Source organism: Felis catus, chromosome X, assembly GCF_018350175.1.
Source record: "Felis catus isolate Fca126 chromosome X, F.catus_Fca126_mat1.0, whole genome shotgun sequence".
NCBI lineage: Eukaryota > Metazoa > Chordata > Mammalia > Carnivora > Felidae > Felis > Felis catus.
The window spans coordinates 45,633,995-45,704,986 of NC_058386.1; the positions used below are offsets into that span (position 1 = coordinate 45,633,995).

The 70,992-nt window shown below is 45.5% G+C and overlaps 1 protein-coding gene across 29 annotated transcripts; it reads left to right on the forward strand.

The window, feature by feature from the left end:
- The first annotated feature begins 12,560 nt into the window (after positions 1-12,560).
- Positions 12,561-59,702, forward strand: LOC102899716 (protein FAM156A/FAM156B-like). Of its 29 annotated transcripts, XR_006593333.1 has the most exons (8): positions 12,561-12,898; positions 21,454-21,607; positions 44,188-48,102; positions 54,801-55,006; positions 55,216-55,301; positions 55,578-55,698; positions 58,550-58,709; positions 59,219-59,702. XR_006593333.1 is itself a non-coding variant. In XM_023249768.2 (5 exons), the coding sequence occupies exon 5, from the start codon at positions 53,428-53,430 to the stop codon at positions 54,082-54,084; it is 657 nt and encodes a 218-aa protein (XP_023105536.2). In that variant the 5' UTR covers positions 18,165-20,110; positions 20,258-20,497; positions 21,454-21,539; positions 47,839-48,102; positions 53,324-53,427; the 3' UTR covers positions 54,085-54,754. The 29 variants fall into 29 exon arrangements, 20 of the variants coding, with proteins under 20 accessions (XP_023105527.2, XP_023105525.2, XP_023105533.2 ...); XR_006593335.1 differs by lacking the exon at positions 58,550-58,709; XR_006593336.1 differs by lacking the exon at positions 59,219-59,702 and having other exon boundaries at positions 55,216-55,370; positions 58,550-58,866.
- The last annotated feature ends 11,290 nt before the right edge of the window (positions 59,703-70,992 follow it).

Genomic DNA, 70,992 nt, shown 5'->3' on the forward strand with positions numbered 1-70,992 from the left:
GTGGTGATGAATCCCTTCAGTTTTTGTTTCTTTGGGAAGACCTTTATCTCTCCTTCTATTCTGAATGACAGATTTGCTGGATAAAGGATTCTTGGCTGCATATTTTTTCTGTTCATCACACTGAAGATTTCCTGCCATTCCTTTCTGGCCTGCCAAGTTTCAGTTGATAGGTCTGTCACTAGTCTTATGGGTCTCCCTTTATATGTTAGAGCATGTTTATCCCTAGCTGCTTTCGGAATTTTCTCTTTATCCTTGTATTTTGCCAGTTTAACTATGATATGTTGTGCAGAAGATTGATTCAAGTGACGTCTGAAGGGAGTTCTCTGTGCCTCTTGGATTTCAATGCCTGTTTCCTTCCCCAGATTAGGGAAGTTCTCAGCTATGATTTTTTCAAGTACACCTTCAGCCCCTTTCTCTCTCTCTTCCTCTTCTGGAATCCCTATTTTACGGATATTGTTGCGCTTGATTGCATCACATAGTTCTCTAATTCTCCCCTCATACTCCTGGATTTTTTTATCTCTCTTTTTCTCAGCTTCCTCTTTTTCCATAATTTTATCTTCTAATTCACCTATTCTCTCCTCTGCCTCTTCAATCTGAGCTGTGGTCACCTCCATTTTATTTTGCACCTCATTTATAGCATTTTTTAACTCCTCCTGTTTCTTAGTCCTTTGATCTCTGTAGTGATAGATTCTATGCTGTCCTCCATACTTTTTTCAAGCCCAGCGATTAATTTTATGACTATTATTCTATATTCATGGTCTGTTACATTGCTTAAATTCGTTAGCTGTTGCTACTTCCTGGAATGTCTTTTGAGGAGAATTCTTCCGTTTCATCATTTGGGATCGTCCCTGGAGTGGCGGGGAACTGCGGGGCACTTCCCCTTTGCTGTCTGGAGTAACTTGTGTTGGTGGGCGGGGCTGCAGTCAGACCTGATGTCTGTCCCCAGCCCACCACTGGGGCCACAGTCAGACTGGTGTGTACCTTATCTCCCCCTCTCCCAGGGGCAGTGCTCACTGCGGAGTGGTGTGGCCCTTCTCTGGGCTACTTGCACACTGCCAGACTTGTGGTGCTGCTTCAATGGGATCTGGCATATTAGCTGGGGTGGATCCGCAAGGTTCACAGGGGTGGGAGGGGCATGCTTAGCTTGCTTTGCTGTCAGTGGTCCCCTCTGGGAGGGGCCCTGCAGCACCAGGAGGGAGGCAGACCCGTCAAAGGGATGGATCCACAGAAGAACAACGTTGGGTGTTTGTGCGGTGCAAGCATGTTTGGTGACAGGAACTGGTTCCCTTTGGGATTTGTTGGGGGATGGGCGAGGGAGATGGTGCTTGCCAGCGCCTTTGTTCCCCTCCGATCTGAGCTATGTCTTCCGGGGCCCAACACCTCTCCCTCCCATTGTCGTCTCTCCCTCCCGCTCTCCGAGCAGAGCTGTTGACTTATAACATTCCAGATGTTAAGTCCTGCTGGCTGTCAGAACTCATGCAGTCCAGCCCCTCTGCTTTTGCAAGCCAGACTCAGGGGTTCTGCCTTGTCAGGCGGGCTGCCCTTCCACTGCCCTGGATCCCTCAAGCCAGCCTGTGTAGCGCACACCACCTCTCCGCCCTTCCTACCCTCTTCCGTGGACGTCTTGTCTACGCTTGGCTCTGGAGAGTCCATTCTGCTAGTCTTCTGGCGGTTTTCTGGGTTATTTAGGCAGATGTGGGTGGAATCTAAGTGGTCAGCAGGATGTGGTGAGCCCAGCGTCCTCCTATGCCACCATCTTCTCCCCTCTAGCTATTGTTTCCTTTTTTATGGTGTCTTTATCTGGCTTTGGTATCAGGGTAATGCTGGCCTCCTAAAATGAATTTGGAAGTTTCCCTTCCTCTTCAATTTTTTGGAATAGTTTGAGAAGACTAGATATTAACTCTTCTTTAAATGTCTGGCGGAATTCCCCCATGAAGCCATCTGTCCCTGGACTTTTGTTTGTTGGGAGTTTTTTAAATTTTTTTCTAGTTATCTAGTTTGTTGGGAGTTTTTAAAATTTTTTTTCTATTTCTTCTTGTTCCACTTTTGGTGGTTTATATGTTTCAAGGAATTTTTTCATTCCTACAGGTTGTCCAATTTGCTGGCATATCGTTTATCATAATATTCTCTTATAATTGTATTTCTGTGGTGTTAGTTGTTATTTCTCCTCTCTCATTTATGATTTTATTATTTTGGTTCCTCTCTCTTTTCTTTTTGATATGTCTGGCTAGAGGTTTATCAATTTTATTAATTTTTCAAAGAACCATCTCCTGATTTCATTGATCTGTTCTATTGTTTTTTAGTTTCTACATCATTTCTTTCTGCTCTAATCTTCATCGTTTCCCTCTTTCTGCTGTTCTAGGCTTTTCTATTGTTCTTTTTCTAGCTCCTTTAGGTGTAAGATTAGGTAGTTTATTTGAGATTTTTCTTGCTTTTTCAGGTAGGCCAGAACTGCTATATACTTCCTCTTTGGACCACTTTTGCTTCACTTTAACAGTTTTGAACTGTTGTGTTTTCATTTTTATTTGTTTCCATGTATTTTTTATTTCTTCTTTGATTTCCTGGTTGGCCCATTACTTGCTTGGGACCATGTTGTTTAACCTCCATTTATTTGTGTTCTTTCCACATTTTTTTCTTATGATTCACTTCTAGTTTCATAGCATTGTGGTCAGAAAAGTTGCATGGTATGACTTCAGAGTTTTTATATTTGTTGACACCTGATCTGTGAACTCATATGTGATTTATTCTGGAGAATGTCCTGTGTGTGCTTGAAAAGAATGTGTATTCTGCTATTTTAGGATGGAATGTTCTGAATATGTCTGTTAACTCCATCTGTTCTAGTGTGTCCATCAAAGCCATTGTTTCCTTCCTTATTTCTGTTTAGATGATCTGTTCATTGAAGTAAGTAGGATATTAAAGTCCTTTACTATGATTGCATTATTATAGATTACTTCCTTTATGTTTGTTACTAAATATGTGGGCGCCTTCATGTTGGGTGCATAAATATTTACAATTGTTAGATCTTCCTGTTGGATTGTCCTTTTTATTATGATATAGTGCCCTTCTTTGACTTTTGTTACACGTTTATTATTTTTAATTTTTATTTACATTCTACTTATGTAACAAACAATACAATATTGATTTCAGGAGAATTAAGTGATTCTTCCTATACATACAGTACCTCGTGCTCCTCATAACAAGTGCCCTCCTTAATACCCATCACCCATCTAACCCATCCCCCACCCACCTCCCTCCATCACCCTCAGTTTGTTCTCTATCATTAAGAGTCTCTTATGGTTTTCCCTCTCTCTCTTTTTTCCCCTTCCCATGTGTTCATCTGTTTTGTTTCTTAAATTCCACATATGAGTGAAATCATATGTTATTTGTCTTTCTCTGACTGACTTACTTCATGTAGCATAATACCCTCTAGCTCCATCCACATCATTGCAAATGGCAAGATTTCATTCTTTTGATGGCTACTCTGAGTAATAGTCTATTGTATATACACAACATCTTCTTTATCCATTCATCAGTTGATGGACATTTGAGCTCTTTCAATAATTTCTCTATTGTTGATAATGCTGCTTTAAACATCGGAGTGCATGTACCCCTTTGAATCTGTATTTTTGTATTCTTTGTATTCTTTGTTTTTTGAGTATTGAGTTTTGTAAGTTCTTTATAGATTTTAGATATTAACCCTTAATCACATGTGCCATTTGCAAATATTTTCTCCCATTCCATAGGCTGCCTTTTAGTTTCATTGATCATTTCCCTCACTGTTCAGAAGTTTTTTATCTTGATGAAGTCCCAATAGTTCATTTTTGCTTTTATTTCCCTTGCCTCTGGCAACGTAAGAAGTTGCTGCAGCCAAGGTCAAAAAGGTTGCTGCCTGTGTTCTCCTCTGGGATTTTGATGGCTTCTTGTAAAACATTTAGGTCTTTTATCCATTTTGAATTTATTTTCCTGTATGGTGCAAGAAGTGGTCCAGTTTGGGGGCACCTGGGTGGATCAGTCAGTTAAGCATCCGACTTTGGTTCAGGTCATGATCTCACAGTTCGTGAGTTCAGGCCCCGTGTCGGGCTCTGTGCTGACAGCTCAGAGCCTGGAGCCTGCTTGGGATTCTGTGTCTCCCTCTCTCTCTGCCCCTCCCCTGCTCATTCTCTCTCTCTCTCTCTCTCTCTCTCTCTCTCTCTCTCTCTCCCTCTGTCTCTCTCTCAGAAATAAACATTAAAAAAATAAGTGGTCCAGTTTCATTCTTCTGCATGTTGCTGTCCAGTTTTCCCAACACCATTTGTTGAAGACCCTGTCCTTTTTCCATTGGATATTCTTTCCTGCTTTGTCAAAGATTAGTTGACCATATAGTTGTGAGTCTATTTCTGAGTTTTCTATCCTGTTCCATTGATCTATTTGTCTGTTTTTGTGCCAGTACCATACTGCCTTGATGACTACAGCTTTGTAATATGGCCTGAAGTCTGGAATCATGATGCCTCCAACTTTGTTTTGCTTTTCAGGATTGCTTTGGCTTTTCTGGGTCTTTTGTGGTTCCATACAAAATTTTGGATTGTTCTAACTCTGTGAAACTGCGGGTGGTATTTTGATACAGATTGCATTAAATGTGTACATTGTTTTGGGTAGTATTTTAACAATGTTTGCTCTTCCAATCCATAAATGTCTTTCCATTTCTTTGTGTCCTATTATATTTTTTTCATAAGTGTTCCATAGTTTTCAGAGTACAGATATTTTATATCTTTGATTAGGTTTATTCCTAGGTATCTTATGGGTTTTGGCGCAATTGTAAATGGGATCAATTCCTTGATTTATTATTTTTCTGCTGCTTCATTATTGGCATATAGCAATGCAACAGATTACTGTATGCTGCTTTTATATCCTGCAGCTTTGCTGAATCCCTGCATCAGTTCTAGTAATTCTTGGTGGAGTATTTTGGGTTTTCTTAATAGAGTACCATGTTGTCTGCAAATAGTGGAGGTTTGACTTCTTCCTTCCTGATTTGGATGCCTTTTATTTCTTTTTGTTCTCTGATTGCTGAAGCTAAGTCTTCTTATACTATATTAAATAATAATGCTGAGAGTAGATATCCCTGTGTTGTTCCTGACCATAGAGGAAAAGCTCTCAGGTTGCCTCATTGAGGATGATATTAGCTGTGGGTCTTTTGTATATGGCCTTTATGATGTTGAGGTATGTTCCATCGATCCCTACTTTCTTAAGGGTTTTTATCAAGTAAGGATACTGTATTTTGTCAAATGCTTTTTCTGCATCTATTGAGAGGATCATGTGATTCTTATCCTTTCTTTTATTAATGTGGTGTATCTCGTTGGTTGATTTGCGAATATTGAACCACACCTACAGCCCAGGAATTAATCCCACTTGATTGTGGTGAATAATTCTTTTAATGTACTGTTGGATTCGATGTGCTAGCCTCTCAATGAGAAATTGTGTATCCATGCTTATTAGGGATATTCACCTGTAATTATTTTTTTTAGTGGGGTCTTAGTCTGATTTTGGGATCAAACCAAATGCTGGCCTCAGAAGGAGTTTGGAAGTTTTCCTTCCATTTCTATTGTTCGGCACAATTGAAGAAGACTAAGTATTAACTCTTCTTTAAAAAAAATTTTTTTAATATTTATTTATTTCTGTGAGACAGGGAGAGACAGAGTGTGAGAAGGGGAGGGGCAGAGAAAGAGAGGAAGACACAGACTCCGAAGCTCGCTCCAGGCTCTGAGCTGTCAGCACAGAGCCCAACACGAGGCTCAAACTCACGGACAGTGATACCATGACCTGAGCTGAAGTAGAAGGCTTAACCGACTGAGCTGCCCAGGCGCCCCACCCCCCCAATAGTTTTTTATTGGATGCCAGACACTGTGAATTTTACCTGTGGGGTTCTGGTTTTTATAATAACAGTAATAATTCCTTTAAGTGATTTTGAGCTTTGTGCTGGGATGCAGATAAGTTACCTGGAAACCGTTTTATCCTTTTAAGGCTCGCTTTTAAGCATTATTATATGTGACCAGAACAGCCTTTAGTCCATGGTAAATTTTCCCAACTACTGAGGTAATAACTAGCTGTGAGATCTACCCAACCCCTGCATATTTTGAGGTTTTCTCACCTCTGGCAGGTGAGAAGATGAACTATTTCCGTCCCTCTGTGAACTCTGGGGTTGCTCCACACATTCTTTTTTGGTGGTACTTTTCCCTTGCTTGGGCAATTTCCTCACACATATGCACTGATCAGAATTCAGCTGGAGACTCTAGGGGAGCCCTATGCAGATCTCCAGAGCGTGCGCTCGCTCTCTCTCTCTCTCTCTCTCTCTCTCCTCTCTGCAGTTCTCTCACCCTCCACGCAGCTCTCTTTTCTCTGGTCCTCTAATCTCGGAATTTTCCTTGTCTTGGCCTCCCTGAATTCTCAACTGCTTCCTCAACTCTGGGGAGACCATGGGCCTCTGTTTTGGGTTTCCTCTCCCTGCACTGATGCCTGAAAACCCTCTCCAGGCAGTAAGATGGGGGAAATTATACTACTCACCTCATTTCCCCCCTTCTGTCAGGTATCAGTGACCTGAACTGCCTGTTGTACCAGATCCAAGAATTGTCTGTTCCAGTTTTTTTAGTTATTTTAAGTGGGAGGATAAATCCAGGCCTGTTTCTCCATCATGGCCAGATCCAAATCCTAAGTCAGTCTTAAAAAAAAAAAAATTACTTATTTATTCTTGAGATGGAGGTGGGGGGGGGGGGCAGAGAGAGAGGGAGACAGAGAATGCCAAGCAGGCTTTGTGCTATAAGCGCAGAGCCCAACGTGGGGCTCAAATGCACAAACGCTGAGATCATGACCTGAGCCAAAATTAAGAGTCAGGCGCCTAGCTGACTGAGCCACCCAGGTGCCCCCGAATCCTAAGTCAGTCTTGAACTAATCCTTGAATGCTGTGTTAATAGGATCGGCTGTCTTTCTCATATGACATGTGTGTGTCCTGTGATGAAGAGGTTCAAGGAAGCTCCCAGAGTTCTGTCAGTGTAAGGGTGTAACAGTTGTTGCTATCCTAACAATTACCACTATTTATGATAATGAGGATGTTACAGAACTGTGTGTAAAGCATGAGGCATGTGGGCACCATTAAAGAACATCTGCTACTAGAGGCAGAAAGGAATACTGTTTTAGGTCAATACACCTAGAGTCACAAGGTGCAGGCTTTGCTGTGGACTAGCAAGGGGATCTAACCCGTTGGTATAGCAAGGGGATCTAACCCCTTGGTACTTAAGTTTCCTCATCAACTGCTCTACTAACAGAATCGGGGTGAATGTGGGCTACTGCACCCACTCAAAGGGGAGAGTGCCAGGAAGGAGGCTGTGAATGTTCAGCTGGGTCCAGAGGCAGAGAGTCCATAGAACACGGGGCCTCAGCATGTCCCACTCAGCAGTGCAGGGAGAGGTGCATGTTGCTTGCATCATCCCTGGACATATCCTGCAAGTGGCTAAGAAATCCCTGGAAAACAAGCCCACGGGACATGTACAGGGAGGAGTGACTCACTGAGATTGAGAGTACTCTGGATATCTAGTCTTTCCACTTCATGTTGTGGGGACCATATTTGTTTCAGGGTCTTTGCTCAGCTTTGGCTACTTTTATAATGCCAGCAGCTACTGCTGTCACTGACACTGCTGTGGAATAAGGCACAGCCAGGGGTTATGGGCAGGAGCTCTGGGGCCAGACATACCTGGGAGTGGGTGCTGGTATCTCCCCTCCTGGCTCTGGTGAGCTTCAGTAAGATAGTTAGCTGATACATAGTATAAGTTACTCATCTGTAAAACAGTGATTAATAATAATAACCACCTCCCAAAGATGTTATGGCTATTAACGGAGTTAACTGATGGTTAAAACAGGGCATCTGTGGAAACAATACTGACAAAAACAATAATGATCCTGGTTAATGTTTATCACAAATTTATTCTGCATCAGGCGCTATGAAAACTCCTGCTAGGGTCATCTCATTTGCTTTTCACTACAACCTATGAGGATTGACACTATTTCACGGTGGAGAAGACTGAAGCACAGAGACAGTAAGGGAAAATCCCCAGTCACACAGCTGATATGAAGAGAACAAGCTGAGATTGGCACTCAGGAAAACACCAGAACCCAAATTCCTGACCACTGCTGGGGATGGGGTATGGCATGGAGTGGTCCATTCCAGAGGGGCCTCGGCTGGGGCTGAAAACTCAGAGAAGGAATCAGAGAGGGCTGCTGTGGGCAGTGAATACTGGGAACACACACGAAGAGGGCAAAGGGGCCAGAAGGAAGGCAAGTGATGATGCCCTCCAGATGGTGGGAATCAAAAACTCCTAAGAAGTGCTCCAGTGGCTGTCCTTATGGGCTTTGGCCTCTGCTTGGGCTGTCCAGCAGCCTTGGGGCACAGCTGGCCAGAGGCCAAATCCCATGAGGACAGCCACTGGAGCACTCCTGCGATCATGCTCCCCCAGTCCCCCCGAGGGTCCCTTCTCTGTGCTCACAGACCCAGACCTGCACAGTGTCATCCCACCTCCTGATGGGACACTCATCCCAGCTCCTCTTCTCAGAAAACCTTCCCTTTACCTCCAGCCCTGGGGGACTGCCCTGGATCCCCAGTCCAGGGCTGGAGTTTCACCTGAATCCTGGAGAATTTTCTGTTCCTCCCTAACAGGGACATGATTACAGACCCTTACATGGTGGCAGGAAGACCTCTGTCCTGCACAATGTTGTGCGTTTGCAGGGAGCAGGAAAGGCTCTGGGTGGGTCCTCTGAGGTAGAACTGGGGTGCTGGTTGACAGGACAAAAACAGGAGGGACAGGGTGTAACTGAGGCCCAAGACTAGGGCTGGAGGAGGGGGCTAAAGAGGCTCCTGGGGGAGAAGGGGACACCTGGTGGCTGGCAAGGGGAGTAGAGAGATTTCAGCAGAGGGAAGGGGTGAAGCAGCTGCCACCAGGAGAGGGGGTTTAGGGAAAGGACAGGGATGATCAGAGGGATTTAAGGGGGTTGCCAGAGGCAGTGATACAGTATCCCTCTCTCCGGGATACAGTATCCCACAGTGGGCGCGGAGAGATGGCAGAGATGACAGGATCCACGACCTCCATTTGTGGATCTGGGATTCACCTTAACACCCCGTGGGGCAGGATGCAGAAGTCGCTATGATCAGAGGTGACCAGGGTGGGTCAGACGATGGTCATTCCCAGGATCCAGACATGAGATGTCTCTCAGAATCCTTCAGTCTAAGAGACCTCCGCATCCCTGGGGTGAACCTGCCTTCCTGATGACGTGGTGGTGACTGCAGACAGCGAGGGCCGCAAGAGCCCAGGCCTCTCCCCCATAGGGTGGACTGAACAGAGACTCACTGTCACGGCCCACACAGCAGCCCTGAGCTGAAGATTTGTGGCTCTGTGTCACAGGGTGCAGCCTGTAGTCTCTGTGAGTGAGTGTGTGAGGCCTCTGAGCTGAAAGGGAGCTATTACCTCAACTAGGAATCCTCTCAGCTGGCTGGAGTCTAGTTGTCACATGTGACATCTCTGAGCTGTTTGTGGTTGGGGTCTAGGATGAGAGGCCTCTGAATGATTTGTGAGCCTCTATCCCAGGGTATGAGGTCTCTGAACTATTTGGGGGAGTCTTTGTCCAGAGGGGTGGGTCTCTGAAATGTTCATGTATCTGCATCTGAGAATGATTTTGAGAGGAAGGCAGGATGCACCTTACTCTCACAGGGCTTAGCACTAGGCCTGAGATTTCACATTTGCTGTGCTTTCCCCCATGCCTGCCCTGCTAGGGATGAGGGCTTAGGGCCCCCATCCTCAGGGAGGGCCTTTCCTCAGCCATACACAGCCCCTAGGAGCCCATGGTAACAATACAGATCAAAGGAATATCTGTTTAGCATTACTCCCATCCTTGCTAGGGGCCAACCACTGTGACAAACCTATGGACATGTACTAACTCAGCTGATCTGCCCAATCCTCAAGGAGAAGGTCGCTATTTGCAGGTGAGGAGCCTGAGGCCCAGCAAGGGAGGCCAATCTAAGCTCCTGAGGAGGGAGGAACTGGATGTAACTTAAGCTTTTTGAAGGAGGCAGGGAGACGTCGGCACAGCAAGGCCAGGTAGGAGGTGACCAGGAAGGGGGAAAGCTGAGGTTAGTGCATGGCCACAAGGACCCTGTAACTGACTCACTTTCAGGATGTCTGTCCCTCGCTGGCGCTCACTCACATGCCCCGTTCCCGGGCACAATACTTGATGCACAAACGTAGAGGTGGTGGTAGAAGGGTAGACAGGTGAGGGAAGCACCTCAAATGCACCAATTTTCACAAAGCCTCAAGCAAACCTAGAGATTCCTGCCTCCACTTCCCTCCTTGCAGCATTTTTGGGCACTGAGATCGGAAGGAGGGCAGTCAAGGTCATGAGGGGGTGTGGGCAACCCTGTGTACAGCATAAGCCTCCCCATACCTGAAATGTGTCCTTGTCCTTATAGGCAGAGGGTCCTGATGCATGTCAAAGCAGTGGGACTGAGACCAAGACCACAGGCTGCTGAGGTATTTCCTAGATACCCCTGGGGAGGGGCGTCTTTTCCTCTGGAGAGACAGGCACATCATCCAGTAGCAGAGCTGGGAGCCCATAGGTGGGTACTAATTCAGTGGGGACAGTGGTGCTGCCAGATGGTCTCTCTGTCTCAGTCTCTCTAATGCTATCTTCCTTTCTGTCTTCTCTGTGCCTGAAACTTTGTCTCTGTTGCCCACCCACGTGGGTGGGACCTCACTCACCCAAGAGGACCCTTGCTTGGGCTCTCCTGAGGCTATCATCCTTTGACATGGATACTCATGGGGAACTGTTAGGGGGTTGCTCACGAGTCTATGGAACTGTCCAAGAAGGCATGTTCAGCTGCAGATGGGTAGAAAAAAGGTTCTCCCTTAGGGCAAGCAAGGAGCTGATCCCCATGTATTGGGTGGCCTGGGCCTCTGGCCTCTGAAAGGGGGCTTCTGAAATAGGGGCTTCTCTGCTAAAAAACCAACCGACCGACCGACCGACCAACCAACCAACCAACCAACCAACAAAAAGCCTCCATGGCTCAAACACGATAGTCAAACTCCTCACCATGGCCCTGAAGGTGCTTCACTATCTGGCCCCCATTACCTCTCTCACCTTGTCTCCTACCTCTCTCCCTCAACCATACTTAGCCAGCCACAGTGGCCTCCTCACTGTACCTCATACACCCTGCTCTGAGTTCCACTCCTGCGTTTTTCTACTGGCTCCTACCTCTGTCTGGGATTGTTTTCTAGCAGATATTCATCTCCAGGTGTCTGCTCAAGGATCACATTCTTTGAAAGACCTTCCTTGACCTGATTCTAAAAATTGTCCCCCTCTATTTCATTATTCCGATTTAATTTTAATCGCAATTGCCAAATTACTTACATTTTTGTGCTGTATGATCCCAATAGAATGTAAGCTCCATGAGAGCAAGGGGTTTTTTGTTGTTGTTGTTTCCACGCGGTCGTATTCCTAACACCCATAATAGTGCCTGACACATAATTTGGAGGGAATTAATGAATGAATGAGAGAATGAATAAGTAAGTACAAGGCTGTGGTAAGATGCATAACTACACAGGCCAAAGGATTCTCCTAGGGAACATGTTCACGGGTGACAGGATGCTGACAAAGTCCGCAGTCTTTATATCACTTTCTCAGTGTCCTTGGGGCCCCTGGAAGATGGCTCTTTCCCTAACAGAAACAAATGACTTATTACTGACAGTCAATCACAAAGGCCTGACACACAGCAGACCTCTAACACCATCCCCGTGCTCTACCCCTCCTGCCCCTGTTCCCCCACTAGACCTAGTTTGCATTGCCCACGGAGGCATAAGCCAGCACAACGCCTACCACATTAAAAAAAAAAAAAAAAAATCACTTTTAACGCTCCCTATTACACTGGCGGCCACCGGAGAGAGGTAAATTTCAGCTCAGGAAGACTTTCTCCCGAGTCCACCACTGCAGCAAGCTGGGGTTTACACCCTGGCTTTGCCCTCCCTCCCTTTGGGACCAGCCTGGAATGGTCCGTGGGCATCTGCATCGACCAGCCATTCCAGGTACGCGCCACTAAGGGGCGCGCGAGCTGGAACGGTAAGCGTCACTGGACACACCTCTCAGGGCCACAGAGGCAGGACCGTCCACTCCGGGAGGTACCACTAGAGAGGGGACTCCGATTTTGGAATAATCCATTGTGTATGTGACAGTACTAAGGGTCTGCTTATACAGCGTGTGGCATCAGCCACAGGTCGCAGCGGAGGCGCTAATGGCGCCGCCAGGTCCTTCCCCACTCGCTCCACTCCATTCTTCCTGCCCATGTGAGCCTATGTGAACACCGGGTCTCAGGCCGCTTTATTCAGTTGCACTTCGCCGACTCCACCCCTCCGTTTCTACATGGTTACGTCCAGCTGGGCAGCAACGAGGTGAGAGATTGGCTCTCCGATATATAGGGGGCGAGGTCAGAGGCTTTCTGGGTGATGATTGGTCCGGGAGAGAGTGTGCTAGAGTAAGCCCTTCCCGGGGCGCAAAATGGCTCCGGAAAAACTCCCTACTCCCCGCCCCTGTCTTCGTCTACCCCGTTCCCATTGGCTATCTAGCGGGGTCAGGCACAACGAGGGCAGGAGCTCTGGGCGAGGGGTGTGTGTGTGTGTGTGTGTGTTTGTGTGGGTGTGGGTGTGGGTGTGGTTTGTTTGTGTGTGTGGCTTTTCAGAGGGCACGGTTTTTCTCCGAGTTGAACTACTCACCGACTGACTGCCCCGAGGGGCTGAAGATGCTGCCCCAGTCGGTGGCGAGGTTCGGCGCAACAGCTCTCTTGTAGCCAGAGTCTGGCACTGGACGCGCGCCGTGACTGTGCAACTGTCTTCACGTGAGCTCTTTCAGTCTTGTTCAGCCCTAACTCGGTCACAAGCCTAGTCGGGCGCATTTGGCACGGCGCCATCAATTAAGTCCAGGGCGAGGTCTGTGCGCTTGTTTGGCGTCCCTGCCTGGGAAGTAGAGTGTGTCAAGCAGTTTGGGGATGTGTGTGGCTAGAGAGGACATCACAGGCACAGTTTGAGTATATTTGATCTTTCTGAGCCTTTTAGGAGATTGTGAGTGAATGGGATATTTTATCTGAGTGGATTTTGTACGGCACGGGATAAGGACTTTAGGCCGTGCGTGTCTGTATATCTGGGGGTGCATTTTCTGAGCTTTTTGCGCATTTATGTCCGTGGGGTTGAGATCTGTGTGGGCGTCTGCACCCCAGGTGTGAGGTCTCTGAGCTGTTTGTGATTCTGTTTCAAGTTGTGATATCTCTGAGCTGCGTGGGGTGGGGGGTATTATCTTAAGGTGTAAAGGATCTGTGCTGTTTGGGAGTGCAAGGTGTGGGTTCTCTGAAATGTCTGGGGACTTTAAAGATAAAGGTTATGTGATGTTTCTGAGTTATTTGGGCTTCTGTCTTTCCCTTTTTATTTTGAGGTCCTTGTAATAGCTTGGGAGGTGTCTGCAGGGTTTGGGAGTCTTCTCTAGGATGTGAGGTCTCTGAGCAGATTTAATTTGTTTCCTGGAGTGAACACGTTGATCTGTTGCGGGGGGGGGGGGCAGGAGTTGTTTCAGTGTGTATGGTCTCTGTTGTTTTTTTTGTATTCTGTGACTCAAGTTGCAAGCTCTTTGTGCAGAGATTTTTGGAATCTTTTTTAGGGTGTGTTCAGGGATCTGTTTTTGGTGTCCCTGGGTATCTGAGCTGTTTGGGGTCTGTGTCTGAGAAGTAAAATCTTTTATCTTTGTGGTTGTGAGGTCTCTTTCCAGGAACTGAGGGGTTTGGAAGCTGGCAGATATGATTCCAAAGCCCGGACCCCCAAATCCTGGTTGTGTGTCATCAGGAAAGTCATTTGTTTCCTGAGGATTAAATATGTGTCAGCATCAATAAAATGGGGCCAGTGCGTGTCTTGGAGGGTACCTGTGCAACTTAGAAGTGTGTGTAAAGGTCCTGACTCCCAGCCATCCTTCCACAAGAATTTTCTGATCACCGGCTGTGTGCCTGAGTACTTTCCTTGGAAGTTGGAAGTACAACACAGGATAAAACTGACAAAGTGTCTTATTCCTTAGAGTTAGCCAGTAAATGTATTGAGTGTCAGAGGATGTCAAGTGCTACATAGAAAGAGAAGGCGGGTTGGAGGAAGGAGTATGTGGGGATCATGTTGGTATTTATGCTGGGTGATGAGGGAGTGACTCCCTCAGAAGGTAATGACTGAGCAGATTCCTGAGGAAGTGAAGGAGCAGGCCGTGGAACTACCTGCAATTGTTAGAACATTACAGGCAGAAGGTACAGCAGGTGCAACAGTACTGAGGGGAAATCCACTGAGTGTGTTCCTGGATATCAAGGAGTCCTGTAATGCTGGCAAAAGCCCTCAAAACTGGTTTGACACATAGAGCGCAGTGAAAGGTGTCTGGTGTTGCTGTCTCTATTTTTCCCACAACCTGTGAGGGAGGTGGTCTTCATCCCCATTTTATAAAGGACCCGAGGCTCCAAGAAGTGCCCAGAATCTTCTCTCCTGTTTACACCTGAAATTGCTAAGAGGAGTGAAATCTTGTGCTTCATCATGAAAGACTTGAGACATGAGAGGCTTGAGTGTCAGAGCTGCAGGGCCCACACCATCCAGTTTGGATGTCAGCCAGCCAGCAGATATAAGCGATAATATGGGAATCATGCCCCTCATTACATTTCTACACTTGATGGAGGTCCGGACTGAGAAAGAAATGGGGCAGAGAAGAGAGGCAGGAAGGGGAAGCTGGAGAGCAATGAGAAAAAAAAAAAAAAAAAAAAACCAACACACTGGCTTCATGATGTTGCCTGGATTTGCCCCAATTCCCTTTAATTAATTGATTGTATTGAGATATATTCACCTCTCCCCCTCCCTTTTCTTTCCCTTCCCTTCCCTCCTGTTGTGCCTGAGCAGTTCAGCCCTAAAGCCATTAGGTGCTACAGAGCAAGGCAAGTGTGTGCATGTAGGGGCATCCCACACTTGGAGTCAGAGCCCAGGCACAGTGAGAAGGGCATCCATACATAGGGGCAGACTGCATTGGGGACAGAGCCCAAGGTAGTAAGGAGGATGTCCCTGGGGGTTGGATGGGGAGAAGGCTAACTGGCTCAAGGGTTCAAACTTCAGTGGAGTGTGGAGGTCAAGGTCAGGGATTGGTTCAGCAGAGCATGTGAGGGTGGGCCTCTGTGTGCAACTGGGATGCCTTATATACTTTAGGATTCGTCAACTCACTAAATGTGGAAGACCCGACTCTCACTTTTGGAAGAGGAGATTTCAAATACAGAAAGGAAGAAAACAAATTCTGAGGTGTTCTATTGGGATTGGAGGTCTCCATGTGAACTCATGCTTTATGATATGTATGTGTGCGTATGTGCATATGTTGATAGATACAGATGTACATATGTATGTGTGTGTGTTTGAATGTGTACATACATGTATTCCAAACTTTCTGGAAACAGCAACATCCCAATAGTAATAAGTACACCTAGCCCCGACGTCCTGGCTTCTAAATATTATTCTGCATTCAGTGATGGGTTCCCAGGCTGGGAGAGCGAAAGGACAAATGAGCCTGGCTCAACTTGTGGTACCAATCATAAAGGACAGTTCAAGGAAACTTGTGGTACCAACAATAAGGGACAGTTCAAAGACTGATTTGGTGATGTCAGAAGGACACAGAAAATAGCCTGAAGGGGCTCCCACTGGACATTCTGGGGATGATTTTATTTTTTCAGCTTTAATGAGATACTATTGATATATAACATAAGTAAGCTTAAGGTATACACGGTGATGATATATATATATATATATATATATATATATATATATATATATAAATTGTGTGTGTGTGTGTGTGTGTGTGAGATCCCCATAACTTACTCTTCTTATGGCTGGAAATTTGTACCCAAGACCACCGTTTTCCCCAACCCCTGGCAAACACCATTCTAATCTCTATTTCTATGAGTTTGGCTTTTTAAATTTCCACATATGTGAGAACATACAGTATTTGTCTTTCTCTGTCTTCTTTCAGTGTAAAGCATTCAGGGTCCATCCATTTAGTTGCAAAAGTCAGGATTTTCTTTTTATGGCCAATTAATATTCCATTGTGTATTTATAGCACATTTTCTTGATCCATTCATCCCTCCATGGACACTTACATTGTTTCCATATCTTGGCTGTTGCTGCACAGTAAATCATAAAATCGGTGTTACTCCTCCAATTTTGTTTTTCATTTTCAAAATTATTTGACTATTCTAGTTCCTTTACCTTTCCACATAAACTTCATAATCAGTCTATATGTCCAAAAAGTCCTACTGGGATTTTTTATTGGAATTGTATTAAAATGTTGCATTCCTTTGAGGCCTATTGACGCCTACATTATTTTGATTTGATCAACCCAAGAACACAGTATGTGTCTCCATTCATTTAGGTCTTATATTTCTTTCCTCAGCTTTTTGTGGTTTTGAGCATATACATCCTGTGTATGTTTCGATAGACTGGAACGGGGGAAGCGATTGTAAATGGTACCTGCGGGTGGTTTCTGTATTTTGTCTTGTTATGTAATTGTTCATTGCTAGCATGCAGAAAGTTGCTTGATTTTTTTGTGTTCAGCTTCTATGCTGTGACAACATTGAATTCACGTATTGGTTCTAGGAGGTTTTTTTCTGTAATTTCATGGGATTTTCTACATACATAATCATGTCATTGTGAATTGGAAGTTTTATTTCCTCCTTCCTGACCTTTCTTTTTTCTTTCCCTACTGGAGTGACTAGGACTTCTAGCAAAATACTGACTAACAGAGGGGAGAGTGGATATCGTAGCCTCATTCCTGGTCTTAGGGAGAAAGCATGTAGTCTTTCCTCATTAAGCAGGATGGAGGGTGTAGGTATTTTTGTAAGATGCTCTGTATTGTGGAGTTGTTTCTAGAGAAAGTATTGTAAGTCCTGGAGGGTGAACGGGGCAATAGCTGAAACGTCAGCAATGTTCTGGTCTCAAGGCTGTCGAACGTGGTAGCATTATGAGCTACAGAGCCCCATGATCCCCCAGAGGACAGTTAAGATACAAAACCTGCTGTAATTCCCTGACACTCCTTAAAACTTCACGTACTCCTGCATGCCTTCACGTAGCCACCAAATGTATGTCTGGTTAATGTCTAAAGGTCCATTGTGCTCTCTATCCATGCTTTGATATTCTTTGATCCTCTATCTAATGAAATATGAAATAAGGGCTATATGCAGTCTGCTGCTCTCTCACAGAGGCAGCCCTGCACACCCGCTCGGTCTGGTGTCTGAGAACTTCTTCAGTGCGTGGCCACACTATATCCAGGTTAGGAAAGTTCCCTTCTGGTTATAGTTTGCTGAATGTTTTTTTATCATGAATGGCTGTTGAATTTGGTCAGATGCTTTCTCTGCATCAATTGATATGATCATGTGGGTCTTTTTTTTTTTTGATACACTAATATGATTTCTTAACTGATTTTTGAATTCTGCACCAGCTTTGTATTTCCAGGGTAAATCCAACTTGCTCATGTTGTATTATTCTTTTTATATATTATTGAATGATTTGCTAGTAGTGTCTTCATCTGATTTTGATATCAGGGTAATGCCAGTCTGATGAAATGATTCAAGAAGTGGTCCCTGTCTTCTATTTCTTTGAAGAGGTTGTAGAATTGCTGTTATTTCTTATTATATTTCTACTACTTTTGTAGAATTTTTTGAAATTTAAATTCAAGTTAGTGTATAGTGTAGTAATGGTTTCAGGAGTAGAATTTAGTGATTCATCACTTACATATAACACCCAGTGCTCATCCCAACAAGTGTCCTCCTTAATGCCCATGATGCATTTAAGCTCACTCCCTCCCCCCCCCACACACACACGAAACACCTCTCCAGCAACCTTCCGTTTGTTCTCTGTATTTAAGAATCTCTTATGGTTTGCCTCCCTCTCTGTTTTTATCTTATTTTTGCTTCCCTTCCTCTGTGTTCATCTGTTATGTTTTTTAAATTTGACATAGGGGTGAAATCGTATGGCATTTGTCTTTCTCTGACTGACTTATTTTGCTTAGCATAATACGATCTACTTCCATCCACATTGTTGCAAATGGCAAGATTTCATTCTTTTTAATCCCCGAGTAGTATTCCATTGTATATATATGTACCACTTCTTCTTTATCCATTCATCAGTCAATGGACATATGGGCTTTTCCCATAATTTGGCTGTTGTTGATAGCACACTGTTACTTGTTCTTAAGTGTGTGGTACAGTTTTCCAGAGAAACCGTCTGGGCCTGGAGATTTCTTTCCTGAAAGTTTTTAACAATGATATTTTAGAAATATATGTATGTTTTTCAGATTACCTGGGTGGTGGTTTTTTGTTTGTTTTGGTTTTGTTTCGTTTTGTTTTGTTTGGGTTGAGCTTTAATAGTTTGTGTCTTTCAAGCAATTGTTCTGTTCCATCTCAATTACCAAATGTAAGTGCATAGATTATTTGTTAGAATCCATTCAAATTCTCTGGATTCTGTAACCTATTTCATTCTGGATATTGGTAAGTTGTGTATTTTACTTATCTTTCTTTTTGTGTCAGTCTGGATAGAAATTTATGAATTTTATTGACCTTTTCGAAGAACCAGCTTTTGGTTTCATTGACTATCTCTATTCTTTTCCTGATATTTGCTCTAAATCCTGTTTTTCTTATTTGCTTGCTTTATTTTTATGTCCTGTTTCTAGTTTCTTAAGGTGGAAGCTTTCATTATTAACGTGGGTCTTTTCTTCTTTCTAATACAAACATTTGATGCGGTACATTTAACACTAAGTACTGCTGTAGCTGCATCCTGCAAATTTGGATATGTTGTATTTTCATTTGCATTCAGTTCATCTGATAAAGGGTTAGTATCCAAAATATTTTCTAATTTCCCTTGAGCCTTGCCATTTGCACCATGGGATTATTTAGACATGTATCGTGTAATTTCCTTGTGTTTGGAGATTTTCCTCTTCACGTTTTCTTACATATTGGGATTTTTTTTTCTTTTGCTCAGGCAACATTCTCTGTATGATTTCAACTATTTTATAACTTCTAATGTGTGTTTCGTGACCCAGGATGCAGTCCACCTTGGTGAAACTTCCATATGTGAAGGGTTCTATACTTGTCAGTTATATCCAGGTAGTTCACAGTGTTCAGTTCATCCACATATTGCTAATTTTCCTTCTATTCCTTCTGCATATGACTGAGAGAGTGTTGACTTCTATAACTGTTACTTGTAGATTTGTTCATTTATCCTTCAGTTCTGTCTGACTTGGTTATATATTTCGAAGCTTTGTTATTGGGTGTTGTGCAGAGAAGAGTTAACATAGTAGGCCTGAAACTACTGTGCTTACAAACATCAGCATGTTGGCCCTTATCTTGCATCCGGGAACTTGAATTTCAGAAGGTTTCCCACCATTCCCTACCTGAGCAGGGTGCTTTATTCTTCCTAAACTGTCCAAACAATATGTTTCATGTTAAACATCTATGAAACATCTCAACACATAGACATCTGTGAAAATACCTTTCCTTCTGGGGATCTGAAATCTTGGTCTGTGCTGGGCAGACAGTGCCTACGTGACCAGCCTCCATCCCAAACCTCTGACGCTGTGTTACTCACGAGGTACCCTTGGTAGACAGCATTTCACATGAGTTATCATGATTTGTTGCTGAAGGCACAAATTGCGTGACTCTCCTGGGAAAGGACTCTTGGAAGCTTGCACTGGTTTCCTCCAGATGTTACCCAGGGCACCATTTCCCCTGGGCAATTTTGCTTTCTATCCTTTTGCTGTAATAAATCTTAGCCCTGAGGATGACCTTCACGTCCTCCTGGGGATGCAGCAGAAGCAAGGGTGGTCTTGGGACCTCCGAAACCATGGTGGCAGCCATGGGACTCACTAGCAGGAAAACCCTGACTCACTAAAATATGGTGGAAGACTTTGCGTAAAGAAAGGATGGCACGGTAGAGATGATAAGCTGCTTGTGCCTCAGTGACTATGGATGTGCCCACGATATGAAAGAGCAGCTGAGCTGTTCTGAAAGGTAAATGTTACACACGGAATGCAAAAATAAAAGGTCCAAGTCCAAGAGCGTTGGCTCACTGCATGCCTTGGCTGCTTTAGCCATGCTGGATGATATGAGGTGAACAAGTGTAGCCAACTTAATGACTTGGGTCTTTATTCTCTGGAGGCCAGGGAAAAGGATCCAGACCTTCCCAAAGGTGAACAAAAATGTTGAAAGTTTAACTTGCTGTCTCCTGCACGTGGGAGAAGACAAATTTAATTGGTTGCCTGGGCTAGAAAAAGCTTTACATAAACTAGAGGCAAAGACGGAGGGGAAGGCATTCCAGCCTTTTCTTCAGCTGGCTTACTGCTGCTGTGGCTGCGCCTCCCAGCATTCCAACCAGGATGTCCCCTGTATGGTCACCCGGTAAGTGTCCACTTACTGCTAGGAGTTTCAGTAAACTTGCAGTGAGAGCGAAAAGGGAGGATTTAAAAGTGGCTTTGTACGTTGTGGCTGTTGGTGCCTGGATGTCTGAGAAAGCTGATGTAAGACGTTAGGTGGGGCCACTGTTCAAAGCAGCTGCCCCCAGCAAGGGTATGACCTGTTCTAGCCTGGCTGCTGGATAAAGGAGAGAGACAAAAGGGACAGGAGGTGATGTAAACCCGTTTTGAAAATTTTGAAAATTCAGAATTTCATCCTGAACAATTCCTAATGATCATGAGTCTTTCTCGTTATGTAATAGAGTTTTCTATGAAAATATTTTGGTCCCTTTTGCTAACAGGCCCTCCTTACAAAAGGTTTGGAGGAGAGCAGGGGATAAATAAAGACACGGAAAGGTTCAGTTCCAGAATTGTACGCACTGATTTTGTAACAGTGGAGAAAACAAACCTGGCACCTGGGGAGAAGCAGAGGGAAGAGGCGAGGACATTAATGGCCTGTGTCTGTCCAGACTATTCTTGGAAATTTTCTATTTTTTGTTAAGGAAACACTCTCAGTGCAGCCTTTGCAAGCCTTTGTAAGCCTTTGTGAGCACTGCGAATGCAAATTGACTCCTGAGCCTCGAGCCATACCTGCCAGAGCTCTGACTGTGGGACAGCAGGGGTGGCCCCAGCTCCTGGGCGTTGCACGCATGGCACCTCCATGTGACCTCCACCCTCAGAGAGAGGATGAACTGGTGTCATGGACAGACACAACTTTGGGAAATAACTGCCTCCAGGCATCCCTCTAAAACCAAGGTCTCAAATGAATATTCCAAGTGGACAGGGAGTCCTAGAGGGGAAGGCCCGTGGCGGGAGGCCCCATTGAGGCCCCGGTGAGCCGCGTTGCCGGATTCGGTGTATGTCCAGCTCTGGGCTCCCTAACGATTGTAAACTCTGTTTCAGGAGAATCACGTGTGCCCGCTAGGATTACCCTTCCTGTGTGTGTGCCCCGACCAGCCCGACACTGCCTCAGCCTGGAAGACTTTCAGGTCAGGTTCTGCTTCTCGACCGGTGTGTGCTGTGCCTGAATTTGTGTGTCAGGCCAGCTAAAAAGAAGGTTCGTACAAAAAACTAAGCAGTAAGTTACCTGTTTTTCTACATTAGACCTTTGTGGTTAGTGCAGATTGTTTTAACTGGTTAAATCTAGGACCCCTGAGGGATGTGATGGAGATCAGTCCTGCAGGCTGGTCTTACCCTACCGCATTGGTCCTAAGACTGAGACCTGTGGCACGTCCCTCCTGCCCTCTGCAGACCGGCATCTGTGTGGTTCATCATCATGACACTAGGTCCATTCATTCCCATTTGACTTCAATTCCACAAGTGTGGACTGGCCTTCTGCCAAGTGTCAGGTCCTCTGGCCTGAAGACACCAAGAGGTGTGTTTCCAACCTTCCACGAGGCAGACACGAGGGAGACAGATATGGAAACAAAGTGGCAATGTTCAGTGACCGCTGGCAGATCACATTGTGAACATCTCCCACTTAATTCCTCCGGTCCTTTCACAGCATAACCTGGAGAAGACCCATCCGGTCAGTACACTTGGGTTCCCCTCATTCTATTTCCTGCACGCACAGCCACAGATATCAAGTGATACTGGCATGTTGTATGAGACGCAAAGCCATGAACAGAATTGCTTTCATTGATGTATTTTCCAAAACAGTCAAGGATTATTGGTACCTTCCCAGGTAAAACAACATGCAAGTATCCCTCAATTTACAGGGAAGTTAACATTTATGGAAAATCCACCTTATGTAAGTCTCTGTCAAAAAGATTTGCCTCCCTGAAACTTTCCCTTTTTAAATACTGATACTTCCCTTTAATCATTTCAACAATCACAGTCTCCCTCTGAAATTTTCAAAATGTGCCATTGTGGTTATAACCCACATAATATGCTGGTCCTTGCCTGGATTTGGTGAGAGGAAATACCATGGCAGCATGGTACTCCCAGGAAGTACTCCCTGGGAAGGATTCCGGGCACCCTCATCCTCTGCCTGCTTTCTGTGATAAGAACGTGTTTCAGGGGACAGCTGAGATGTGAGGTAAAGCTTCATTTCAGAGGTCACCACTGCTGTGGAATGTCCACGCCCGGATGGTTTTGTGCTCGTCTTGGCTCTTAGCTCCTGGGACTGGGGTTCTCCTCCTCATTGATGACAAGCCTTTCTAGGTATGGACACCAGAGTAAGGGGCTGGGCAAGGGCTTTAAGCTTTTGTCCTGTTCGGGACAGCAGATGATGTCACAGGACAGCTGAAAGGACAAGAGGGAGATGATCTCCTAAGGTCAAAGGCAGGTTTTTGATAGGTGAAGGGAAGACATGCGCCCAAGTTCTGGTTGCGCCAGGCTGACGTGGAGTGGAGTGTGGGTGTAAGAATGAACCAAAGGCTGCGAGGACATGGGGAGAATAGATTGCATAACCTCACACCATATGGTTTACGTGGTCCTCAAAAAAAGCCCGTGCCATCATGAGAACTTAATGTCATCTTCTGTCACCAACCCTACCCACTGGCCACGAAGAGAATGGATTTGAGATAGACCGAAGCTTTCATGGAGAACGTCCAGTGGGGTCGTGATGTCCTCTCAGAAAATCTGCCCTGCCCTTGGTTTGAGTCTCAGGCTGTGCTCATTATGTTCTGCTTTCTGTGTGCTTTCAGATTGGTCTCTCGTGTGTGTTTGTCTGGAAAGAGTCAGTACATTGAAGTCAGGCTTGCTACCACAGGGATTTAATAAAGTTCTTGAGAGTTTCCTAGGCAGAGTTAAAAATCACAGATTCTAGGGTGCGTGGGTGGCTCAGTTGGTTAAGTATCCGACTCTTGATTTCGGCTCAGGACATGATCTCACAGTTCATGAGAATGAGCTCCGCATTGGGCTCCATGCTAACAGTGCAGAGCCTACTTGGGATTCTCTCTCTTCCTCTGTCTCTGCTGCTACCCGATTCACGTGCATGTTCGCTCTCGCGCACGCGCTCTCTCTCTCTCGATAAATAAACATTTTTTTAAAAAATCACAGATTCTTAACATTGTGACCACGCTAAATGAGATTCACTGGGTATGGATCATAGCATGTGCACTTTTAAAAACTTCTTGGGTTCTGACTTAGGAGGACTCCTTGTCTGGGAACTACTGGAGCAGGGCAGTCAGTGGTCCCGTTTTTCTGCTGCCTGGCTTCTCTCTCCATTGTTGTGAGGGTGCAGAAGTGACAACAGTTTGGTGCCTTCTCTGATGCACAAACCCAAGAACTTCAGCTAGGAGACTGATGTGCTGTCTGCTGTACTAACAAGGCTCGGAGAGTATTGTTTCCACAGAGTATCCTGAATCCAGTCCCTGTCAAGCTTCCATCTAAGTGATTGCTGTTAAATCAAATTTCTGTATACCATGCAGTTCCGTGCTATAAAATCAGTTTGTGTTATATGTTAGGTGTAACCCTAAATATTTTGCAGTGGCCCTTGGATCCTAATATTGACTGAACAAGTACACAGTACAGTGAATTTTCTGCAACGTGGGCCTGCACCACTTACGGCCCGATGCCACTGAGCAAGTTACTTAACATCTGTGTGCCTCGTTTCCATTAGCAACGTGGAAACACTAGTTAGTAGTAAGTGTAGCTACTTCTTGGGGGCAGTTTAGAGTACTGACTGTGTTAAGACAAAAAAAGTCATCAGGACAGTGCCCAGCATGTGGCAAATTGCCGATCAATTCTAGCTGTTGTTGTTACTGTTGTTGTTCCCACATTTCCGGGAAGCATGTTCTGGACAGATGGTGTCAAGACTACCTTTGACTCACTGGAAGGACTTAGCACTATCACTTCGGCTCCCTGGGGACTCAGGAATTGAGTCTGTGGGGCACGGTGGAGGGCGTGTTTTTATTAGCATAACGAGTATTCAGCTCTCCTTATGGGCCATTGGGAAGCCTAAATGCAACGCGTGGTTCCATCATCGTGGGCTCCTATGGAAAACTTGAATGGAAACTTCTCTAGGAAATTAGAACGAATGACCTGTGTGCACATTTTGTACAGTGTTTGGAAAATGAAGTGGTCACTGGATGATGATAGAACACGAGTGTATAAATTTGCGTAAACATTTCAAAGAGTGAAATGTAAAGGCCAAGGACCTCATCATGTGGTGGCTTCTACAGCCATTAGTTGTATTGAACTCCTATTGGGAGTTCAGTCTGTTGGGAAGATGTGAGTCTGGTAAAGATACGAAGCTGTTAACAGTCCAGTTTTCATCAGTAACATTTGTTTTTCTTCCACTCATATTCATTATTCATTTAACAAAAGGCTGGTGTATTAGTATTTTCTGAACTGAGTCATGAGGAGGTGGTAAACAGTGTGTTTGGAGAGTCTTAGGAAAGGTGCAGTGAGGAGAGAATGGGAGTGGAGGATGAGGTGAAAGTGTGCAGGGGGCAGGCAGAGAGAAGGAGTAGCAAACAGGAGGGAAGGATAATGGATACAAGCAGAAGGAAAGAGACAGGAATACAAGCTCACACTTCAGGAGGCTTACTACAGGCCTGGATTTGTTTTTAGCTCTTTCCCTACAGCAATGATTTTAAAATTCATGGAGTATCCACTGCAGCACTGTGAGGTAAGTGTTTTTAAGGGTATCGTCCCTTGTTCCATCCAGATGAGGAAACTGAGACCCGTAGAGGTTAAGGGGTGAAGTAACTTACCCAGAGCCACCTACTCAGCAAGGGCAAGGTCAGGGTTAAATCCAGGTCAGAGAAAAACATACAGAGACATGGGATTTGGCCATAAACTGCAGTGCACCTCAGTGTCCAGTGTCCTTTGGTTCAAAAGACAGGTGAACGTGTAAGACAGCTTATCCTGATTACACTGGATCAGTGCTTGGATAGAGCATGATGTCTCAGGTGCACGAGAGACTGTGAGGTGACGAGTCAATACAGGCACATCACTAAGTCGGGATCTGGTTCATATCAAGGTCTATACACGCGTTTGCTGCGGCAGATTTCAGCGTTGGTATCCTCATCATGATCATTATGGACAGTAGTTTATGGTATATATAATGTTTGGAAACAAAACAACAGATAAAATCCTATAAAGTCGTTTTTCTAAAGACTCGATCTCTTTGGTATCTTGACATTTCAAGATAATGAATTGCTTTGATATCCTTGCCAGCTGAAAACCCAATCAGTGCATTTAAAGTGGAGGAGAGCTATGTGGGACAGTAGAGCAGAGCAGTGAGGGAAGCAGAGAGGTTTGGATGGAAGGTTAGCTAAGTCTGCAAGGGCTATGAAAATGCCACAGACGATGCAGGCCAAAACCAAACCAAATCAGACAGCAACTTGCTTGTCCCTAAGAAGAGACAGTTGTGCTATTGAGATAAGTATCTCTATTAAAATTTCTTAGACTTTTGCTCTCTTTTGGCCCCCAGGGTGCAGTGTGTGGTTCTTACAAGGTAGCACTGCTTTGGTCACGCTGTGGGTGAGAGTGGCAGCCTCACCTGAAGCATTCTCCGTTTGTGGGCCACCTGGAACATGTTACTTGAAGTCTGGAGGCCTACGGATTCATAAGAGAAAACAGAAAGCAAATGCATAGTACAATAGTTAGATCCAGCCACCTCCAGTAGAGCCCTACATAGCAAGTGAGATGCAGGCACAGGTATTGTAGTCATTGGTTGGGAAGTAGCAGGGTTGGGTTGGGTGACTCAAAGAAGAAGCATGGAAGTGAGTACAAGGTGAGAAAACACATTAAGAGGGGACAAACAGCGAAAATCCCGTTTTCTGGCCTTGCTTTTCTGCTATGAAAATAGAGTGCTCTAGTATTGTGGGGAGAGGTTACCCTGGTCCGAGGTCCGGGAGGGAATCGCTGCACTTAGTGATGAGCGTTCTGATGACCCACCGTGAACAGTAACGAGGGGACACTGAGTGTGTGAAGGCACAAAGGTCTCAGCCTTTACCATAGACAGACTCATAAAGTTTCTTAGCCTTGCTGAGAGTAACGCTGCCTCACCTTACAGAAGCTCGAAGCCGCCATCTGGCAACACCACTGGTGCTCCTCCATCTCCTGATCCAGCTGGGGGGTGGCTGCCCAGGCACTGTTCCCTGAGCTGCATAAGTATGATGGTAACCGTGTGTGTGTGTGTGTGTGTGTGTGTGTGTGTGTGTGTGTGTGGCAAATATAGGGTGAGAGACTCTATTCATTTAACTATGATTCACTAAATAAGCTTCAGCTCTTACCTAGACACTGTAGACACTGTGTTGGGTGCCTGGGCGATACAGTAAACCAAGACACATCACTGCCTTCATGGAGTGAGTTTAAGCCAAATCATTCGAGAATAGTTAATCTAACAATCATATAAGTCAATGTAAAAATTACTACCGTGACTAGTGGTACCAAAGAGGTGTGTTTTATTGAGGTCTGATTGATAGGTAAAGCTATAGGTAGAGGTATTCACATGTACAACCCTTTCTTCTTGTTGGTGTGGTTGTTATTATATGATTATCATTAGCGGTAAGAACACTTTTAACATAAGATAATCTCTTAGCAATTTTAAGTATATAACACAGTATTGTTAGGTAAAGGCACTACGCTCTGTAGGTCTCCAGAACATACTTCTCTTTCATAGTTGTAACTTTGTACCTTTGACCATCACCTCACCATTTACCCCTCCCCTTACCCCTGGCAGCCATTGTTCTACCCTCAGCTTCTAGGAGTCTGACTATTTTAGATTGCACGTAGAAGGGAGATGGCCCAGTATTTGTCTTTCTGTGTCTGGTTTATTTTAGTAGCCATCAAGTCCTCCACGTCCAGATGACATGCTCTTATCTGTGTAAAACCCTGAAGATTCTGACAAAAAGAAATTGTTATACCTAAGGAACCAATTCAGTAACATTACTTTCATTTTTAAAAATAGCTTACTGGATATGAGATTCTTGGTTGTTGAGCATTTTTTAATTTTTTAATTACCCAGTTAGTTCCTTCTGGCCTCCATATTTTCTGCTGAGTAAACTGCTATTAATTGTATTTCCCTCATAAGTGACTGGTCATTTTCTCTTGTTGTTTTCACAATTTTCTCCTTGCCTTTGGCTTTCGGCATGTTTACTGTGATGTGTCTATGAATCTCTCATTTATCCTACTTGGAGTTCATTGAGTTGCTTTCAGGCACTGTTTCTTTGAATATTTTTTTCTGCTCCTTTCTGTCTCTGTTCTGGTACTCTCCTGCATCTGTGTTGGTGTTAAGAGTGTTCCATATGTTTGTGCAGCTCAGTTTATTGCCTTCATTTGTTTCCCTCACTTTCTTCAGACTGTATAATCGCTGTCCATCTGTCTTCAAGATTGCTAAATCTTTCTCTGGTAGTTCAACTAGTGTTGATCTCCTCGAGTGAATTTTTCACTTTAGTTACCGCACTTTTGAACTGCAGAACTTGTATTTGGTTCTTTTTTAAATAATTTTTCTCACTTTATTGTTATTCTGTCTTTGATGTGACATTTTCATCATACCTTCCTTTACTTTTTTGATTGTGGTTTTCTTTGTTCTTTGGACCTGATTATAACAGCTACTTTGAATTCTTTATCAAATCTGACATCTGGTTGCAAGCACCGGCAGTTTTTGTTGCTTATTCATGCTTTCCTGTTTTTTGAATTATCATAATTTTTTTCTTGTCTAACTATCTAAAATATTGGAGCAGTACTGGGTACTGATCCATCCCACCCCTTCCTGGGTTTGTTACCTCTGTTTCCTTGTCTAGTTGTTTAGTGTCTAGCTGGTTTATTTTAGTGGAGTCTGTTTTCTCTCCTTACTCTCGCCCACCCCCACCCTTGTGTTAGGCTTCAGATTTTAGTCCTCAGGGAGAGACGACTTGGGGATGCCTACTGTCCCCTTGGGATGACTGGTTGCGGCAGGCTTCTCTCTGATTGTCTCTTTGCCTGACCACACCCAGCTGTTCCGGTTCACTGACTGTGGGCTACTTGTTCAACTGTTTTCAGCGATACCCTGGATATATTGCTTCATAATCTAAACCAGTGAAATCCATGCTCCTTTGAAGGGCTAGCTGCTGAAGTTACTGTTTCAGAGTTTTTCTGACCCTAGGCAGGCTCCTTGCAGCTGTCTCTTCTCCCTGATTGTCTCAGGTAATCCGGCCAGCCTACAGTTGATCCTCTATGTCCAAGACTTCTACCAGTCTCCTACCGTTTGCCTTGTACCACAACCTCCACTGTTTTGCAAGTGCCCTTGGGCTTGCTTGACCTTCTCCTCAACACCCCTTTGCAAATGAACTTTGTTCCTCTGAGAGGAGCTATCTGCTTCAAAACCTCTGAGCCACAACTCTGTAGTTGGGGAGTGGGGACAATGGCAGCACATTCTTTCTCCTGTTTTTCAGCATTGCACTATGTAGCGTTGCTTTTGAAAATTTCCATTTTTAATTGTTTATGGCTGGTATACGGAAGCAGAATTTACTTTTACATACTGACTATGTGTCTCTTCACGTTGCTAAACTCGCTTCTTAATTCAAGTAATGTTTTATGGGTTTTTCTTACAGATTCAGGTGTTGCCAGTGAATAATGACTGTTTTACTTCTTTATTTCTTTACTTCTTTATTTCTGCTTGACTTTTTTATTGGCTAGAACAGCCAGGAAAATATTGACTAGAAGTGGTGAAAGTATGCATACTTACCTTGTTCCCTGTCTCAGGAGGGAAACATTCAGACTTTCAGGATTAACGATTACAGTAGCTTTAGATATTTTTGTGGATGCCAGTTATCGGTTTAAGGATGTTGCCAATAAACTGAATGAATCTTGCCATCTCCCCAACATTCACGTTGAAACCTTTCTCCAGTATGATGGTGATTGGAGGTAGGGCCTTTGGGAGGTGATCAGGTCATTCAGGTGAAGCCCACATGAATGGCATTAGTGCCCTTATAAAAGAGACCCACCCCTGAGAGCTCCCTCGGCCCTCCTGCCATGTGAGGACAAGAAGTCAGCGGTCCGTGAAGCAGGAAGCAGGGCCTCACATCCCAAATCTGCTGGCACCTTGATCTTGGGCTTCCTGGCATCTGGAAATATGAGAAATAGATTTCTCTTGTTTTTAGAAGTCATCCAGTCTGTGGTAGTTTTGTTGCAGCAGCCCTAGGAGACTAAGCTAGAAATCCTTCTTTATTCCTAGTTTGCTAGGAGTTTTTATCAAGTAAATTTATCAAATAAATACTCTTTATGCATCTATTGAGATGCTTATATATTTTTAGTCTGTTATTATGGTCAGTTAGCGTGAGTGATTCTGAAACATTGAACCACTCTCAAAACTGTGGAACCATTTCACTATGGTATTTTGTCTTTTTTCTATTTTGCTGGTTTCAAACAGCCGATATTTTATTTTGGATTATTGCATCTGTGTTCATGAGTGCTATTGCTCTTGTTAGCCTCAAAAGTAGAACAGCCAGTTATTTTACCAGCAAAAATGAGTTTATTCAGGAATAGCAGAGAATTACAGTTTGGAACAAGCAACCTAAGGCAAAATCCTAGGCAAGTTCAATAAGCAAAGTAGAGGAACGTTATTTTATGGAGAAGAAGGAGGAAGTTGGAAGGGTTGTTTTGAATGAAAGTCCATCGAAGAAAAGCAAGAGTTTAGGGTAATGACAGTTTCTCATTGGCTGAGTTGGAGGCGTAGTCAGTATCTTACAGGACATGCAATGTACATCTTTTCCTGTTGGGGCCTACATGATTCTTTCATGTTGATTATTCTTCTGTTGGGTCTATAACTGACAGTTCTTCCTGTAATTGACGTTGAAGTGGTATGGTTCTCCCTTCTAGGCTCTGGACTCTAGTGAGGTTTCTCTTTTTTTTTTTTTTTTTTTTTCCAGAGTCTGTTATTTATTTTCTTAATTTTTTGTCTTGCTTTCATATCAGGATATTGCTGGCTCTATAACATGTGTTAGGAAGTGTGACCTCATCTTCAGTTGCCTGGAAGACTTTGTTCAAACCTGCACTATTTCTTTCATATGTGTTTGATAGAATTTAAACAGTGAAACCATTCAAGCCTTGAGTTTTATGTGAGGGAAGGGTTTTTGTTTTCTGTTTGATTTAGTGAATTCAATCTCTGACAGATATAAGGCTAGTGGTGTTATTTTCTTGACTGGGGCCTGCGAGCCAGGGCCTTTCAAGGGGTTTTCCCATTTCATCTTTTTTTTGGATAATATTTTCAATAATATTTTCTCATCCACTTCATGTCTGAAAGATCTGTATTGATGTCTCCTCTGGCAGTAGTGATATTAGTAATCCATGTCACTCTGCCCTCATTCCTTATTATCAGTCTGGCTAAACCTATTAGATTTACTGGTCCTGTCACAGAACCAGCTCTTAGTTTCACTGATTCCTTTGTATCGATTTTATGATTTCTAGTAGGTCAATTTCTGTTCAAACCTTCATTATACTTTTTCTGCTTCCCTTAGGTTTAAATTGATTTTGCTTTTCTAATTTCTTAAGGTGACAGTTTAGACAGTTGATTTCAGACAGTTCTTCTTTTCTAATGTAAATATTTAATGATAAAAATTCCCCTCAATGCATTGTTGTAGATTCACCTTACAGATTTTGATATGCTGTGTTTTGGTTTTCTACTTCTTGCAGGTTCTTCTTTGATCCCTGCATTATTGAGAAATGCCATTTAATTTCAAAATATTCTGTGGTTTTCCAGACACCTTGCTGCAATTAATTTCTGTTTAATTCTTTGCGGTCAGAGAACCCAGTTTGTATGATTTCAGCCCTTTAGAAGTTGTTGAGATTTACTTTATGGCACAGAATATGGCCTGTCTTGTGAACCTTGTGTGTGCACTTCAGAAGATGGTGTCTTGTGCTGTCCTTCTGTAAGCATCCGTTAGGTCATGGCTGTTGATAGTGTTGCTCCACTGCTCCATATAGTTTCTGATTGTGTTGTCCACTTGTACTGTCAGTTGTGGATGGGGGAATGTTGAAGGCTTCAGCTAACTGATTTCTCTGTTTTTCCTTTTAGTTTTATCAGTTTTTAGCTCTTGTATCAGTTTTTACTAATGCATGCACATTCATGATTTTTGGATCTTCTCGATGACTGGACCTCTTTTATTAAGTAACATCTGTCTTTTCCCCTTGTGATAATCCTCATTCTGAAGTATATTCTCTGTAATATTAATTTAGCCCTTCCAGCTTTTCCTGTGATTCACGTTTGCTGGGTGTATGTGTCTTAGTGTGTTCGGGGTGCAGGAACAAAATACCACAGACTGGGCGGCTTATAAACAAACTTGGTATCTCACAGTTTTGGAGGCTGGAAGTCCAAGATCAGGGTGCCGGCATAGTTGGGTTCTAGTGAGGACCCTCTTCAAAGTCACAGATTTGTGGTTGTGTCCTCACATAGTGGAAGGACAAAGGATCTCTGGAACCTCTCTCATAAGGGTCCTAATCCTATTCATGAGGGCTCTGCCCCAGGGCCTCATCACCTTCCAAAGGCCACACCTCCTAGGTTAGGAGGTATGGGGTTTAGGATTTAACATAGGAATTTTGGAGGAGACATTTTCAAACCATAGCATTATCGATAAATTTTCCTTTCAGTTACTTTTAACTTAATTTATGTATTCATATTTAAAGTGAGATTCCTTTTGACAGTACGTAGTTGGGTCTTTCTATTTTTATCTTAAGTGACAAATTAGGTCTTTTAATTGATGTGTAGGCAGTGTACAATTAGTGTGTTAACAGTTTACATTTAAGTCTGCCATCTGGCTGTATATTTTATCCTATGGATATTTTATTCACATTTTCCTTTCCTATTCCCTCTATAATTTTGGATCAGTTGAACATTTGGTGTTATTCCATTTTATCTCCACAATTGGCTTACTAGTTATATGTCTTTAAACATTTTTTCGAAACGGTTGCTCTGGGGTTCTAATATATATTGTTGCTTTTCACACTGTGCCTTCAAACGATATTATACCACTTCCTGTACACTGTCAGAATCGTAGGACTATGTACCTTCATGTCCTTTCTCCCAGCCTTAGTGCTATTGTTTTCTTGCATTTTATTTCTACCAAGGTCGTAAACCCCACAATACATTGTTACTATTATTTAGATGGTTTTCTTTTACTGAGATTAAATATAAGGAAAAAATTCGTATACGCCCGCAACTTTACCACATCCAGCACTATTCAGTTCTTTGTATAGATCCAGATTTTCTTTGGATTTCATTTGCCTTCTTCCTGAGGAACTCCCTTTAACGTGTTGTGTAGGGCAGATCTTCTGGCAATGAATTTTATCAGCTTTTTTATTTCTTTGAAAGTTTTTGTTTCACCTTCATTTTCAAGAAACATTTGCATTAATCAGAAAATTCTGGCTTGCATGGATTCTGATCAGTCGTCTGCCCATTCTGTCCTGTTTGTTCCCTTGTATGTAATGTATCTCTTCTTTTCCTTTTCTGTCACAGGATGTCAGTGTTGGTGTTTGAATCAGTCTTTCCATTAGTTGATTGGGCTTGAGTCCTGTGTTGCTATAATCACTTTAAATATAAAATAGACTTGGGAACCTGGGTGGCTCAGTCAGTTGAGCGTCTGACTTCTGCTCAGGTCATGATCTCCTGGTTCGTGAGTTTGAGTCCTGCATTGGGCTCCCTGCTGTCAGCACAGAACCCACTTCAGATCCTTTGTACCCTTCTCTCTCTGCCACTCCCCTGCTTGTGCTTGCTCTTGCGCGCGCGTGCGCGCGCGCTCTCTCTCTCTCTCAAAAATTAAATAAACATTTAAAAATAAATAAAAATAAATATAAAATAGACTTCAGGTTCAGGGTGCAAGATAGATCAGTATACAAAAATCAATTGTATTTCTGTACATTAGCAGTGAATAATCCAAATAAGTAAGTAAGAAAACAACTTCAGTTACGATAGAGTAAGAAGAATATTTAGGAATTAATTTAACCAAGCAGGTGTGAGAGTTACACACTGAAAATTACAAAACACACTGAAAATTACAAAACACAGTTGAAAGAGATTAAAGCAAATTTTAAAAAATGGGAAGACTGTGTGTGTTCATCGATTGGGAGACTTGATATTGTTAAGATGGCAACATTCCCCAAATTGATCCAAGCATTCAGTGTAATTCCTATTGATATTCTAACTGCAGCTTTTTAGAAATTGAGAGACTGCTCCTGAAATTTATGTGGAAATTTCATGGACCCAGAATTAATTTAAACAATCTTGCAGGAGACAGCCAAAAGTGGAAGACTCGTGCATTCCCATTTCAAACATTATTTCAAAACTCCAGTAATGAATACAATGTAGTACTGATTTAAGGATACACTCAGAGGTAAACAGAATGGAATTGAGAGTCTGGAAATAACCCGTCTATCTATGGTGAGTTAATTGTTGACAACAGTGCCAAGACAATTAAATGGGGAAGGAGCAGTCATTTTAGTAAATGGTGCTGGGACAACTGGATAGTCAACATTTAAAAGAATCAATTTGAGTCCAAACCTCATACCACAGATAAAAATTAAGTCAAAATGGATCCAAGTCCATATGTAAGAACTAACACTATAAAACTTCTTCTGTAAGAGGGTGTAGGAGTAAATCTTTGTGACATTGGGTTAGGTGATGGATTCTTAGCTAGGACATCAAAAGCACAGATAATAAATGAAAAGTTAGGTAAAAATGGCTTCATCAAAATGAGAAAAAGTTTTTGCTTTAAAGGACACCGTAAGAAAGTGAAAAAACCAAAAGAATGGGAAGAAGTATTTGTATATCTGATAAGGGCCCAGTAGTCAGAATGTAAAAAGAACTCTTGCAAGATAAGAGTAAAAAGACAACCCAATTAATAATGGGATAAGGGAGGCACCTGGGGTCTCAGTCAGTGAAGTGACCGACTCTTGATTCTGGCTTAGGTCATGATCTCACGGTTCATGAGAGTAAGCCCCAAATCAGTCTCTGGGCCAACAGCATGGAGCCTGCTTGGGATTCTCTTTCTCGACCCCTCCCCCTGTTTGAGCGTGTGCGCGCGTGCTCTCTCTCTCTCTCTCTCGCTCTCTCTCTCTGTCTCTCTCAATTAAAAAAATGGGCTAAGCATTTGAATAGACATTTCTATTAAAAAAGGTCTGCAGATGCCAAATAAGCACATGAAAAGATGCCCAAAAATATTAGTCGTTAGGAAAACAAAAATTGAAAGCACTATGAATTATAACTTTCCACCCTCTAATATGGATATAATTTAAAAAGCGAAAATAACAAGTGTTGGGGAAGGTGTGGAATAATTGAAATCCTCATACATTGCTGGTGAGAATTCAAAATGGCACAGCTGCTGTGGAAAACAGTTTGGCAGCTCCTCAAAAAGTTAAACAGAGCTGCTGTATGACACAGTTATGCCATCGTAGGTATATATATCCAAGACAAATAAAGAATAAGCCCCCACAAAAACTTGTATACGAGTGTTCCTAGCAGCATTAATCACAACAAAGTGCCAACAACCCAGTGCCAACCAAATAATGAATATATCACCTGTGGTGATGTATCCATATAGTAGAATATTATCCAGCCATAAAAAGAACGGAGTAGTGATACTTGCTGCAACATGGACGAAAACTGGACACATTATGCTAAGTGAAAGAAGCCAGACTCAAAGGCCACATAATGTAGGATCCTATTTAGTGGATATGTCCAGAATGGACAAATCTGTAGAGACATAAAGCTGCTAGTAAATGTCCAGGGCTCCTGGGAGGGGGGATTGGGCAGGGACTGCTAATGGCGTAGGGTTTCTTCTGGAATTAGATGTTGGTGACGGTTGGCACAACCGTATGTACATAGTAAAAGCCAACAAAAAAGGGTGAATTTTATGGAATGTGACTTACAGCTTAACAAAATGAAAAAAATATTGTAAAGGAAAGCATTTGCTTTTGAATATGATTTTGGCCATTTTAGAAGTACAGTTGCCTACCCCAGAAGATGTAATACGCTGTCCAGGCCTTGCCTTCACCAGTTTGATCATCAGAGGTGACCACTGTAGTCTGATAGGTGTTTCCGTCTTGTCCCTGTTATCAGTATTTACAAATTGCACCTGCACATACATATACACTTACAGACACTGGTTGAGTTAGGATTACCACTGATCTGCTACTCCCCATTTGAAAAAAAATAATAACAATAAAATAAAAATCTCTGGTCAGTACAAATTTGCTCCTCTTATTCTGTTTCAAGGCCAGTGGGTGCTCCATTGTAGGATAGGAACACTTCATCTTTCATTTACCCTCCCAAAGGTCATTGACTACCAATGGCCATTTAGAGCCCACCCCCACTCCCTGAAATTTGCTATTCTCATTGTACACATACTTCTGTGGCTGTGTAAATATTTCTCTAAGACAAGTTCGTAGCAATGGAAATTGCTGGATCAAGGAAACCTTTTGCTAAGGAAACATCTCTGAAGTACCTTCTTGTGTGCCTGATACTACTGTAAGTGCTGGGGAGACATTAGAGAAGACCCACATATGTTCCTCTTTTCATGAAGCTGAAATTCTACTGAGGGTAGGGACACAGTAGAATCAAATTTTGATAGACGCCGTCAGAGAGCCCTGCAAAGTCCTTTTACCAAGTCACACTACCCTCGGTGTGACTGGAGTAACAAATGCCCCTTTGCTGGCACCCTAAGCACCCCATTCGTGACATAGGAGATGTAGACAGGAGGCTGGACACTTTATCTCAGGCTCTCTACAAGATCTTGGCGTATGCAAGTGGAATGATCCCTGTGGGGAGTTTAAGAGTAGTGAGACTATGATGGAAGGATGCAGCGCCCATTAGTTTTATTCCTGGGGAGGAGTGGAGCTGGAGGTGATGTGACCCCATCTGGGCAAATTACCAGGGTGTGGGGTGGCAGGAAAGGGTGAAAGGTTGCTAGAGGAGCAGCAGGTTGTACTTTCCTGTAATAGGATGTACCACTGAAGTCCCAGATGAAGCAGTCTCCTCTGGGAGGTACAGCTGGAGTGAGGGAGTCTTGTGTTTGTTCCCAAAGAAACCATTGCGGGCAGGGTGCAGGGGAGCTCACCACCATGCAAGGACCTCCACCTCTCCGGAGGTCACCATCGTCCCACTTCTGGCCCCAGCCCGTCAGCTGTACAGATTCTAACCAAGTGGGGACCAGGGAACATGGAAGAGGAGCACATGAATGGTTTCCTCATGGGTGAGCAGAGCAGAGATTAAGGACCACACTAGACTGGTTAGTCTAGATGGGATTGCCTGCCAGGATCTTCCAAGGAAAAGAATCCCATTGGCTGGAGGTGGGGTGTCCTTCTCAGGGAGTTTATGGGTGCACAGGTGGGGCTTTGAAGAGTGGAGGTGGAAGTGGAGGGTTTGGAATCATGCTGTGGAACCTCAGGCTGCTCACCAGCAAAAGAGGCTGAAGATGCTACCCAGGTCAGTGGGATCACTGGCTTCTCTTAGTCTGTCCTTTAGTCAGTCTTCCTGCAACTTCTTTTTTTAACAGTGCTTCCAGGATCCCACTATAGTGAAATGAGCCCAATCACAAATCACTAAATCTTTCTCCAGTGTCCTGTTATGTGTCCACCAGACTATAAGTCTTGGATGGGCAGAGATATTTCAAAGAGGGGCTCATGACCTACTCCAAGCCAGTTTCTCGAGGGAAACAAGGTGCCCTACTCAACCCAGAGAAGTGAACACTTAGAGGATAGGATTTTAAGCATGAGACAGGAGAGATGTTTGAGTGAGGGCAGGCAAGTAAGAGATAGGTGGGTTCTCATGTCCGTGAACTTCTCCCCAGTCGTTCCTTAAGCCCTGACTGTATTCACACCTGTGCCTGAAAGGCTGCAGATGCAAGACTGTGTTCCTGGGGGAGGGAAATTCACAATGGCATGAGAGATGGGCCAGTGTGTGTGTCCCCTGAGGAGGACAAGGTGCATGCACCAGGCAGGCCCACGTCAGCCTCGCCGTGGATTCTGCCCGTGAGCAAATAGGCCTGCTCTGGTGTTGGCTTCATGGTGGGAGATCAGGGGGGGAAACGTATGCGCCTCACAGTTTGCACAAAGCCCCACGGGAACTGTGGACACCCTCATACCACCTTCCCCTTTAAAGCAGAATTAGGCATTGAGAGAAGGGGACAGGTTTCCTTTGGGTGGATGGGGAGATGATAAGGTAGAGAAGCGGGTGGAACAGGGGCACCCTCAGTGGTCAGGTAAGTGGTCTGTGGCAGGTCATCCTGGCACGGCAATGTGAACCCCTTCACCATCTCCTTCCCCCACTGGTGTTCACTGGCTTGCAACAGACCTGCTGACTGAAGGTGTCCTTGTGTTTGGGGCTCACATGGACACTGGGAAAATTGGGTGGCTGCAGTGCCTCCAAGGGTTAGGAGCTGAGAAGGCTGAAGCGAGCAGTGTGTTCAGGGTGAATGGGATGAGGGACAGGCCTTCCACAAGACTGAGAGGGCGTGGATCTACCCTGAGCAGCGTGGGACTGTCCTGTTCTGCCTTCCCCACAGGTTCCGATCCCCACAATGAGGCAACGGCTCCTCAGCAGGAGGGCTCTGGGGACTTAAGGACAGTGGGAGTCTCCTGAAGATGGCATGAACCCTTCCAACCTAGAAGGTCTCCCCATTTTGATGGGTGGAGGGCTCTACTGTCTGTCAGACGTGTGAGCGGGGGCTTCCCTCCTAGTTGTGGCCTGGGACCAGTGCAGCTGAGTTATTGTCCAGAAACAGCCAATGATGGCCAAACCTGGGGTCATTTATCCCTGGGAAAAGAGGTTCCTCACGTGCCTGGACGGGTGCACTGGGATGGGGGCTAATACTGTGGAGACAGCGGTTTCCCAGAAAGGCTGTCTGTAATTCTGTATTTCAGTCTCTCTGTGCTATTCACTCATGGGGCTGGGTGAGACCTCATTGTGTCTCTAATTGACATGTGTCCTGTATGGAGTGACTTTTTGTGTTCAAAAACAAGATGTCGTTTTACGAGCCATTTTGGGGTCCAGGATTTGAGATGTATGAGCTGTGAGAGGGTCTGTGTCCAGTATGGGAGATCACTGAGCTGTGGAGGGTTGTGTGTCCAAATGAGAGTTGTCTGGGCTATTAGGGGTCTCTCCTGGTGAGTGAGGTATGTGATCTGTTTTAGGTGCAGCGTGCAGAATGTAAGTTGTCTGGGGCTGTTCCCATTATGTATTTCAGGAATTAGGGTTTGAGCTCTCCTGAGGGTCTCTGTTGAGGCTGGCATATTTGAGCTCCTGGGGGCCCATATTCTAGGTTGTGAGATTGCAAAGGTTATTTGTCATGGGACAGGAGGTATCTGAGCAAGCTTGTGTTCACGGTACAGGTGTTTTGTGCTGTTTGTGTGCCTGCATGCAAGGTTGTCAGCTCTGTGATTGTATGGCATCTGTGTGCAAGGTGTAAGGTCTATGAGCTATTAAGTTTCTGAGTTGCAGGTTGCCAGGTTGCTAAAATGCATGTGGATCTGTATTATAGAATTTATCGCCTCTGAGCTGTTTTGTGTCTCTCCTCATATCTCGAGTTCCATAGGAGTTTGAATTCTGTGGGTGATTTGATATTGTATGTCCAATGCATTGAGCTCTCCTAGCTGCCTTCTCTTGGGTCTGTATCTCATCCACTCCAGCTTCGAACAACCTGGCTTCCTAGTCTAGGCCATTGAGTCAATGTGGTTGGCTTCCCTCAGTGTGTCAATGGGATATTTTGGGTTTTGAGAGCCATAGTGGGAGGCCCATGAAGTATCTGGGAGTCTGTGTCTAGGGTATGATGCTTCAGAGATCTGGGTCCCAGGGTGAGGAAACTCGCCTCTGTCTTCAGTGCTTTCTTCCAGGGATTGACACCTCTGAGCCACATGAGTGTTTATACCCTGATTAGAGAGCCTTTGTCACATACTGAAGTTCATACTTGAGGTATTTGTGGCCTCTTCCTGATGTTTCAGTCTGACAACTGTCCAGAAAGACAGAGCTTGATCTGAGTTGACTGACTGAACTCGTCTGTTCCAGCTCGTAACAACCTGTCTTCCTTGTCTAGACCATTGACTCTGTGTGGTTAGCTTCCCTGAGACCCTTCCCTAGGGTTGGGTTCTCCCAATCTCGAGCTTTAGCTTACCTATTTCATACAATCTCAAGTACAGTTTTAAGTGTAGTCCATATTCAACTAAAAACAGTAGAACCAGTGCTTCCCTAAAAAAAACTATTCACAAAACGTTTTGCTGAATCCCAGGAGGTTCCAGGTAAGACACTCCAGTAGGAACTTGTTCACAATCTGCTCCTTACAATATGGAATTTTAAAAAATCTTTTCTCTCTGTTACTGGTACCTTGAGAGGCTCGGGCAAGACAGGCCATTCACTTTTCGGTTTTTGACAAAACACCCTAACACTCACACGCGTGTGCACATAGACACACACACACACACACACACACACACACACACACACGACCCACCCAATACACACATTAGTAGTCAATATAAGGAAATTGTATTGGAAATGTAAATGGAATTCTGTGATTAATTATAAAGCCAAGTTTCTCATCACACTTATATGTCTGCTGCCCAGGATTGGCTGTTTTTCAGCAAACTGGACAACCAAACATGCCTTCTTTTTGTAAATATTATATATTGGAGCTTGTAATCTGATTACAACAGTCTAAATAATTGTATACCAGTGTAGGAATGACACTATTTTTTGTATGTCACCTCCTAGACAGAATTCCTCAGATGGTTTAATACAGGAGGTGATGCCAAGGAAACAGACTGTTTCTGAACCCGTGGAACACGGACTGGAGCCCAGTTATGGCCTGGGGGCCGGGGGCGGGGGGGTGTCTAGCAATGCCCATGGGAAGTGTCAATCTCATCTCCACTAAATATGGCATCCCCAACTAGAGAAAGAGAAATATGCCACACACAGGTTGTCAAACCTCAGTTCTGACACTGCAGAGGCAGGCTTCTGAGAAAAACAGCTGTTCTTTCAGAGAGCACTGCTCTTGTGTGGCGCAAAAAGAACGGTGGTCCTGTGACACGAATGCACACCCGGCTTGTTCTAGGGAGATTCTCCCTCTTTTATTCTTAGGTTCCCGCTTTTGCTCTCATGCATGTTCTTTCCCGGGATCCTGTTCTTTCCATCCCTGCGCCAGCGCACCCCCTCCTGTCCTCAGCCCCAGGTCTTGAACCCCCACCTCCCCAGAAGAGAAGGGCTAAGACCACCGAGAGGGGAAGTCCTCCCGACTTCCTAGAGAGACCAGCCACAGGAGGAGGGGCTGCGGGACTGCGTGTGACATCACAGACATGGGACACTATGGAGAAGCCGGGTGCTCCTTAACCTTCCTCCGGCTGCACGGGACAGGGAGGGACAACAGGGTGCCCCGGGGCGAAGTGGCTTCCTCTCCGTGGGCCGTGGCGTGGGTACTTGGGATCCGGGACTTGTAACCACGCAGGGAGTAGAGAAGGTTGAACCCACCCCAGAGTGACTGTGGCGCACCTGAGTGACTGCACAGGATACATATTTCCCGAGGTGGCAGGGAGAGTTTCCAGGCGCTGCGAGTGACGAGTGACGTTGGGTTGCTTCCTTTGTAGGGCGCACGCGTGGCAGGAAGTACCACTTTCAGACCTTTGTGTTCTTACCGGTCGTTTTTGCATGCGTGCATACTAGGAAAGACAAAAACCAAACTAGTACAGCACCTCACTATTCAGGTTGTTGCAATGCTGAGAGCAGCCCAGATCTGAACATCACACGGTCTCCGCAGGGTGGTTTTGCCTTTTTTCCCCTAAGGATTGAGTAGACCCATTATAGTGGCGGAGACTTAAGGTAGGATGTTTCTGCATTCAGGATTAGTCTCCACGAACAAGAAATGTTTCTCTCTGTGTCTAGCTAGTTTCAGGAGGGCTGACTTCTGATCTCAGTTACATCAGGGAGCTGGAGGGACTGTGTGTCTGGCCCAATCAGCAAAAGGAGAAAGGTCTGTGTTTGGCCTTGTCGCATGTAAACCCAGGAGCCACCCGACAGACATATGGTAGGGCGTGACAAAGCGTGAGGAGCAAGCCTTTTCTAGGTTAAAGGGGGAAGAGTGGTCTTTTGCGATAAGCCATTTCTGAAACACGAAAGCCTGTCGAGATTTCTTGACTGTGGCTCTCTTCAGGGCTCGAGTGAAGTTCAACATCGTCTACAGGGTAAAAATGAGCATGGCATGTTTCGTGCCTGTCCAAGCAGAAAGCTAGATAAGCAGAGATTCTCTTTTTAACCCTGGAAGTAATCTACACTTGAAGAGCACTTTATAGTTTTAAAAGGTAGTATTTTCTTGATCTAAAAGAAGGAGGCAACCATGAGTCATTATCCTAGAATAGGATCATCATCCTCATCTTACAAATGAGGAAACTGACCACAGGGAGGTGAAGTAACCTGCCCAGAGTCACACAAGGAGTAAGTGATGGGGCCCTGATTCAAATCTTGGTATATATGGCTTCACCACCTGCCTGCAATACAGGCACACACTGTTGGTTTCCAGATCCACACATCCGGCTCTCTCCTGTCCCCTAACTTCACACCTGAGACAACTGACAGGCTCACAGACAGATTGCACTCAACAGGTGCTAGGCACTCTCTGGGACTCTGTAAAGATGACTTTACAGAGAAGAGAACTGTTGGAGAAAGTAGGTCCCAAAGGCTCACCCGCCGCCCTCTGAGGGAGTGAGGCTACAAGAAGAAGAGTGGAGGGCCTGAAGGGGGGCTGTTTCTTTGAGGGACAAACTGACGGGCTAACATATCACACGTGATAAACACATTTCTTTTGATTGTTTGTTTTAATGTTTATTTATTTTTGAGAGACAGAGCACTAGCAGGGGAAGGACAGAGAGTCAGGGAGACACAGAATCCCAAGCAGTCTCCAGGCTCTGAGCTGTCAGCACAGAGTCCAGCGTGGGCCCCGAACCCACAAGCCACAAGATCATCACCTGAGCCGAAGTCAGACGCTTAACCTTACCTGAGCCACCCAGGTGCCCCTAAACACATTTCTTTGAATTAATTGTTTTTCTTTTAGCACTGCCAAAACACACTGCATGTTGAAAATACACACGGCAGGTAAGTAAAGCCAACCAATACATGGATAAGCAGAGAGACTCCCGTTTTGCCTAGGGACTGCCTAACTTGAAAACAGCATTCTGCTGTACAAGTAGAGAACGTTATCCTGGACTAAATGAATCAGAAATTAGCTGTGTTTTCTAATTATTAGCATCATTCTCCTATTACAGAGGATGCATCTTAGGCACAGAGAGGCTAGGTCAGCTCCCCCAAGTCACTGAGGTACTAAGTGGTTGAGCCCCACAGGCAAGGATACACAACATGTCCAAAAGTGAACGCACCTGCACCCACCCCCACTCCCCATGCATCGGCATCTCCTCCAGTGTTGCCTAACCCAGTGAAAAGCAGCCTTCTACCCAGCTGCTTCGGCCAGCGACTCTTAGAGCCGTCCTTCCTTGCTGCCTCTCTCTCACCACCCCCTCAAACACCAAGTCCGTCCAGTCCAACCTCCTACGTCCTTCAAAATAAGATCTTGACACTTACTTCCATCACTACAGTTAGTTCCCTAGGCCACATGACCCTCCTCTCTGCTTGATAACTACCACCAATATTAACCCTTGGCCACAAATTTCTTCATCCCGCTACCTGAGGGACCATTCTTAAATCCTAATCTGGTCTTGTGTACCCTGCTCAAAACTCTGCAGGGTCTTCCTGCTGTTCTTGGGATAACGTCCAGCCTCCTGGACCAGGCACAGCAGGCCTTGCCTACCCTCAAATGCCTCATCTTCAGCAGATGGCCTCCTCCACCCCCACTTCATATTCCAGCCAACTTAAACCTCTTTCTGTTCAGTAGATGGCCACTGGGCTTGGGCACTCTCTCTCCTCCCTGCGTCTCCTGTCCCCAGCCTTCATTTGCCTGATTCCTACTGATGTTCAAGCTATCAGGTTAAGTAGAGAGCGATTTCCATTTAACCCTAGGAATCCCTGGATGAAACGGCACTGTTAATAAAACTTTTTACTGAAAAGTGATGGAGATTTCATTATAAGTTCTCCCAAATAGATGTTTTACCCTGGTTCACAGTGAGTTAATTGGAGATGCAATCTGACAGCACAGTTGTTCTGGAAAAGGCTTCCTTGCTAGGAATAGGATGACACACAGCAAAGATCTCATCTCCTTTCATATGGATCCTTTGATGCACTTGGACACGGAGTTTGGGATGTGTCACAAACTTTCCCAATGTGAAGGGGCCCTGCCTTCCAGTGAGGAGGGATAAGCAGAAACGTGGAAAGAATATGTCACTTTATGGCACCTTTGACCCAAGAAATTAAATGCCTTCCACTACCTCCCTTGGACTTTGTTTTGATAATGTTTCACTCGGAGTTGCAGTCTGAGTTTCTGTTGGGACAAGAGAAAGTGTACTAACTAATCTTCCCTTTACAAGAGGTTTGGTCTTTTAGTCCCTGTGGCCATCAAGGAGGCAAAGATCAGCTGCTGCTCACTATTGGAGCCCTCTAAGGGATCCTGACAGTGCCTTCATAGAACTCCTTAGGGGTCCCTACCAGGTGCCAGAAACCCCTGGAGGAAAGTTTGTCAGTTCCTGTGGGGTCCAGTGGGCAGCAGCACCCCCTGCTGGTTCTGTCTTGTCATAGACTCAACTGTGAGCATTAACCTCATTCACTATAACTCCTCTGCCTAGGCATGAAATGAAGTGTGTCCCTTGGACAAGAGAAAAGATGGAACCACCAGTCCAGTCACCACCACAACCCCCAAACCCAAACCTCAGCCAGAGGCGTGGACTAGAGTCCCAGGGTCCTGGCATACTTGCTCCATGCTGACATGTCCCTAACACAGGGCACGGTGTGACTGTCTCTTCTGCAGCCTGGCTGTTGAGGAGCTCAGCTGTGCTGGTATATACAGTTTTATTACCCAAACACTCAGGTAAGTGTCAAAGCCCACTGTCTGTAGACAAGGAAACAAACGGAAAGGTTTAGGTCGCTGGTGCAGGAAAGGGTGGATCTGGGCATCACACCTCCGTTTTGCCTGACTCCAAAGCCCGACTTTGCACTCACAGTGATATTCATGGATTGTGTTTCAGCTGCTGAAATGCATATATTGTTCCAGTATTGTATAGTCATCATGGTCCCAACACCTGTCCACCTTGAAATGGAGGTACTCAGCAACCTTGAAAGGTTCTAAGATTTTGTGTCTGTCCTCTGATGAGCTGCCCTGAAGCCAACAGACCTGGAGTCCCTTGGCATGGAAGGCTTGCCTCAGAACCAACAGCCAAGCAGGACTTCAATGTCCAGGGCTCCCCCCGTGGAGTGGTTCTTTGCCATGTTAGAGAGCCTTTGCAAGCAACCCCACTACCCAAATTAGGTCTCTACCTGTCTCACTGGTGACCAGGTATTACGAATTGAGAGGCAAGCAGAGGAAGTGCTTTTAGTAGCTGCATCACAGCCGTAGCACTGACCAGACCCCACTGGTGATTTGAAGCCCAGTAGCCCAAGGACTGCAGTCCGACTCTAACTAGGTGTCTCTCTGTTCTTCGGCGTGCACGTCTGTACACTGTGGGTGAGCAAAGTGCCTGTGTCATCAGCCTCCCCAGCCTTGAGAGGTGTGTCCTGACCAAACACACACACATACACTTAAGTAGGGGTAAGAGGCCCTGCTGTGTGTCCCTAAGGTACTGTGATTTCAATTCTGCCACCGCTCTTCTCACACAATGTGCAGTGGTCATCTGCTTGCAGACTACACCCTGTGTGATCCCTGTGTCCCCACTGAGTCCAGTGAACTGACACATGAATTTGGGTGGTGCTTAGAACATGTTTCTTCAGCGAAGGAGGGACCTTCACCCAGGGTCCTTCATCCCAAAGGGCAGCTCGTGTACCGGTTATGACACAGGAGGATGGAGTAAACAGGACATCTCTGTACTCAGATTCTCTGTGAGGAGGAGGAAGATTGGATTTTTTGTACCATCTCTAATTCCAGAAACTTAAAGAGGCTGTAAAGGGATTTTCAATGTGTGGGTCACTGTTGCCCCGTCGGCCACAGTTCTGGTCTCACAGTGGAACTTGGGTCAAGATCCTTGGAGCTCCAGGCAACTCAGAGAATGTTTTCCAAGTCCCGAGCGACTGGTGCACAGAGTAGGTGCCCACAGTGATCTGTCCAGTAGGTGGATTGTTGAGTGAATTAAGGCTGCTAGTTAAATATGGGACGCTCTGCGTCCGACTTCAGCCAGGTCACGATCTCGCACTCCGTGAGTTCGAGCCCCGCGTCGGGCTCTGGGCTGATGGCTCAGAGCCTGGAGCCTGTTTCCGATTCTGTGTCTCCCTCTCTCTCTGCCCCTCCCCTGTTCATGCTCTGTCTCTCTCTGTCCCAAAAATAAATAAATGTTGAAAAAAAAAATTAAAAAAAAAATGGGACGCTCTGGCAAGAGCACAAATCCCCTTGGGGGACGGGACATGAGCACACGGGTGAAGGCTGTGTCAATCCAGGTGACTGCTGTCAGCCTCACAAGAAGGCGCTCCTCCTCACTGTCCTTCCAGCTCTTTGTCCAAACCTGCCTCTTCTCTAAGTGGTCCTCTCCATGTCCCTTCTCTGCCTAACTTACAGCCCGATACAGGGTGTCATTCGGCATCTGTGATCCTTGGGTGTCCTTTGCAGTCCAGCTGACTGAACAGAAGCTGACTCAGCACAGCAGGGTCTAGTGCCTGTCACCCGTTGTTCTCCCCTGCTTTCTGTTAGGCTCTCACTCCCTTCCCCTACCCCCCAGCTGCTCCAGCCTTCTGGCAGTATCTGCACTGTTTCTGGAAGCCTCTGCCTCAGACACTTCTTCCCAACTGTTCCCTCTTGACAGGAAAGTCCTGACCCCAGAAATGTGCTTGTCAGATTCCTCTCCCTGTTCACAATGTTTGTTGAAAGGTCACCTCTTCGTGAACCCTGAATTCACACCCTTGGGGATACTTTCTAGGTTCTGCTTTTGGGGCTGACAGATCACCTGGAGAGGCATTGCCAGCAAACATGCGGGCGCCTGGGTCTAAGAGCCAAAGAGTTTGTCTAGAACCAAAGAGAAGAACCTGGAGAATGTCCTAATATTCTGACTAAAAGGCAGAGGGGCACCCAAGAAAACGGGAGGTCAAATTATCACCGAAGGCAGGCCAGCCCCTGAGCAGCTCCTCAAATGAGTGGAATTGTGTTCACGCATCACTTGTAGCCTGAACCATGGGCCCTGAATGCTGAGGGAAGATCCCTGCTCTCCAGTAGCCATAGTCTGACCAGAAACTCAGAGGATAAGGCCCTGCCTGCAATAGCTGAGTGCCTGTTGTCTTTGGGGCCACTGTGTCCAGACCTGGCCATGCAGCTTCTGTTGTTCTAAGATGGGGATGGCAGTACCTGCCTTCCTTGCTTCCAGGGCTCTTCTGACAAACACAGGACGGAAAGCGCGCGTACACACACACACACACACACACACACACACACACACACACAGATCAGAGAACTGGAAAGAACCTAGGTCCTTGATGGCGTCACCAGACCCCAGAATGTGCCCCGCCTGCACCCACCCTTACTTCTGATTTCATTGTGTGATTGTGAATTGCCTTTGTGATTAGACCTGTTTGAGGAGGGGTTTCCTCTTTACTCACAGCACAAAGCAGACTTCTGGATATGGGGAGCATCGTGGGGTTTGGTTTTCTTTTCTGTGGGAGCCATGTCGTGTCGTGGGTAAGGGCACAAGCTCTGTTCCTAAACAACCTTCCTTCCAACTCAGTTCTGCCACTTGCAGTCCTGTCATTTTGAGAAATGTACCTGGCCCTGTGTCTTACTATCCTCACCTGTGAAATGGGCTTATTATTCTTAATAGTGACAATACCAAGCAGAGAGGGTTGCATTTGTGAATACATAATGAGGTAATGCAAGTATGGTTCACAGAAATGCATCTGCCACATTCCCTATCTTTACACCTACTGATGCTGCCATGGGAGAGGTGGCAGGTCAGGCTTTACACCACGTGAGCTAGAGCAAAGAACATAAAGATCACATTACACGTCTGTGTTCAGCCCTAGAAACTCTCCTCCTCTGCCATACATTCTCATCCTTTGCGTCATGCACGGACGATCCGTCACCAGAGGGCTGACTCTCCCACCTGGGGACCACAAATACACACCGTCTTACACAGTGTGCATCAATTCAGTACACTCCAGTTATGTCCTCAGATAGCCTGCCCTGGTCCTGGTGCCGGGGTGGGGGTGGGGGGTACCCCAGGGCAGGTAACGGAGCACATGATGTTCCCTTACACCCACACGGCATCGGAAGCTGTCTGCATCCTAGTGCCTGCCTTTCTTTCCAGACTCGCCTCCCTCCGCCCTAAAATTCGGATTACACTCACACTGGATTCCAGGGCAGACCCTGCCACTTCAGTCTCTCTCCTTCAGCCTCAAATTCCTCCTGGTTAAAGGCAATAATCCTGCCTACTCAAGGTTTGTTGGGAGACCTCCAGGAGACAACAAATGTAAAACACCTAGCTGACATTAGCTGGCACATGGAAGGCGCTGGATAAGAAACGGCATTATCTGTTTCGCTTCTTTAATCCACAGCACCTGGAATGCAAAAGGTAAGATTTCCTCCTTTTATACGGCTGAATAATATCCCATTGTATAGATGTGTCACACTTCCTTTATCCATTCCACTGTCGATTGACAGGATTGTTGTTTCCATTATCCTGGCTACTGCGATTAATGCTGCAGTAAATATGGGAATGCAGACATCTCTGTGAGAGGCTGGCTTGAGTTCTTTTGGATATATGCCCAGGAGTGGGATGCTGGATCAGATGATGGGTTTTTTGGGGGTTGGTTTGTGGTTTGTTTGTTTGTTTGTTTTTAGTTGTTTTGGAGGGGACATCTGGGTATGAACAAGATCATATGATAGTTTTAATTTTTTGAGGGACCTCCATACTGTTTTCCATTGTGGCTGCACCAGTTGCGTTCCCACCGACAGCGTACGACGGTTCCAGTTTTCTGCATACTCTCCAACACTTGTGATCTGCTCTTTGTTAGTTTGTTTGACAATAACCATCCTCACGTGTCACATGTGTGACATGACATCTCATTGTGGTTTTGATTTGCCTTTCCCTAATGCTTAATGAAGGGGAGCATCATTTCATATACCTTTTGGCCATTTGTATGTCTTCTTTGGAGAAATGTCTATTCAGATCCCTTGCATATTTTTAAATTGGTTTGTTTGTTTTAACTATTGAGTTAGAAAAGTTTGTTATAAATATTGAAAATTAACCCTTATCAGATGCATGGTTTGCACATCTCTGCCCATTTTGTAGATTGCCTTTTCGGTTTGTTGATGTTTTCCTTTGCTGTGCAGAAGCTTTTAAGTTTGATGTAGTCCCACTTGGCCGTTTTTGCTTTTTCATGACTGCTTTTGGTGTCGTTTCCATGAAATCACTTGCCAAGACCCGTGTCACACAGATGTTCCTTTATGTTTTCTTCCAGGAGTTTTACAGTGTCACGTCTTATACTTAATCTTCAATCCCTTTGGGGTTGATTTTTGTGTGTGGTGTAACGTAGGGTCCAATATCGTCCTTTTTGTACGTGGGTGTCCAGGTTTCCCAGCACCATTTGTCCAAGAGACTGTCCTTTCCCCATTGCGTATTATTGGCACCCTTGTCAAGATCAGCTGACTGTACATGCGTGGGTCTATTTCTGGGTTCTCTTCTGTCCCATTGGCCAGTGTCTGTCTTTCTGTCACTACCATACTGATTTACTTACTGTAGCCTTGAAATATGTTTTGAAATGAGGAGGGTGGGTACTTCCAACTTTGTTCTTCCTCCAGGTTGCCTTGGCTATTCTGGGTCTTCTGTTGTTTCATATGCATTTTAGGATTGTTTTTCTAAAATTGTTTTTCTAAAATTGTTTACTGAAAAATGCCACTTGGTTTTGAGAGGAATAGCATTGAGGCTATCATTTTTCTTTTTAATCTTTCATCTTCAATTATAGATTACATTGATTGATTAATCAATTATATTCTAAATCTGAGGATTGCATTAGTTGGTTTTCAATTATTGAACCACCTTTGCTTTCCTGAGCTAACCCACTTGATCATGCTGTTTTTCCTTTGAATATATTGCTGGATTCCATCTGCTAGTATTTTGTTGAGGAATTTTGTGCTTGTGCTAAGGAAGAATATTGGTCAGTACTTTTCTTGGCATCAGTGAAATGCTAGCCTCATAAAATCACTTGCAAGTAGTTCCCCCACTTCTGTTTCCTGGAGGACATTGTGTAGAATTTGTGTGTGGGTGTTTTTATTCCTGTCGATATTTGGTAGAATTCACTGGTGATACCATGTGGGGTTTTCATCATAGGCTTTTAACAACTGATTCAATTTCTGTAAATGGTTCTGAAATATGCATGTTCTTTCACCTTGGGTAAGTTTTGGTGGTTTATGGTTTTTGAGTAATCAATCCATTTGCACATTGTTGCATTTATGTATGGAGATTTTCATGTAATATTAATAATATCGTTTCTCTCATACTTCCTGGGTCTCTAGTGAAGTCTCCTCTTTCATTCCTGTTGTTAGTAACTAATTTCTTCTCTCTCTCTCTCTCTCTCTCTCTCTCTCTCTCTCTCTCTCTTTCCAGTTTTGAGATATAATTGACAGCACTGGATAAGGTATAAAGGATAATAATCAGACTCACATATATCATGAAATGGTTACCATAGTAAGTTTAGTTGACATCCACCATCTCAGAGACACAAAAAGAAGAAAAAGAAACCAATGTTTTCCTTGTGAAGGGAACTCTTAGGATTTACTCTCTTAACAGCTTTCATTTATATCACATAGCAGTGTTAACTATAGTCATCATGTTGTACATTATATTTCGTTATTTATCTTATTTTTCTTACACCTGGAAGTTTGTTTCTTTTGGCCATCATCCTCCAATTTTCTTCTCCCTCCCCAAATCACCACCTCTGGCAACCACAAATCTGATAGCTTTTTCTGTATATTTGGAAGTGTCCTTTTCAATTCCATACATAAGTGAGATAATGCCCTCAAGGTCCAACTATGTTGTCACAAATAGCAGGATTTCCTCCTTTTTATGGCCAGATAATAGTGTGTGTGGGGGGGGGCGTGGGGGTGTGTGTGTGGGTGTGTGTGTGGTGTGTGTGTGTGTGTGTGTGTGTATGTGTCTGCGTGTCTGTGTATTTACTTGATCCATTTATCCATCAAAGACGCTTAGGCTGTGTCGATATCTTGGCTATTGTAAATAATACTGCTGTGGACATGGGGGTAAAGATATATCTTTGACATTGTGGTTTCATTTCCTTCAGATATACTATCAGAAGTGGAATGTCTGCATCATATGGTAGTTCTATTTTTAATTTTTTGAGAAACCTCCATACTGTTTTCCATAGTGGCTGCACCAATTTACATTCCCACCAGCAGTACACAAGTATTCTTTATTCTGCACATGGAAGCTGGCATTTTTATCTCTTGTATTTTTGATGCTAGCCATTCTAACAGGTGTGAGGTGATAGCCCATTGTGCTTTTTATTTGCATTTCCCTGATGATTGGTGGTTTGCAGCAGCTTTTCCTGTACCCATTGGCCATTTGTACGTCATCTTTAGAAAAATGTCTGTTCATAGCCTTTACCCATTTTTATTTTATTTTATTTTTTTTAATTTAATTTAATTTTATTTTATTTTTTTAATGTTTATTTATTTTTGACACACAGAGAGAGGCAGAGCACGAGCAGGGGCAAGGACAGAGAGGGAGAGGGAGACACAGAATCAGAAGCAGGCCCCAGGCTCTGCGCTGTCAGCACAGAGCCTGACGCGGGGCTCGAACTCACAGACCGCGAGATCATGACCTGAGCTGAAATTGGATGCTCAACCGACTGAGCCACCCAGGCACCCCACCTTTACCCATTTTTTAAATTCGATGATTAGTTGTTGTTTTTTTCAGTTTATTTTGTTTTGTTTTTGCTGTGGAGATGTATGAGGTCTTTATATTTTGGATATTAAATCCTTGTCAGATATACGGTTTGCAAATATTTTCTCCCATTCCATATGTTGTCTTTTCACCTTGGTGGTTTCCTTAGTGTGTAGCTTTTTAGTTAGATGTAGCCCCACTTGTTTTTGATTTTGTTGTTTGTGCCTTGGGTGGTATATCCAAAAATCCATTGCCAAGACCCGTGTCAGGGAGCTTTGTCGTTATGTATTCTTCTAGCAGTTTTAGTTTCCAGTCTTACATTTAAGCCTTTAATCCATTTCAAGTTAACTTTTGTGAGTGTAAGATAGGAATCCAGCTTTATTCTTCTACATGTGAATAGTCCATTCTCCCAGCAGCATTTATTGAAGAGACTGTCTTTTATCCATTGAGTATTCTTGACTCTGTTGTCAAATATTAGTTGGCCATACATGCATGGGGTTACTTCTAGGCTCTCGATTCTGTTCCGTTAGCCCACGTGTCAGTTCTTATGCCAGTAACACACTGTTCTTATTACTCTAGCTGTGTAGTATGGCTAGAAGTCAGAAGTGTGATGTGTCTTCTTTGCTCTTCTCCTTTTTTTTCTTCTTCAGTCCTGTAGAGGTTTATCAATTTTATTGATTATTTCAAAGAAGCAACTCTTTAAAAAAACGTTTACTTATTTATTTTGGGAGATAAAGAGCGTGTGAGTGGGGAAGGGGCAGAGAGAGAGGGAGAGAGAGAATCCCAAGCAGGCTCTACAATGTCAGCGCAGAGCCTGACATGTGGCTCAATCCCACGAACCTCGAGATCATGACCTGAGCTGAAATCAAGTGTCAGACGCCTGACTGAGCCCGCCAGGCGCCCCATCAAAGAAGCAACTTTTTTTTTTTAACGTTTATTTATTTCTGAGACAGAGAGAGACAGAGCATGAACAGGAGAGGGTCAGAGAGAGAGGGAGACACAGAATCTGAAACAGGCTCCAGGCTCCAAGCTGTCAGCACAGAGTCCGACGGGGGGCTCAAACTCACGGGCCGCGAGATGATGACCTGAGCCGAAGTCGGACGCCTAACCGACTGAACCACCCAGGCGCCGCAAAGAAGCAACTTTTAATTTGAGTTTCTCTAATCTGTCTTGTTAGAAATTTCATTGATCTCTGTTCTTGTATTTTAGTAAAATTCTTATTGCTGCTTACTGAGGATTATGAAATGACTTCCATAGGTTTGAACATCCTTTTTACCTAGATGAAAGCCAGTGAATATTCAAAAGAATGTGTCACCATGGTGGAAATTTTAGCCATTGTCTCCTTTTGGAAAGTACATGGACACTTATGAGTATAGCAGATGCTGGTCACACATGGAGTGTTCTTAAAATTATGCTTGAATGGTTATAAAAAGTCGGCAGGGTCGACTGAGCTTGCGCCATGCTACAGGCTCCCTATTCGTTCATTCTCTCTCTGTCGTCTCTCTCTGTCTCTCTGTCTCTCTCTCTCTCTCTCCCTCTCCCCCCCCCCCTTTGCTCACTCGCGCCCTCTGTCTCTCTCTTTCAACAACAACAACAACAACAACAACAACAACAACAAAAGTGGGCAGGGGATTCACATGGTTGACTGCAGGGCACCATTTTTCATTACCTATGATGTGGTTTTGATGATTAATCTCACGCCTGAGATCCTGATTATATGCCATCCGAATTCTGAGCTTGGAAATGTATACTCTTATTTAAAGCCCAGAACCATCATAGGGAGTAGGGCTCATTATTATCCCCATTTAACAGATAGGAAGCTGAGGCTCAGAAACGTTAAGTCAGGTGAATAATAACGGAGTTTTCTTTCTTCTTTTATCACCATTTGATGTAGTCTGGGTCCTTCTGGCCACACACCTCCCTTGCTAGCTTCCAGCTCTTTGACAACCTTTGTCTTCAGCTTGCTGTCTAGACCAAGGGCCAGGTGGAGCTGTGAGCATGGACCACACCTCCATGGATCCGCTCCGGAAATGCAGCTCAACACTGATTTCTGAGTCTTCCCCGATGATCTCTGAAGAGACCTCCCGGGAAGTCACGGCAGCCTCCTCTCCTTCCTTCTCGGAACTGCTTATGATGGGCCTGGGTGACCTCAAAACCAGTCCTGGCACCAAATACCCTGCCCCTCTTCCAGAGGGGCTGCTCCAACAGCGCTACAGAGATGAGAAAACCCTACAAGAGAGGCGGTGGGAAAGGTCAGCGTCCCCTCAGAGGAAGAAAACCCTTCTGGGGCACATGAGACGGCGGCACCTCGATCAGGTGGCACCTTATCGGGTGGAGAGGAAAGCCAGGATCTCCTCCTCAGGTGATAGAGATCAGAACAGATTCAGATGCGAATGTCGATACTGCCAGAGCCATAGGCCAAATGTCTCTGGGATGTCTGTGGAGAGGAAAGGGGCCCCCCATGCTTCCTCCTGGGAGACACTGGTACAGGGCCTCAGCGGCTTGACCCTCAGCCTGAGCACCAGCCGACCTGGCCTGCTGCCCGAAGGGGTGCTCCAACAGCAGGAAAGAGACGAGAAGCTCCAACTGGAGATGCAGCAGGAAAGCAAAAGGATGTTTCAGAGGCTCCTAAAGCAGTGGTTGAAAGAAAACTGAGGCTCTCATCCTCACGTGACGCAGGTCTGAATGGCTCCAGACATGATCCTGAGCGTGGATTTCTTTTGGGGACCAACCAGTAAGCAGTCGTCAGAGAAGTGACAAGAGCAGCGTTGATGACTGAAAATTCGATCGGCGTGAGCCCTCATCCAATCCCCGGAAGGTTCTGTCTTACCTTGAATTTGTGGATCCCTGTGGGGCTTTCTATGGGACACCGCATACCCCAGGGGTCCGTAACTTCCTTATTATGGCTCCCGTGATGCATGTTGTCACTTTCCCACCCCGAACTCTGCCTCTCCTCCCTGCCTTGTTGTCAGTACGGTAGAGAGCTTCTCTGTAGCATGAATGCCCCGTTGATGATGGCCATGTGCTTTTGTGCCATTTCACGGACTGCCTCCCAGCAGCAGCACTGGTCTGCTGGAATGGACGTGTGCTGAACGGAGATCCACTTTCAAGAGACTGACGCTAAAGGAGGTGCAGAAAGGGACATGGAACTGGAACTTGGTGGTTCACTATTGTGTTGTCTGTGTAAGCCGTTATGAGTATGCTGAGCTAAATGTAGAACATTGTTTCCCTGCTTTATAACACGGATGGTATTCCCCTCGAAGGAATTTCTGACCCGTTACCTCATCATCCTTGCCAAATAAATATACATATAAAAAAAACCTAACTTTTGCATTCAGGTTCTTTATCCATATTGGGTTGTTCTTTGTCAGGTGTGAGGTCACCGCATTTAAATTCTAGAGCAGCAGATCACAGTTTATCAGGAGGTTTGGAGCCAGGCCCGGAGGGCACCAGGGAACACCATCGAGTCACCGTTTGCAGCCCCGCAGCACGAGCAGCCTTCGGATCATCCGGGCAGAGCAAGTGGAAGAGAGTCTTCCTGCCCACAGAGAGCTGGAAGCACAGCCCACCGCCCACGGTATGAGGTCCTGGGAGATGGTGCTGGCCCCCCTGGCGTAGCATCTCCAGGGGCTGTACCTTGTTGCCCGGTGTCCCTGGGGTGGGGAATGCGAACAGCAGTTTTATGCCTGCATCACGGAGTCATTTCAGAGTTGTTTTGGGATTTACATGTGTGCCTTTTCATTTCAGGAGGCATTAATGAGGCATCATCCTTCTTCCTCCCCACAGATCCAGTGCTATGTAACCCAGGAAGTGCCCGTGCAGTCCCTCTGAACTACAGAGAAAATCTGCTTGCGCTCAGTCTCCGTAATTAGGTAATGTCCAGAGCTGTGTTGCTGCAAACATCTGTGAGTCTTCTGCAGACAGAAGTGGCTTCAGAGCAGGTGTGTTTATTATGTTCTGAACGTGTGATCTCTCCAGAGAGCTTGGTGCTCAGGTGACCCTGCCAGGCTCGTGTCCCACTTGACAGGAGAAAGTAAACAAAGCAGGGATTTTCTTCCTTGAAACTCTGAGGCCTAAATTTACACTGGTCATTTGGGGTGTGGTTAGCAGGATAACATGCGCATTTCACTTTATTGATCTTGTCCTAGGTATCAGACAGTATTCTACATATCTCCATATATCAGCTTATGGAATCCACTCCCAGAACCCATCATTGAGCAAGACTTCGATCTCACTTTGTGTGTGAAAAGCAGAGTACAGAGAGGTCAGGTGAGTTGCTCAGTGTCGCAGAGGCACTGAAGGAGAGGGTGACAGGCAAACCTAGGCGGACTGAATTCAGAACATGACTCCTAACCAGCTCACCAACGTTAACCTCTATAGAGGCCAGGGGTGAAGTGCGGAGAACCAATGACTTTGGTGGACGTTTCCCAGCTGGAAGCCTCAGGTCTGATAAGATACCTCCTTGAATCCTCCCCATAATGCACTAGGGCAGGGGCACTCCTACCCACCTGGCAGAGTTCAAGGAAGTCATAAAGAGATGTCTTTACCGCAGCAGCCACACCAACCACAGACAGATGTTTAGCCACTCGTTAAGGTTTCATCGTCTCACCCTTGCCTCCCCCACTGCACGCAAGGCTGGCTGCTGGGGTGGGGAAGTTTGGAGTAATCACAAGACAATCCTGGCCCTCGGGATTGAGCCTTTAATCAGGGAGACCTGTAATGCCCATACATGTGGCAAAGAGCCGTCATGGAGCCCCTCTGTGGCTCTGTGGCCAGGAGACGAGAGGGGTGAGAAGGAACGGGGTGGGGCAGTGTGGATGTGGGGCTTGCTGAAGGTGCTCCTGACCACACTTACTCATGGCCTGCACTGGGGCACATGGGGAATGGGTGGGCAGGTGTGACTGACAGACCCAGTGGTACCATCCCACCCCTGCCTCAAAGTCATTGTCCCCTTGCCCACATATCAAGTGTATGTGGGTATCTGGGGGTCCCATCTGAGTCAGCACACGGTCCCAAGTTATAGACTAGGAGATGGAATCCACTAATGTCCAGAGATGTTCAGCATGTCAAATTCTGCATTTTTTTAAATGTTTATTTTTGAGAGAGAGAGAGAGAGAGAGAGAGAGAGAGAGAGAGAGAGGATACAAAGTGGGAGTGGGGGGGGAGGGGCAGAGAGAGAGGGAGACACAGAATCTGAAGCATCAGCATGTCAAATTCTAGGCAAGAGGCAGAGGGAGAACCACCAGGAGGCAAGAAATACAGGGAGAGCATGGGGGTAGAGTGGAATGCTCAAATCAGAAATCTCAATGTACCTATCACAAGTAAAGAAATTGAATTTGTTATTTAACAACCTTCCCACTGGGGCACCTGGGTGGCTCAGTCAGTTGAGTGTCTGACTCATGGGATCGAGCCCTACTGTCAGTGCAGAGCCTGCTTGGGATTCTCTCTTTCCCTCTCTCTGACCCTGCTCCACATTCTCTCTCTGTCTCTGTCTCTCTGTCTCTCTCTCTCTCTCTCTCTCTCTGTCTCTCTCTCTCAAAATGAATAAATTTTAAAAATTGATTTAAAAACCTTCCCACAGAGAAAAGCCCTGGGCCTGCTGGCCTCATTGCTAAGTTCTGTTAAACTATAGGAAGAGATAATATCCATCCCTCATAGGCTGTTCCAGATAGAGAGGAGGAAGGAACATTTCCTAACTCATCCATTAGGACAATATTACCCTGCACCAAAGCCACACATGATAACACAAGAAACTATACACCAATATCTATCATTAACATCCATGCATAAATCCTCAACAGAATAGCATATCAAATCCAACAACATTTGCAAGGGGAAAACCAACTAACCAAGTGAGATTTATCCCAGGGTTGCAATATCGCTTTAACATTCAAAATACAATTCGGGTCAACCAGCATAGTAATATATTGAGGACAGAAACCATGTGATCATCTTGATAGACAAAGACATTTGACAAAACTCGAGGCCCATTCGTGATAAAAATGCTCGTCCAACTACGGACAGAAGGGGATGTCCTCATTCTGATAGGGCTATCTACAAGAAAAATATGTCCCCTGTCACATATTTATTAGTGAATGAATGCTTTCCCGCTGAGATCCAGACCAAGGCAAGGATGGCGGTTCCCACCATTTCTGCCCGACATGGACTGAAAGTTTCAGCCAGCGCAATCATGCAAGGCAAAGAAACGAAAACATGGAGAAACTGGACACGAAAACTATGTCCAAGCAAAGACTTGTACTCAGATGTTCACAGCAGCATTATTCATAATCGCCAGAGAGCAAAACAGTGTAAAAAAGTCTGTCAGCTGGTCAATAGATAATCGAAATGCGGCAACCCATGCAGTAAGATGCCACTGATCTATGAAAAGGGATGAACTTCTGATTTCTGCTACAACATGGATGAGCCCCCAGAGTGTTCAGCTACATGAAAGACACAGACACAAGAGTCCACTTAAAGCAGGAGTCAGTTTCTAGGAAATGCCCAGAAAGTGCAAACCTACAGAGATAGAAATTACATTAGACTCTGCCTCAGCCTGGAGGTAGTAGTGGGAAGTGAGCGCTGATGGGTACACAGGGTCTTTCTGGAGAGAAGGAAATGTTCTAAAACTGAACTGTGGCAATGGCTGCACGACTCTGTACATTTACTACAAGTCACTGCATTGGACTGTCTAACTGGGTGACACTGGTGTGTAATTAGAGCCCAATAAAGCCCTTTGGAAAATGTAATGCAAATGTCTAAGTAAGTCATGGTGGAAAAGGTATGCCATTGATTTTATAACACTAAGGAACTGTCCCGTCTCCCTTTCCATGTTCTGGGTCCTGCCTGCACGACCCATCATCACCTGCCTCCTCCCTGTGGGTGAGGTGCTCCCACCAGAATGAGTCACTGTGCACATCACAAAGGAATGCTGCTGAGTGCACACATCTGTGCGTGTGTGTGTGTGTGTGTGTGTGTGTGTGTGTGTCTGTGTGTGTGTGCGCTCATGCGCAGGCACCCGCTGGGTGAACTTAATGCTTGGCTCAGAAATCCGTGGCTGGGGTCAGGCTCCTAGGGTCCATCCTGCATCTGAAAACCCACTTAGGAGTTTTCCTTTCTTCAGGAATCCCATGGACCTGACTGCAGTTTCCCTGGTAACCAGCCTCATCCTTAGCTTTAACTTCTGGCCACAGGAAGATGTGTAGAGTGGGGAGGGGTGTTGTCCGCCCCCCACTGGGCCCCCTGCCGCACTCAGCTGCCCAGTGTGGAGACACAGCAGAGAGGTAACCAAGACAATGGAAATCCCACTGCCTCGAGGCCCTTCCCTCTCCCCTCTGCCTGCCTGAGTGTCATGTAAAGAAGGGGACGCAGATGCATAAACACACTCCTCTGTCCTGTAATTGTTCTAAGTGTGGCTGTAAAATAAATATGTCACAAACAGCTCCTGACTAATAAATACAGAAAGCAAACTGATGGCTGCTGCAGGGAAGGGGGTGGGTGGATGGGACAAATGGGTGAAGGGGAGTGGGAGATACAGGCCTTCAGAGAAGGAGGAATGAATAAGTCATTGCATCAGAGGCATAACACAGGGAATGTCGTCAGTTGCTGTCATAGCATTGTATGGTGACAGATAGTGGCTACACTTGTGGTGAGCAGAGCATAACACTAGACATGTTAAGTCCCTGTGATATACACCTGTGACTAATGTAACATTGTGTGTCAACTTTACTCATGTAAAAAAAAAATAGCTCTTGAAAGAAGACACATAAGGAATTTTTTTTTTTAATTTCAGTGGTAACACACATGGCTCTAAAGTTCAAGATTCTATTTAAACCAGGACAGGTGAAGCTCAGAGATGCTTCTCAACATCATCTGTGCATCAGATCTTTCCTGGAGCAGTTTAGAATGACTCAACACCTAAAAAACAGACAATCCAGTTAAATATGGGCAGAAGTCATGAACACACATTTCTGCAAAGAAGACATACTGACGGTTAATGGACATATGAATAGATAATAGGTACCGATCATCATAGGGAAATGCAAATCAAAACCACAATGAGCTATCACCTCACACCTGTCAGAATGGCTAAATTCAAACACACAAGAGACAACAGGTGTCAGCGAGTGTCTGGAGAAAGGACCCCTCCTGCACTGTTGCTGGGAATGCAAACTGGTGCGTCTACTGTGGAAAAGTATGGAGGTTCCTGAAAAAGTTAAAAATAGAACTACCCTAAGATCCAGCTATCGCCTACTGGGCATTTACCCCCCGAAATACAAAAGCATTGAGGCACCTGGGTGGCTCAGTCGGTTAGGTGTCCGTCCAACTTCGGTTCAGGTCATGATCTCGCAGTTTGTGAGTTCGAGCCCAGTGTGGGGCTCTGTGCTGACAGCTCAGAACCTGGAGCCTGCTTCGGATTCTGTCTCCCTCTCTGCCCCTCCCCTGTTCGTGCTCTCTCTCTTTCCCTCCCACTTCCCTCCCTCTCTCTCAAAAATAAACATTTAAAAAATTGTTAGCAGCACCTGGGTGGCTCAGTCGGTTAACTGTCCAACTCTTGGTTTTGGCTCAGGTCATGAACTTGCAGTTTGTTAGTTCAAGCCCCACATCAGGCTTTGTGCTGACAGTGTGGAGCCTGCTTGGGATTCTCTCTCTGCCCCTAAACCGCTTGCTGTCTCTCTCTCAAAATAAATAAATACCCTTAAAAATAAAAAAAAAAAATTAATGCAAAACACTACTTCAAATGGGATGCATTAACTCCTATGTTTTAGCAGCATCATTTGTTATAACCAAATTACAGAGGCAACCCAAATGTCCATCGAAGGATGAATGGATAAACAAGATGTATATATATACAATGGAATATTATTCAGCTATAAAGAGAATGAACTCTTTCCATTTGCAACGACATGCAAGGAGCTGGAGAGTATTAGAAATAAGTCCGTCAGAAAAAGACAAATAGCATATGATTTCACTCATAAGCAGAATTAAACAACCACAACGAATGAGCAAAGGAAAAAAGAGTCAAACCAGGAAACATACTCTTAACTATAGAAAACAAAGGGATGAAGGGGATCCTGAGTGGCTCAGTCGGTTAAGCATCGGACTTCGTCTCAGGTCATGATCTCAAGGTTCAGGAGTTCAAGCCCCACGTGGTGCTGTGTGCTGACAGCATGGAGCCTGCTTCAAGATCCTCTGTCCCTCTCTGTCTCTCAAAAATAAAAATTAAAAAAAAATTTAAACAAGAAAACAAAGGGATGGTTACCAGAGGGGGCATGAAGTGGTGGGGGGGTGGGGTGCGGGATGGGTAAAATAGGGGATGGGGATTAAGGAGTGCACTTGTCCTGATGAGCACTGGGTGTTGTATGGAAGTGTTGAATCACTGTATTGTACACCTGAAATTAATATTGTATGTAGGATTTAAAATAAACTTTGTAATAAAAAAAAAAAAAAGAAGAAAGAGAAAAAAGAAACCAGGGACAGATGCTAGTGCTCCATCCCTGGAGAGCCTGATTTAGCGAGTCTGGAATGTGGCCCCCACATAAGCAGTATTTGGAAATGTCTCCTATGAAAACTTAGATTGCAGCTGTGCAAATAGAACTATCCTTAAGGAGAAAACCTAAAATCAGAAATGTGAGACTCCTTTGCAAGGAAAGCAGGTTTCCATCATTACCTGCTGTGGTTGGCAGATCTCACAGGCTTGAGGAGAGGAAAAACATGCCATGTAAATGCGGGTTTTAAAACTGACATTGTGGGGCGCCTGGGTGGCGCAGTCGGTTAAGCGTCCGACTTCAGCCAGGTCACAATCTCGCGGTCTGTGAGTTCGAGCCCCGCGTCAGGCTCTGGGCTGATGGCTCAGAGCCTGGAGCCTGTTTCCGATTCTGTGTCTCCCTCTCTCTCTGCCCCTCCCCTGTTCATGCTCTGTCTCTCTCTGTCCCAAAAAAAATAAAATAAAAAACGTTGAAAAAAAAAATTAAAAAAAAAATAAAACTGACATTGTATCTGCTGTTCTCAATGTTGGCGAAAACCAAAGTTTGAAGTTAAAACCCTGGATTTGCTGTTGAAGCGTGTGACTTGTTATTGCTCGTCAAGATCCCTTGTGCTTACTTACTTTAAACTTTGCATTGCATAGATAACTTCTCCAGACAGATCACAATCATTCTTTGAAGATGGATTGGCTGAGATTTGTATCAGTTGATGTGGATGGATCAGCGGTCAGGCTTATCTGCCAAGTTATGGAGTTTCCTTTTTTAACTTTTTATTATAATTTAATAATTTTTATACAATAATTTTATTATATAATTTTTATATAATTTTATTATAATTTAATAATAATTTTATTATAATTTAATAACTTTTTATTATAATTTAAATGTTTAAATGAATTCACATGCTCAGATAAGAGACCAACTAGGTCCAGGTATTTACGATGAAAAATAAAATTGAGCAGTCCCTTGTTTCATGCTCATGCATGGACACGTGCCTCCCCAAACTTTCTCTTTTAGCGATTCCTTCTGGATATTCAAGTCCATATTCCAAATCATGGGCTCACTGCTATGCCTAATCCATTGAGGTTAGACATTGTGAGTTCTTACAGAAGATGAGGAGTGCAGTCTCCCAGATATATTACAGGGCCCAGGTCTTCTGCTCGGAATTCCTGTGTGGAACCACCCAAACCAGGGGAAATCTCTGCTCAGGATGCGATCAGAGTGCATCTGCCGAGGAGGATCCCTCCTGGGGGACTTTACACACATCTGTGGCAAGGTGAGGATCATGGCTTAGCCTTTTCCAGAGCAGGTCCCAGAGAGTCATTGGACAATGGAGAACACACCTAGCAGTATCTCTAGGATTTTGCCTTCGGGAATTGGGTGGATGGCAGTGTCCAGCCATGAGACAGGGAATAGAGGTCTGGGGTCCTGTGCAGATTTGTAGGGCTTGTGGGATTTGCACCTGAGTAGAGGTGTCCTATAGGTTCAGCCCATGGGGTCCTGGGGCCCAGCAGACATTTCTTAGGTAGACTTGCTGATGGGAAAAGCCATCAGCATACAAGGGGAAATAGATGAAATCAAGTTAGATGCGTGGAGCTCTGGATGGCCATGTGGTCACCCACGAATCATGTATTAGGATGAGGAGAGCACAGGGAAGAAGTTGGAACCCTGGGAGAAAAAAGAAAAAGATTTAGGAGGGGATCAAATGAAATGGGCCAACAAGGAGACTTACAATTAACGACTGAGAAGTAGGAAGAAAGCTTGGGTGGGCTGCTGTCACAGATGCTGAGGAAAGACAGCATTTTGAAAAAAGAATGTTCAGGCTGCCAAGACAGCATCGGGTACTTTGGTTTTGCAGCATGGAGCTCTTTGGAGAATTTAGCAAAGGAATGTTCCACGGGTGGGGGACACGGTAGAGGGAAATCCAGAGGTAAAAAGTACTCTCCTCAGTCTACACTTTGAAGAAGCCTGGCTTGAAGAGAATCAAGGCCAGGGTGGTAGAGACAATTGGCTGTGTGCTTTCAGGGGATGTTCTTTTCTGTCCCCAAAAGCAAGACAGAAAACAAGATGCAGGTTCTGGAACCTCCTCTGGATGGTGAGCACTGTTGAACAGATGACCGAGTTGAGAGTTGGATGAGTCTCACAGGTGTTTCTTTCAGGGCAGAGCAGTGGGATTGGGCAGCAGTGGGGTTACAGGAAGTCTTCCATCATCTCCCATGCCATCCTTACCCCTGTGACCCATGCAGATGTGGCTACAGAGACTCAACATCTTCCAGGTAAAAGCCTCAGTGGATGGTGTCCGGGGAGAGTCCAACATGGAGTTGTCAGACTAGAGAGGAACGGGGGGGGGGGGGGGGGGGAGAGATTGGGAAGTTCTGGCAGAGGTGACATCAGAGGACAGGAGTCCTGTTGGGGGTGCTCAGAGCAGTTATGCCATTGAGAGCAGTGGATGTAAGGGGCTTGGGTTTGGGGTGATGGCAGGGCTGGGGATGTGGGCATTAGGCCACCACATTCAGACCCAGTATCTGTGAAAAAGATGTTTCTTGGTTTGGTGCAACCTTGTCTGTGGCCTGTGCCTGGATAGACTTGAGTCTTCTGTAAAACTAAGGCCTCTTCAAGAGATTGGCCTCAACATGTCCTATCTGGTGGTGAGGGTGCTTTGGGGGTCCTTCCGATGAGGAACAGAGAGGCTGGGCCGTAGAGCAGCAGAACAGAACTCCCATGTGATTCCCGCCACCACAAAGTGTATCCTCGGATCCCCATGAAGGGGGTGCAGGGTGCAGGGTGCAGGTTGCAGTGGGTCTTTGGAAGTACAGCGAGTGGCCCAGCTCTAAGATCACACACCAGGGCCACCTGGCAAGCCACCATGAAATAACTCAGGCGAATGCTCTCAGGCGAAGGACCAAGGTCCAATCCCAAAGCAAATTCTGCCATTGCTACATGGCCACAGCCCAGGCACTGTCAGAGCTCAAGGTCTTTGGGATGGAAACCCCATCTTTCCAAAGCTCCTTCTCACTGCTTGAAGGGGGAGGGAGGGACAGACCATTATCTGAGAGGAGCCCCGATGAGGAATGGAGGCCAGGTGGACCATGGCTGGAAGAAGAGACCAAGGCCTTGCTCCAGGTCTTTCCATCCCCAGAGTGACACAAGGGGGTGTAGGCTTCTTCAGGACTAGTCCCTGGCTTCCATTTGAGAGACTCTAGGGCCTCAGGGCACCACTGTCCCATGAAGATGAAGGGTGGGAGAAAGCATGACTTTTTGAATTCCAAGAACCAAGTGGGACAATGGATATATCAATGTGTTCCAAGTCCTACAGCCTCCTGTAAAGAAAGCCTGTTGAATGGAGTACTGTTCCTGCTGCATAACTGTGTTATTGTTACCTAATGGGCTCTCCTTCATGGAAAGCACACTCAGGGGGCCAATGACAGCAACTGTAGACGTGAGACATGTCCTTTAGGGGAAGTTTGATTGCTGGTCTCTCAGAACAAAAGCCAGTGTCCTACCTGAGGCCATGTCAGGTATAGTGGACATGGGGAGGATCTACCTTGGAGATTAGATATGCTGAGGACCCAACAGAGGGGGAAAAGAACTTGGGAGATATTGCCAGGTCTGACAGCAACCACTGGGATTGTCACCCCTGCCTCTCAACTCTCAGGAGGAAACTCACATGATTTACCGTCCAAGGACACAAGAAAGGAAAACCTCTACCTCTTCTAATAAAAACTGGTGGCCTTGTACACGGTCCTCCAGGCTTTTTCCTCTGGTTCTGGGAACATTTATGAAACCCAACAACACAACACAGGCACTGAAGTGAATGTCTGTGTAGCAAAGGAGAAATTGCCCGTGGAGGGCAAGGAGGCCATCAGGAGGCCCTGCTCACCTCGGTGACAGCCCTTGTCACTGAGTCCACTCTGCGTGTCTGGGGGGGGGGGGGCTCCCTTCCTTCATCTGTTCTGGGGGTCTGTTTGTGGATGTTTGAAGCTTCCTGAGTTAAAGGACAGGACAAGACAAGGACCGCTGATCTCTCAAATGGACGGCTTGGCCAGTGGGCAGAGGAAGAGCAGGTGGGGATGGTGAGCTGAGATCACAGAGCCACTCATGCTCCTCAGACCCCATGGGCACGTTGGCTTATTTAGTCCCTGACTGATCTGATCTACACCATGAGAGCTGACCCTCTGGACTATGGAATGCAAGGGGAGGGGGGAGGAAGAGCCATTAATTTACATCCACTATGATAGCTACGTGTGGTCAGATGTAATCAGTGAATTGTCCAAATATACAAATGCTCAGTCTCTTTAAGTGAAAGTGTTCTCACATTTCCACCCCCTGCATCCTCCTCCCAAGATGAGGAGGGGGTATGTGTGGCTACAAATCTGTGTGATGATGTGAGTAGCGGGTCTATGACACACTTATGTGGCTCACAGTGCCCTCGTGGTCTCTGAGGGAAGGACAACACTTGTCTCCCAGGTCCAGCTGGTGATGCCGTGCATGGGGCTGGTGTAACTTGCACTTTTGTCCCTCTCTTCTTGGTCGGGTCCTGGTAGTCCCTGACTGACTCAGATTTACCTCACTTTGCTGGCATCTGCCAGTGCCTCTGAATCTGGGTTGCATCCTCCACCCCACCCCTGGGCAAGAGCGTCCAGTCCACAGGCTCAGCTGCAGAGGCATCTAAGTCTCCAGCCAGGTTAAAGCCTCCTTCATGAACCTCTGGCTAGGAGCTCAGCCACATTCTACATCCCCTAGGGTGGAGTACAGCTTCCCTCACCCACCCACCCTACCCCACCCCACCCCACCCCCAGGTCACACCTACACCACAGCAAGAACTAATTTCAGCTCCAGAAAGCTACATATCCACACTCCAGCTGCCCTTCTACCCAAAGAGAGAGGATGGCCATTGGGCAGAGGGTACCTGTGCATCCCAAGTGTGAATGAGGTGAAACCCTCCTTTCCTTGGTGCTCCTCCTCGCTTCTTGACACCCATCCCTTGTCTGAGCTGTGTTGCCTCTGCCACCACTTGCTCTGTGGGCCTTGCTGCCCTGGACTGAAACGGACACTCTTTCTTTGGCTCTTCTTTCTTATTGACCCAACCTCCCATGCTATATCCAGGTGAAAAGGAGCATAATGAGAAATTGGCACATTGTCAAAAACAATGGAAATTGTGGTGACCTATCCCTCCCACTCAAAAAGTATGTATAAAGAAAGAGATGGAGAAATGAATGGGCAGAATGCCAAAGGCTCCTCCGAGGTGGCCTACGATGTGCTTAGGGTGTGAGTGGGGTCAGGCAACATGGATATTAATGGTGGCCTTGACAAGAACACTTGCAGTGGAGTGACAGGGACAGAATCTCTGTTGAAGGGGGTCGAGGAGCTAATGGTCTCAGGAGAAGTTGAAGCAGTTTTGCTTTGAAAGGCACAGATGATGTGCCAGTAGCTGCAAGATGACATGTGGGAAGAAGATGGGTTCCCCCCCCCCCTTGGGTGTGGAATGCTCCAATGTAGAGAGAGCAGGTGATGGTTCAGGATAGAGGAGAGACAATTGCAGGAGCAGAGTCTCTGAGAAGGTGGGAGGCCTGGGATCCCGAGCAGCAGTGAGGGGCTGGTATGCAGAGGGGCAGCAGAGAATGCCAGGACAGAATCAGGTAGGTTGGGTTTGGGAAGCTCTGAGAAGCCCCACCTGATTGCTACTGTCTTCTCCGTGAATTATTAGGGAGGTGCACTGGAATGGAAGAGGATTGCAAGTGAGTGATGTAGTTAGTAGTGTGGGCAGGATGAGTGGGAGTGAGAAGCCATTCTCTCCTGACCATGGGATTAAGATGAAAGAATTCAGTAGGATTTTAAATTTTGTCATGAATGCTCTGATGCTCAGATACAAGCAGGGAGTGTTGGTATTGGGCGTGAACCAGTGAACCACGAGGTGGCCCAGGGGTCCATGGACTGGAAGCCCCCAAGAGGCTGAATACTGTGGATGTAGAGTCATTAGAGGGAGGGAGCTGGAGAAGGAGGGCATCCTGTTGGGGGTGAGGAGAAAGGGGAATGCTTGGCAGCGACAGCAAGGAGGGGAGCGGGGTTCCTGATGCCCACACCCCAAGGCAGGTCCCCGGGCAGCGGGATGTTCGGTTGGGGAGAAGAACAACCCTGAGGGTGGAGAGGACCGGGGGTGGCCAGGTGCTCTACTCGAATCCTGAGGAGGCCAGGAGGTAGTAGAGGAAGGAGGGTTGAGACGATGGCCAGTGTGCCAAGGGAGGAGCGTTTTCACAAGCTGGGGTGAACAGGAGGACAATGACCATGGGATCCATACACACATCGCCAGAGGGATGGTCGGGGCGCCCGGGAATAGCACAGGACTGGGATATCAGCGATTCGAGCCTTTGGAAGCGTCGGGAAACCTCGTCAGACTCAGGCAAGCACACAGTCCAGGACCTCACTCAGCCACCGTAGGCACAGAACCCACCAATCGGAGCGCAGCCCCAAGCCCGGGCATTCTACCTCCTGGGTGAAGGGACTTCCTGCCTCTGCAGGCATAGTTCCGGGGAGGGATGACGGAAGGCTTTTGTGCCAAAGGAGGTGTGGCCGAGCCAGTTATGCCTGGCTCCAGCTTTCTCTCCCCCTCAGTGGCCTTCCTCTTTTTTCCCTCAGCTATGGTCTCCAGGGCTCTTCTTATGACACTAACGAAAAAGACAGAGTTTACTTCGCGATGTGCGGTATTCAGTTTGTCTAGCCAGTAGGTGACAGTGTTGCCCCGTTCGGTGGGCTTCCACCCCGCCCTTTGTGCTTGAAAAAAAGAGTAGCTGCCTTTTATTCAAAAACCAGGGCTTGTTTTTCTGTTTGTTTGTTTTGTTTTGCGCCTGGGCGGTCAGGCAGTCTAGCCTGGTTCTGTCACCTCTCTCAGTAGGTGAGCACACCAGTGAAGATGCACAGCTGTAGAACATCTTTTTTAAAATGTTTATATTTGAGAGAGAGAGAGAGAAAGAGTGCGAGCGGGGGAGAAGCAGAGAAACGAAGGCAATCTGAAGCAGGCTCCAAGCCTGGAGCTGTCAGCACGGAGCCAGACAGGGGGCTCGAACTAACTCATGACCTGAGCCAAAGTGGAGGCTTAACCACCTGGGCCACCCAGACGCCCTGGGACAAAACTCTTAATGCTTTGTAAAATAGTTCCCAGGTTCCTCTGCAAATAGTATTTGCGCGTCTCTGAGTGTTCTGATTGACTTTCTGCCACACCTACTGGTTACCAGGCATTGAGGGGAAGAGGTACTGGGGGGTTCTTAATTAAAGCGTACAAAGAAACAGTTAGGGGTGATGAAACTTCTGTAGTTGGATGATTGTGGTGCTGATTGCACAACAGTGTGAACTTCATGGTTCTGATGAGGGGGTATGGGGTGGTCTGAGGCTGAAGTGCAAGCTAGTGCACCCCTGCCCTCCCCCGCCCCCCAGGTGGGATGTGTGTGATATTCCTCAGGCACTCGTGGCTGCCCAAGGACATAGGAAAGGAAAGAAAACAAATGGCCAACTGATAAGAGATCATAGTCCTACTGGACTTGGATCTCCATCAGTTTACAAATATTTAGTAAATTACAAGAAAAAGGCAATCTTATCAACAGCCTAATCTCTAGAAGCCTGTAGACTGTCTCCTGGAGCCCCACATCACCCCTCCATAGTGATATGGGAAACAAAGGCAAGAAGGAAATGACAGGTAAAATTAAATTTCCTTATAACCTGCAGCCCATTGACAAATACTTAAGGCAAATACAGAGTATAACATTTCTCCCCGTCATAATGTTAGTGACTTACTAGAGGGAAAACAACCATAGCTTGATAATACCAAGGCCTCAGGTAAGGTAGGAGTCCTCTTTAGTATATCAAAGTCCCTGTGGAGGCCTCCCATTTGACTTCACCTCCCCAACACCAAAGTATAAAACCAGTCATTCTTCACAACCCCAGAGCAGCTCTTAGGGCCCATAGGTCCTGTCCCCATGCATTAATATAATCACCTTTTTGCACCAAATACGTCTTCAAGAATTCTTTGTTGGTTGTCAGCTCTGGACCCACTACCATCACCCCAAAAATATCAGTGCTACAGAGTGTTCATTTTAAACATGCTTAACATGGTAAATTTTATGTGATGGATATTTTAACACCACCAAAACGAGAAAAAACATGTTTCAGATGAAGGTGACTTGTCATAGAGTTTTTTCTAAATAAGTAGTTGTACAAATGGATCCAAATAAATTACAGATGTCAAATAATGCATGAAAAAACAGAATACTAGCAATATTGAAAAGGTAAATTGTCCCTCTTCCCTTGCTTGATCTGGGTTAGCCTGCATTCCCTCCTCTTTGTCTCATCCCCTGTCTCCCCCTCCCGTACCTTATTCAGCAGTCACTGTGCTGTTCTGGGCTGGAAGGAGTGCGTAGCAGTATCCACATGTGCATGTGTCTGTGCGTGCACAGGACCCTTGATACAAGCTTATTTATTGGCAGGATCCCGTGTCTGTGGGTGGCCTCACACAATACATCCTGTGGTTTAGTTTCTCCTCCTTAGTGTGGTTTCTGTTTTTTTCCTGAGTAAAAAGGATGAAGCTTCAGTTACACTAGTAACCATTTTTTTTAATCATCTCAAAGTCTGATCACAGAAAGAAAGAGACATGGAGACAAGTGCTTTCTTATCTGCCCCGACCTTCAGTCAGCCTGATGTCAGGACTCAGTGAGGTCAAGCAGAGCTCATGTTGCCATGACAACAGAATAGCTCACCCCCTTCCAGCACACAGGCCCCTTTCCCTCTCTCTCCCTGCCTGCTAGATCTCTTCTGAGAATGTGAATATGCTTTGCCTAGGAGGGAAGGGATGGATGTATAGCAGAGGATGCAAAGAGAGATGTGTAATCTTGGGATTCCCTCAGAAGGACCTGGGGGAGGGACCACAGCCCCCCAAAAGCATCCTGTACAGCACTGAGGTCCCAGGAGGCTACAAAGGGTATGAAAGCAGAGTAGATCGAATGTGGTTCTGTAATTTTCTCCAGCAGTACAGGATGCTACACCATTTTTGTTAATGTTTATTTATTTTTGAGAGAGTGCGAGAGGGGCAGGGTGGGGTGGTGCAGAGAAAGAGGGAGACACAGAATCACAAGCAGGCTACAGGCTCTGAGCTGTCAGCACAGAGCCTGGGGGGGGGGGCAGGGGAGGAAGCTGGGGGGTGGGATTCCAACTCAGGGACAATAGATAAACCTCCAGTATCCTGTGAGTCTTCTTTAGCATATGAAAGTCCCACTGGAAACTTCCACTTGACTTTACCTCCCCCAACTCCCAAATATATAAACAGTCTCTCCAAAGGGTCCCAGGCAGCTCTTCCTGCCCATGGGTCCTTTCCCCATACCTTAATGAAATCACTGTTTTGCACCAAAGACATCTTCAATAATTCTTTCTTGGCTGTCAGCTCCAGACCACCCCATCATCACCCGAAAACTTCATCACTGGGAGATACTTGTCAGCAGTTGTAATGTCGGTACCCAGAGAGCTTCAGTCCTAAATCTTCTGCTCCCACCTGCACCTCGTAACTATTAAGGATACTCTGGCAGCAGAGATGAACTTACCCAAAGCTTGTGATGTCTTCCAGGAGTTACGAGGAAACCCTGGGTGCATCTTCATATCTGACTAGTCCAGAAATATCCTTGAGGTTTGGCAACCCTTTTTCCAGTCTCCTATTTACCACATAACCAATTAAAAGATCAGCACAGAGACTGGCTCCATAGTTTAATGTTTCAAAGTAAATACTTTTCTCATTACCGTGGTGGGGGGGGGGGCACAGTCTACATGACTGGAAAACAGAATGAAAGCACAACTGTCTAAAAGATAAAATCCCTGAAATGAAAATGTTTGCTTAAGAACTTCCAATTATGAGCACAATGCCTTCAGTGGCCTTCCTGCTGAAGTTACATTACAGGTTCCTTGCTCAGTCCTAACCAGGGCAGTTTCTCCCTAGCTACTTCATGGCTGTGGGTTCCATCAAGACAAGAGAGGGGGGAGCACTCTGGTCTCCAGCAACTCTTCTCAGGCTCCTGATTCTCCCGCAGACAGTTGCTCACACATG

Bases quoted from the DNA above. Each gene is read 5' to 3' on its own strand.
- LOC102899716 (XM_023249759.2), top strand. From the start codon at position 53,428: ATGGACCACACCTCCATGGATCCGCTCCGGAAATGCAGCTCAACACTG.